Source organism: Phragmites australis, chromosome 3, assembly GCF_958298935.1.
Source record: "Phragmites australis chromosome 3, lpPhrAust1.1, whole genome shotgun sequence".
In the NCBI taxonomy this organism is placed as follows: Eukaryota; Viridiplantae; Streptophyta; class Magnoliopsida; order Poales; family Poaceae; genus Phragmites; species Phragmites australis.
In genome coordinates, this window is record NC_084923.1 from 4036572 (window position 1) to 4106895 (window position 70324).

Consider the following 70324-nt stretch of genomic DNA (forward strand, 5'->3'; position numbering starts at 1 on the left):
CTCTCCCCTTAGAACCAGATACATCCTTGAAGAATTCCCTTCAAGGATAAATATAGCGCTCACACAGGAGTAGGGTGTTACGCCTCCGTGCGGCCCGAACCTGTCTAAACCCCGGTGCACCCATCTTTTCCTCGCATTAGGGCAATCATCTCCCGCCAGCCATCGCATTTGTTTCCGTTCCCGCTTATTTCCCAAACAAGCTTTTCCAGGATCATCCCCCCGGCCGAATCTCTAAAAAGGGGTCTCTCGGGATCCCTGCGACAGGAGTTCACCCTCCGACAACAATGAATCTCTCCGACAAGACTTCCAACATCTACACCAAGCCCAACTACAAGATTAAGACTAAGAGCAATCACTACAAGCTCAAGAACAAGGATAATAACAAGATGGTTGCACATATAGTTAGAAGAAAGGACTGGAGGTGGAACCAACCAATTTGGGTGCCCAAGTAAATCATCATCAATATGAAAATGCCACAATTGATTTGGGTTTCAAAGAAGACTTGAAGTCCGAGGTGACTACGACGATTTGGAGATTTGGCTCACAAGATGAAGTGAAGGTTAAAGCAAGGAAGCAAAGTGTGCAAGATTAGGCGTATTGATGAATATCATGATCTTCATATACCGAAATCCTCATCCGAATGTAAAAGGAGGTAATGGTACTACATGCAAATCCTTTTCAATTGATTAGTATATTTGCGATGTCTAGCATTGCATATACATATTTCAATTTATTGCAATGCCTAGTGTATTTTTTTTCCTTATGGTAGGTTGCTTGTGTTCTCTCTTTCTTATGAACAATCTACATGGTTTATTAGTTGTAGGTTCCTTACATGGCACTAATTTTACAATTGGTATTCCTTATGTGCCATGAGTTCAATCTACATGGTACTCTTCCCATTGTTATCAATAACAAATGCATATATCTCATAAGTATTCAATACTAGTATGCACACATTTAGAGAGAGTATATTCTATAGGTTGCGATTTTGAGACTAACATATGTTTCAAGTGATATCTTTTGTAGTCTCATGGAGTAATTGACAAGTCTCTGAAAGTATACAATGCTTAAAGGTTTCAATCGGTATCTTTGTAAAATCTTTTGTTAATTTAAGCTACCTCCATGCATAATATGGCTTAAACTTCCTATCTTGATATATTGTCTAGTTGTGGATATATTTTGTTTCTTATCATATATACGCACACATATATGGGGAGTTTAGACTATATTATGTGAGTTTCATGAATTGTGATCCATGTGCTTTCATCTCAATTTATATCAACATATCTTTTAAATTGAATCCCAACAAGTGGTATCACTTTATTGTATCATAGTTTATTAATTTACCTCATATGTGCTCTGATATTTTTTCCTTGAGTTCAACATGTGTTTATAGCCTTTTTAGGAGATTATTGACAAATGGAGAGAACTTTAATGACCAAAGCAAGTGAAAGATACATGAAGGTTGACAAAGTGGGAGAAACTCTTGCACATGTCGATTAAGGGAGATTGGCGTTGGAGAAAGGGGGAGCCGCAACAAAGGGGATTAAGTGGTAAGAACATGCATCCAAATAATATGGTAAAACTATGTACTCTTTACAACTGATATCATTTATTACTTGCCACTTGTTTTGGTTGTGTTGTCATCAATTACCAAAAAGGGGGAGATTATAGTGAAAATGGCCCTATTATGCCACAATTGTGATTTGATGATTAATGATAATATAGTCAATGAGAATAACATATTTGTCAAGAATATATATTATTAGGTCTCATAGATGCAGTACATTAAGAAGCCACCACAGCCATGATAAAGTTTGATTGAATTGGAGAAGTCCGAAGAAAAATGACTATATCGGAAGGTCCGGCGCGGAGGAGTTGTGAATGCCGGAGTGTTTTCTTGTCGGGTGTTTTTACACGTCGGATGATCTGCCGATGTTAAGATATGAAAACCGGAGCATTTGTAAGTTGAAGCTCAAGGATAGTACACGCCGAAAGGTCCGGTGATCAGTAGTGTGCACGCCGGAGTATGCGTCAGATCAATTGTCGCGGAGAGGAGGATTGCAATAGTGGGAAGACCGAAGGACTACACGCCGAAAGGTCCAATGATTGAAGTGTGCATTCTGGAGTATACGCCAGAGCATTTGTTGCAGAGAAGATGTCAAGTTCGGTTTAATGTAGTTTAACACGCTGGATGTTCTGGCAATGATGCAAAGCAACGCAGGAGTATTTTTCACTGAGGAATGTGCGATATGGCTCAGTTGAACACGCCGGAAGATTCGACGATGGAGCTGGTGAATACGCTGAAACATCCGATGTTCTCATTGGTTTTGAGTGGAGTTCTAACGGCTAGTTTTTAGAAGGTGTACACGCGGATGTTCCGGTGAGTACAATATGTCTACACCGGAACATCCGGTGTATACAGAGAATTTGAGATGTTGGGGCAACAGCTAGTTAGTGGGGTTGAGGCTATAAATACCCCTCCACTTAGTCATTTTAAGTTATTGGAGTCTAGAGAAGCCCATATACACTTGAGAAGACATCCAAGCCATCAAAGTGCTAAAAATGATCATCTAAGGCGATTAAGCACAAGATTAGAGAGTGATTAGTACTTATAGGCTTAGAGAGAAGTGTTGCTACGTGCTGCAACCTAGAGAGTGGATCAAGGAGTGATCCAACCTTGTACCAAGAGGTACGCCAGCGTCTTGGAGTCTTGGTGACTCGCCAACACCTTGAGCCTTGGTGGCTCAAGCTTGTTGACCCTCCGACTTGGTGCGGAGCAATGACAATAAGCGTGTATGAGAACGTGAAGGCTCTTGACTTGGTGGCTAAAACTCCGAACTGAAGATGGCGTACAAGTGACCAGAAAAGAGGTTAGTGGTGAGACATCGCCTTGGTGGCTTGGTTGCTCATCGTGCTTGAGGCCTTGCCTTGGTGGCTTGATAGCTCAAGAGCTATGACCGAAAGAGTCTTGATGACTGGGAGTATATCTTTTATGAAGCTCCAATATGGACTAGAGGTGGCTTGTGCCCCATTGATACCACGGGATAAAAAGGACGTCACCGTTCCTCACAATAACAATCATAGATCTCCAGGGTTAGACGGTCGATGTGACTCTCCTGTTCGAAGGAACAGGCGTCACAGTCCCCCCATCTCCTCCTGAAGACTCTGACAGAGGGTGTGAAGCCTTCGCACCCGAGCTCCGGTCGATACGATGGTCCGAGAAGTTCAAAGCAGGTCCAATCTAGAAATATGATAGGAAGATCAACCCCAACGAGTGGTTACAGATTTATATCACTATTATTCGAGCAACTGATGGTGACAATAAAGTAATGATCAATTACCTACTAACTGCTCTCAATGGATCAGCAAGTCCTGGTTACTGAACCTACCCTCCAACTCGATCCGATCATGGGCCAAGTTGAAGGCTCAGTTCATTGCCAACTTTTAGGGTACATTCAAACTCCTGGGAATGGAAGATGATCTTCATCAGCTAAATCAAGGCAAGGACAAATCTCTTTGGGATTTCATTCGGAGGTTCGGTGATAGGCGTAATTCGATCCCGGGTATTTCCGACGAGTCGATCATCATCGCCTTCAAGAGAGGTGTCAAGGACAGGGATCTGGCCAGGAAGCTGGCTACCCGAAATATCCAAATAGTCAAAGAACTCTTCAAGCTAACTGATAAGTTCACAAAGTGTGCTGAAGCCCAAGAACATGCCAAAACCCTCAATCTAACAAAGACAAGCCCGAGTCTTCAAAGAACGAGGGAAAGAAGAATACATCCAGCGACAAGTGTAAGGGTACGAACACAACCATAGCCGCAGTCAAGAGGAGCAAGTCACGCAACACCAAAGACAACAAGGTCGAAGGCCGTGGTGGCAGGAAGTGGTTTCCCATTCATCAATCCAACCAGCATGACTTTGACGAGTGTTAGATTATGAACAAGAAGCTTGGAGAATCTCAAGGCTGCTATCGCTGACTATCATAGAGAACATGCCAAGCCAGGCGCTAATGAGGATGAGCCCGATCTCCACGGGGTCGATTAGAACTTGGCACATATCTTCGGAGAATCCACCACGTACGAATCCAAGAGGCAGTACAAGGCAATCAAAAGGGAGGTTAACCTGGCCTCGACTGGGCCTCCCTAATATCTCAAGTTATCTGAAGTTCTGATTACCTTCGATCAAGCTGACCACCCAGCCACGATTCCACATCCAGGTCGTTACCCGGTTGTGGTCCAGCCTACTATCCTCATCATCAAGGTTTTTTGGACCCTGGTTGATGGGGGTAGTTCGCTCAACTTTTTCTTCTCTAAGACGTTATACAAGATGGGAATCCCCAGGTCGAAGCTCAAGGCAGGGGTTAAGCCTTTCCATGGTATTACCTCAAACTCATCGATCATGCCTCTTGGTCAGATGGAGTTACCTATCACGTTCGATGTGCCTACCAACTTCTATACAGAGAAGCTAACCTTCAATGTCGCAAACTTCGAGATGGCATACAAGGTAATCCTAGGCCGCCCAATACTGGGCAAGTTCATGGCAGTGGTACATTATGCATACCAAGCTCTCAAAATCCCAGGTCCCAAATGGGTCATAACTGTCAAGAGAGATCAATGTGCAATGGTTAAATGTGACAATCAGAGCCTGGAGATGGTCGAGCACTTCTGCCAAATGATGAATACTGCAAAAGACATGGAGTTTAAGCGTTAGAAGCGTCAAGCCACTGCCAAGAGGAAGGATAGTGCCAATGACTCCAAGATATTGAGTCTTACTGATACTTCCAAGTCTGACGATACCACCGAAGGTGAGGCTGACGAGGGTATTAAGGACAAGAAGGCTTGTGGTGGTACCAAGGCAGTGCCCCTCGACCCTTCTGAGCTAGCTAAGACAGACAGGATTGCGGCCGACCTTGACCCCAAATAGGAACTCGAGCTCATCGCTTTCCTTTGAGCGAACCAAGATGTGTTTGTGTGGCAGCTGTCCGATAAGCCCAAGGTCCCTAGGGAGGCGATCGAGCATCGACTAACTGTGGAACCCGACACCAAACATGTGGTGCAGAAGCAGCGAAGATTCACGAAGGATAGAAAGCAAACCATCCAGAAGGTCGATAACTCCTTAAGGCAGGCTTCATTCGAGGGGTTTGTCATCCTACATGGCTCGTGAATCTTGTCCTGGTAAAGAAAGTCAAGAACAAGTGTAGAATGTGAGTCGACTTTATCAACCTCAACAAAGCTTGTCTAAAGGATCCCTTTCCCCTTCCTCACATTGACTAGATTGTCGATTCTACGGCAGGTTTTGCGTTGCTGTGTTTTTTAGATGCCTATTTAGGGTATCACCAAATTAGCATAGGGTAGAGGATGAGAAAAAAAAACTGCTTTTATTACTCCCTTTGGTGTATTTTGCTGTGTAAATATACCCTTTGGTTTGAAGAATGTTGGTGCTACTTATCAATGGTGTATTCAAAATTATTTACAACCCCAAATTAGGCACAATGTCGAAGCTTATGTCGATGATATCATAGTCAAATCCAAAGTTGCACTGATTGACGACCTCAAGGAAACATTCGACAACCTCATGAAGTATCGTATGATGCTCAACCCGAGAAGTGTATGTTCGGTGTTCCGTCCGGCAAGATTTTCAGTTTCCTGGTGTCAAGTCAAAGCATTGAGGTCAGTCCGCGTAAAATAGAGGCTCTCGACCAGATGCGGTCACCTCGAACACTGAAGGAATTTTAAAAATTGACAGGATGCATAGTCGGCCTTAGTCGATTCATCTCCAAGATGAGCGAGCAAGGGATGTATTTCTTCAAGCTGCTAAAGAAACATGACCGATTCGAGTAGACGAAAGAAGCTGAGAAGGCTTTCCAAGACTTGAAAATGTATTTATCACCTTGGATATCTTAAACTTTTCGAGAGTTTCGGATTGATCCTTAATGAGGAAGATATAGCCATAACGAGAGAAATCATCAGTGAAGGTAATGAAAGAACAAAACCATCCACCGATATCATTGAAAAAGAACCAAAAATGTCTGTATGAATTAACTCTAAAAGTCTTGTGCCTTGAGTGGCTCACTTCTTAATTTGCTTAACATATTTTCATTTAATACAATCTATGCAATAGTTATAGTCATAGAAGGCTAAGGGTGGAGAATCTCTTCCTTAATGAGACGCTCAATTCTCTCCCTCGAAATGTAGCCTAAATGACAATGCCACAATTTTGAAGAAGTCTCATCATTCGCACTTCTCTTTCTCTTATTTTTCACAACGCAAACATTCATTGATACAGAATATTCATTTAGAGGAAGCATGTAACATTTGTCTTATCTGACAGCAAGACCAATAATATTTGAATTAAACTTAAGAACACACTTATTGTTTTCAAAATTACATTCAAATCCATCATCATCTAACATAGAGACTAAAATGAGGTTCCTCCTCATAGTAGGAACATAAACTACATTATTAAGCCAAACAATGAAGCAGCTATCTAATATCTAACTACATGGTATATACGTATAAGGAGTGCACCATATACAGATAAGATACACCGTACGCTTGCTTAACAACTCCGGATATTGCGGACCCAAATCTATAGGACCCAATACTCCCGAGGATCACGAGGACATATACTAGGAAGGTCTCGATCGAGTTATCCAACTTGAGTATGACTATTATCTGGGCTGGATTCGGTGCTTTGCCTTGACCGACAAGATGAAGGACTTCCTATCGATTACGGCCGAGACTAAAGCAGCGCCAAGACCCCTTTGTAAGGCGGGGACCCTGACCCCCAGAGAGAGGCAAACATATCTCGATGCAAGCGATTCCAAGACCCTATCAATCGGAGATACTCGATGACTTCAACCCTAAATTAGTCTAGATTGAATCTCCTTCATTGTAATAGGTCTAGCCACATTGCTTGTACTCGAGATAATCCATATACAACAACATTTACATGTGGCGTTGGGTATTACTACAATCGGGGGCCTGAACTTATCTATATTATGTGTCTTGTTTCCTGCTCGATCCCTCATCTAGAAGATGCCCTTATTTAATTACGGATATATTGTCGGGCATAAATCTTCGACAACGGTGGTATCCATAAGCGTGGTGCGCGCATGGTGAAAAGGGGGAGCACACCGGTGAAGCATCGATGATGCATGAAAGAGACAAACGGCGACCCTAGAGACTAAAAGAACCAGGCACGCAACCAAGGAGCCCGAAGAGGAGATGGAACCGACGAAGAAGAAAAGCACGGCTCCGACGGACTCCCCGGTGGCAACAACGTGAGCATAAGGTAAGTAAACAACATACCTCATTCCAAAAGTTGGGGATTTAGGGTTAGTGTTCTTAATTTTGGGGATTTTTTAGACTAGGGTTTTAGATTAGGGCTAAACTTGAGGATTAGGGTTTTGGGGATTGAGAATTGCATTAGCTTTGCCTTGAATAGATGTATTTTCCCCTCCTCTATGCTATCCAAGCCAAATCGGTCGACTTGAGCATAAATACATCCCCAAACCGAGCCTAAAAGCGTGAACATGTACATAAAAGGACTAAAACTTAATTAATTTCATATAATCTGAGGCTAATTAACCCTAATCATGAACAATTGTGCATAAATATAACCTAACTTCACTTATCTAAGCCTAAACACTAGACATAACATTAACAAAGGCCTAAACATGATTACTTGCGCTAATTGGATCCAATTATCCGAGACAGAGGTATAAACTGAGCTCATTTAGGTGTTAATTAGGGTTCAATGCGAAATTAGTCTAGCTCTAGTGCCAAATATTAGACTTAACTAATTCTAATTCCTATTAGATCTAATTTTGCATATTGAACACACACATAAAAGCGGAAGCGTGCACTAACCCGAGCTGGATGATGCCATGTATCTTATTGGTGAGTTGGAGTAGGACGGTGGTGTAGATGTTCTTGTTGATGAAGAGGTTGCAAATGGGTCAGTGAAGGTGATCCCGCACGCGTGGTCATCTGTGTTGAAGGCGAGGTTGACATATGCTCGGTGCAATGTGTAGAAGTCGACGGCATGTCGTGTGGACGATTTTGGCGGTGGCCTTCACTCTGCTGCGGCGCCCTGATGATCAGATAGATTACTTGTGCGTGTACGGTAGAACCTAAAACTCACGGGAACCATAACCCGTGAGGTGCCAGCTCTCCTTATCTATATAAACGCAATACGAAACAGGATCATAACCATAGTTGATTGGTTACCTCACTGATCGTAGCGCTAGCGACCCACATCCTCAAATCTCTCTGGATTTCTAACAGTCCGTCCCATACAGTGAAGAACAGAACAAACCAGGACTAGGAATTCCCTCCGAAAGAAGCCATGCGTCGCTACTCATTTGTAGGCACATTAAAAATTAGATTAAAGTTGAAGCGTTGATTTTAGTGGCATTAGGTAGGCTGCTCACACACACATATAGGACAAGAAAGCATGCCAATGTGTTTCCCAGGTGTGGTTAATCGAAACCCAATCGATCAATACAAACATGATGTGACATTACCAGCAGTGCCGAGAGCACAGGCTAGTTCTAACTATTAAGGTATATTTTAAAAAAAAATTATACCCATCATATCTTCATACTTCACATAGAAGCAACATTAAGATGAAAACTACTTCCTAGTTAAAGCTTTATAAGATTTCTCCCCATATCTATAAAATAAGAGACAACTCTACCATATTTCTCCTCATATAAAATATGAACTAGCAGCACCATTAAAGCTGCCCAGGATCTGGAGGATCCAGGGCACTGGTTAGTCTGTCTATTCACACATTCTCTCGAATTGACAACACCGTCACTCTTTAAAACATATCCAGAGAGATCATCAATTTAATTGCACCGCAGATGCCGCTAAATACAAACGAGTTGCTGTTAGACGGTTAGACCTGAAACCAACAAATATCTGCAGGTAAAAAGAACTCCAACAAGCCAACTTCTTCAGAAACTCTGTACTGTAGGTTGCATTTTGCTCAACATTTCTTTCGGGGTTGACTAAAAATAACTAATTTCCCCCAGAGAAAAAAAAAACTCAAGCACATCGATTTCTGCTTCTGAGCATATTTGCATCTACTCCAAGACAGGCGATCTTCAGAGCAGCGCTCCCATGACCATGAGCGCCCATCCGGTCCAGGAACGGCGAAGACGTGTACTCACGCGGTCAGTGCCCAGCCGACCGGCCGGCCGGCGACATGGCACCATGCTGATAATCGTATACTGGATTGCCATGCCATGCATGCTTGCACCAGAATGCGTGGTCAACGTCTCAAGCCGATGCCGATCGATCGAGCTCAATTGCTCATCATCACCAGCGTACACGCGCCGCGTGTCATGTCAACGAGCGTACAGGCACTTAACATGCTTCACGTGACACATCAGTGGGCACCAGCTGCGCATCTATGGCCGTTTAACTGCGAAACCTACCGGGAGTCTGAACTCCGATGCGATATATACATGGATCTGTTGGCCCAAAATACTTACAAGCGCACACGAGTATTCCTCGTGACCACTCACACGAGCACATATATAAACATAACGAGTACACATATGAGCATAACGAGCACTCAGTGAGCACAACAAGTACTCAGCGAGCACATATCAACACCACTCAAAACTCACACAACCACTCGTAAACACACGGAAGCACTCACACGAGTGCACACGACCACACATACAAGCTGCTCGATCACTCCCAAGTAGTGCACAAGCACTGTGAAGAAACTAATATTGTGAAGAAGTTATTAAGCAGGATACATATAAATACACACACGAGAATGGTTTTGCGGCTCTACACACGAGAGCCCTTTTCTCACTTGTATTTCACTTCACCACTCCACTCTTCTCAACACGACGCCAATTACATATGTTTAAATAGACACGCACACACTAAGCAGTAAAGCCATGTTTGGTCGCACGACTCGATCAAGCACTCTCGTGGTTTGCCCACTAACCACCTACCTACATGCAAGCTACTTTCTCTTATATGCAGAGCACCGTCTGAAGCCCACGCACAGCTCTAGAACGTGTCCACGCACTGACTACGTCCACACGACGCTTGCTCGACTATTTTGCCCGCTGATCCGCCCACCATACACACACTTTTGTGCATCACTAACGGCTAATCAACTTTCTGAGCCGTGCAACACGCACACTAATTTAAACTCAGCCCACAACTCTGACTCAACGCATATGAAGAACACATAAACAATAACATTAAGTCTAACAATCACCCTCTAATCTTGTTGGTTTTATTTTGAGCACCTCGTCATAGGCTTCAAAGTAGTGCAAACTTGTCATCAGCATCCGCCAAGGCGAGATGGGCCACACCCTTCTTCACCTTCTTTGCATCTTCACACTCGTCAGCGAAGTGACCGTACTCACCATATTTGCAGCAATACATCTTCGACTTATCGAACTTTCCACGATACTTCTTCTTGATACCGCTGCCGGAGCCCTTGTCACTCTTCTCCTCAGATATGGCAATCACCATGATCTCCGGCAAAGCTTAGACAATGGCGGCAGAGCCATCTATTCCTTCTTCTCATCAACCACTCTATCGTCCTCCACAGCCACCCACATTTCTTATGCATGCATGAAGATCTTTATTTTCACAGCCCACACCCCATAATTGCTCTCTGTGAGCATGGGGTGATGGAGGGACACAGCTACCTCCCTCACCAGCACTCTTGGCGTAGCACTATTGTCGGTGGCACCGATTTCTAGCAACTTCGATGACCTGTCACCTATCATGATCTTCAGCATTCACTCAACCCAGCTCTGATACCAATTGTTAGTCCAAAATCATTGCAAGCGCACACGAGCACTCCTAGCGACCACTCACGCAAGCACAACAAGCACACACACAAGCACAGCGAGCACACACCAACACTACTCAAAACTCACGAGCAGTGCTCGACCACTACTCAAATAACTCACACAACCACTTGTAATCACACAGAAGCACTCAAGCGAGTGCATACGACCACATACACGAACTGCTCGACCACTCCTAAGCAGTGCATGAGCACTATAGAGAAGCTAACACATGGAGAGGATAACACTGTAGAGAAGCTAGCAAACAGGATACACAGGTGAATACACACACGAAAATGATTTTGTGGCTCTGCACACCAGAGTCCTTTTCTCACTTGTATTTCACTTTATCACTCTACTATTCTTAACACGGCGCTGATTATAGATGTTTAAATAAGCACATACATTAAGCAGCAAAGCCACATTTAGTCACACAACTCTGCCAAGCACTCTCGTAGCTTACCCACTAACCACCTCCCTATATACAAGCTACTTTCTCTTACATGCAAAGCACCATCCGAAACCCACTTACATCTCCAGGACACGTCCACACACTGACCATCCACACGACGCTTGCTCGCTATTTAACCCCGCTGATCCGCTCACCATGCACACACACTTTTATGCATGACTAACGACTAATCAACTCTTTAAGCCCTGCAACACGTATACTAATTTATACTCAGTCCATAACTTTAACTTAACATATACGAAGGACACATAATCTAATAGGATCGACGCCCGACCATGCATCGTGCGGCTGATTGTGGCACCGGACATATATGCATCGCCCATTGACTCATGGGAAGTATATATGGAGAGCTAGCTGACTGAGTCGCGCGCGAGGAATTCCTTCCTTCCATGATCGGCGGAGGTAGCCGCCGGTTGCATTCATGTACGTGCGTGCATCTGCCGCTCCATCCCAAGTGCAATTCAATTCCAGCATGGTAGATTTGCTCGTGGGTCGAAGACGCGAGCCGGCGGCGAGCAGCGAGAGAGCTAGGAGAATACTAGAATGCGAGTGGCAACGCATGGGCTCTGAAAAGGATGGCGTAGTAGACTGGCCGTAGTGTTTTTCTATGCATAATAATGGGTACAAGGCCGGGCATTAATTGTGAACGCTCTTAAGTAGGATGCCAGTGTGCCATACTCCCGTACAGATGAGATTAATGGTGCGTTTGTTTTGATGGATAGAACCATATAGAAGATAGCTATCCAGTTTTTGTACTGTTTGGTTTGCTGGATGAGTAGATAGAGGCGGTCAGGATCAGAGCACATTTTGTTAGATGCTGACTGGATGGGGGCGAGCCAAGTTTGCTCACGCTGGTACGTCGCTCTGGCTCTCGTTCATATTTTTTATTTAAATCTCAATTTTATTTTAGAGTACAAGATTGGTCCAACAATTATAAATGTTTTTATGTGTAAACTAGAGCTCTTTAGCCACCTATTTTAATTGGTTTGATCTAAAAATTTTGAGCCAATATTTAATTAAAATTCTAAAAAACCTATTTTTATAAATTCTAGCAATTTTTAATGTCTCAAATAAATTTCAAAAATCTGAAAAAAAATCACTAATACTCTTTTTATGTGATGTACTAATTTATAAAAATATTTTTAACCCTAGATTATTTGATACAAAAGTAAATTCTTTTATAGTGCCCTATTTATATGTATTTTTATCATTTCATATGATATTCTCTTTTTAATTCAATTTAAATTCAAACAAATTTAAATATGTATAAATTCATCTATATACTTATGAAATACATATTAAATATGAATAGATCATTCTATATACTCTTAATACTACGAACAAAATAGAAAATTAATTTATCCTATCTACTCTAATCATAACAAAAAAAAAAACTAATTTATCTTATCAATTCTAACTAAATAAAAAATTAGATCATCCTAGATCATATACCATCTAACCTCTCTCTCTAAACAATCGCACTCTAGGACGTTGCATTCGGTTAGTAATTTCTTCAGCATGGTCGTCCATGGTTGCATGAAGCGATCGAGATCTTCCGTTTGGATCAGGACGGGTCTGCTGGACAGTCCTGGACTTGACGTCTGGAATAAAGGGCGATGCAGAAAACATCAGCATATGTGCATCTATCCGAGATTGATCCATCTGCTATTAGTTCCCTCTCTCTCTCTCTGTCTGTGGCAAAGTGCGGTACTAGTACTATAGGTTCAGCAGATTAAACTTCGTGCAATACAGACGCCACTACTGATTGATCACTAATTAAACTTCACAAGACGCAGACCATGGCTCTTATTTTTCGATTAGTAAGCAGAGTACAGCCGTACAGGTCGACATTGGTGGTTCCATGATAGAGATTTTTGTCTAAACTTGATCCTCTTGCAGATTTCTTTCTGGCTAGCCAGCAGAACGATCTCTCTCTGGTTCCAGTATCCATTGCGAATCGTGCAAGAGCAGTCTCCTTACGTCTACATCGTGCAAGCGTTGTGGTATGTCAAACTCGGAAGTAAATACGGCCGGCAAATGTGTACGTCGACTAAACCGTGAGGGCGTATCGAGGAACACATGCCTATGTGCTTGAAATCACGAAATAAACTACTAGTATCTCTATATTGAACATCGTGTGCATTTAGTCGTCCTTAAAATTAATACGAAACCAGGAAATGGTGTTGGGATTTTAAATTTGCAGAAGAATATATAAGAACAAAAACCCTGCAAATTGAGAGTTTGTCAAAAGATAAACTACCCACGCATGTTAACATACAGTCCAAGTCCAGTTTGAATATCGTAAGCCGGTGGCATATCAGGGCGGCGGGAGGGAGAGGACGAAGAAATTACATATGAAAGCTGTCGTCAAGATGTCAATATATTCTTAAATGTAAGCTCTTATATCGAGTCTAAGATTTAAATCCGGTTGAACTAGGTTCCACATCAGTGACACTAATCAACAACGCTATGCTCATTTCACAACTTCTGATCTGACTAGCAAAACATTTTATAAATTTTTTTTCTAGGGAGCTAGGTTCGATAGCAAATGCAGTATATGTCCTATTCAGTTTGCATACTTCATGCTTGCAAAACGTGAAGTGTATGTACTATATACTAGCATGCAAAATGATAAATTAATGCGTGCATGTATTACTTTTGGCAATCTATCATACCAGGAAAATCACGCGTGCATCTGCTCTCTTAATATCGATCGTGCCCTATTAGTGTGTAGCTAGCTTTTGCACGCTACTGTACGCAATGTTTCGTGTCAACTGTTCACGTTATTATACCAATCCACAGTGCCGCCTATACAAAGTAGCGAGCCCGTTTTAGGACGCTCAGAAAACTTTGAACATTAGCCCATGAACAAGGTACCGGAAGTGAAGGCATGCAGAAGCTATAGCCGTCAAACTAATGCCAAAAACACAGTTACATTTGCATGCAAGTCGTACAGGCCACCAGCTACCTGCACATGCAACATATTGTACCAATACGAGCCCTTGTTGGCCTATACTACTCCTAAGTCAAGCTACAGCGGGCAAGATTTAAAGAGTGTGGCTATATTTCCTATGATAAACCGGATGACAAAAATAATGATCCAATAGTCTCTAGTCGTCATCCTAAATCGTATGATAAATATTCAATAGTTTCTAGTCGTCTTCCTCCTCGATATGTTTTCTCAATGCTGCAATTGCCTTTTCGTTCTCAATCTGTTTTCTAAAAGTAGAACTTGCCTTCCTCACCTTGCTCTCCCTGTGGTGCCCTACTCCACCCATCTCCGGCAGGCTCCCACCACATGATTCGGCAACGACGCTCACTGTTGCGCTAACTCGGCTCCACCAAGCCGTTTCCTCTTGTCCCTGCCTCGACACCGCCCATTCGATCGTCCTCTGCCACCCACAGCTAGTGGCGTTCCAGCCGTCTCGTCACCCCACTTCCGTGTTTGCCACTATTGCTGGGCCAGCTTGCCGCCCATTCCCTTCTAAGCACGAAGATAGAAAAATCCCACCGAAAAGAATGCCATGTGCACTCATAGGGTCGCCTAATATGATTCCGCGTTTTCAGACGTATGAACTTTAGGAGGCGTGAAATTCAAATTACCTGAAGTCATGCATGCGTGGGACTTGCAACAAACCTGGAACCACCGTACGTCATCCTGCTCCGCCTCATATGCATCAGCGATCAACCCCAACGGGCGCGTACAATACAATTCATTCATCGATCCGTTCATAGGACTGATGAACGCGGCTGCACGTACACGAGCTGAACGCAGAGGTATGCTGCCAGCTGCCATAGCCATACACGTCATGGGCCGCCCCGTTTTCTCGGCTTCACCTACTTTGGTGCACCCATCCACAGGAACATGACATGGGCCGCGCATTAACCGCTACCTCCTCAACCAGCTTCGCGCCATTACTCACCCCTCCCCCTCCCCCTCCCCCTCTCTCCAGTCTCCACCCCACGCGTATAAATCCGCGCGCGCCGCAGTGCAACCTCCCACACCTTGCTCAGTGCTCGATACGACCGGCCAGCTAGATTCTCAGTTGCATAGCTCGGTGGTCTCGAGAATCCGAAGGCGTAAGACATACACACGTCCATGGCAAATCGATCGTTCGCCATGGACAGGGAGATGTTCCGGACTGTGAAGCAGGCGACGCTGAACCACGCCAGGCTGCTGTACCACCGCCTCGTCAGCCGCCTGCCGCACCTCCTCGCCATCACCTTCCTCGTCGCCGTGGCCCCGCTCGTGTCCACGCCGTCGCTCGCCGGCGTCCGGAACCTGTGGCACGAGGCGCGCGCCAACAAGGCCGCGGTCGTCGCGGTGGCCGCGGCGAGCGCGGCCGCGGCGTACGCGTACGCCATGTCGCGACTGCGGCCCGTGTACCTGGTGGACCTGGCGGGGTACAAGCCCGGGCGCGCGCACGAGAGGACCCGCGCCAAGTCCATCGGCCACTTCGCGCTGGCCGGGAGGTTCACGGAGGAGAGCATCGCGTTCCAGACGCGGATGCTGGAGCGGGCGGGGGTCGGCGAGGCCACGCACTTCCCGGCGTCGCTACTCCGCGTCCCCGTCGACATGTGCCTCCGCACGGCGAGGGAGGAGTCCGAGACCGTCATCTTCGGCGTCGTTGACGACCTGCTGGCCAGGACCGGGGTCCACCCCGAGAACATCGGCGTCGTCATCGTCAACTCCAGCCTCTACAGCCCCACGCCGTCCTTCACGTCGCTGGTCGTGAACCGGTACGGCCTGCGCCACGACGTCGTCAGCCACAACCTCAGCGGCATGGGATGCAGCGCCGGCATCATCGCCATTGACCTCGCCAGGCACCTGCTTCAGGTACGCGCGCATCGAATACCCCTCTCTTCCATGCAGCTAGAGCACGTTCTTCAATTGGTGCAACACACACACACATGAAGCCATGAACACGAAGGAAAATACTTAGCACATACGTGTCATGAACAACGTGGGGAATAAATGATTAGCTCAAATGAATACATTAAAGAAGCATAGCTTCATAGTGACTAACTCAACTGAACGATCGATCGATCCATCATGACAGTTGTTATTTTAGCAGCCCAACTCTAGTCTTAGATTATATCAACTGAAAATTTAGCCCCAACACTATATCTAGGCAAGATTTTTAGGAGGGCCTAGTGTTGACCAAGCACTCAATCTACACTGTATTTTTGTTACTGGCACCTAAGATGTCAAATCATTATAGTATCTTAAAATCTCAATATATAATCAGGCCAATCTTTTCAGAAGATCATTATATACTTGACATAAAAAAGATAGTTGAAAGTATTTTACATTATTTTTACCTACTCAAAAACCTATAACAACATAAAAAAAATTATTTTCCCGCTAAAAATAACAAAATTTTATTTTAAATTCCCTTGCAAAAAAGGAAATTTATTTTAATTACTTTTGTTGTGGTGGGAGGTGGTGGGGTGTGTTAAGGTAGATATGCGCGTTCATGGCCTTTACCAGGTCCATGAGCTTTGGACCTGTCCCGAACCGTCCGATTGGATATTGGCTATATCAAATTGAACAGGATTGGCGGAGTCTGACATGGAAACGGTCCAATAAAAAACACACCAATCACCCTAAAGGAGATCTAAAACAGTCCACACCGACCCAGCAGCTAAGGATGGTCCTCCTGTAAATACAGGCCGTCCGATCTGAGCCAACCCAGATCGGCTGGGTCTGAGCGCAGCTGTAACGAGCAGCTCCCCTGAGTCCCTGTATTGCATGCATATAGGGACCAGGGTGCAGCACCTGACGCGACTTGAGCTACCAAGGGAGGCTCCGTCAGTTGGAGCAGAATTTGCTGCAACCTTTGAGCCCAGACTTGTCGAATTTGCAGCTGAACTTCTCATACCTCGAGCACTGTAAAACGGTTAGGACAGAGCTATCTTCAATGATGTTATTGCTAGTATTGGAACGACTGATCACAAGCTGCATAACATTAGTATCAGACTCAACGAAACAAACATCTTAAGCTATGTTTGATTGCTTACCACAACTTACCATGCTGCATATTAGGCGTGCCACGCATCCTTAGACTTAGTGTTTGTCTCCGGTCAGAACTCAGAACACAGACCGGACCCAAGCGCCTGGCCCTGTCCAATGAAGCTGGCAGTGATTCACTCCAGTGCCCAGAGTAATTGTGGTTGGGTGGATGTTAGTTATGAGAGCACTGTGTCTGTCTGTGCTTACTGCAGCCATACCTACTGCAAGCCTGCAATTAAAGCTATACTACCTCCTGCATTGACGCAGATCCTCTGCATTAATACATAAAGGCTGACATACGGACCCATATCAGTATCTGTGTATTACTGCAAATGATCCTGAATTCCCTGCGGCCAGACCCCCCCCCCCCCCACGGCCGTTGCAGATGGTCACAACTGAAAAACAGCGTGATACTTAAGGTATTCAGTGCACAACGTTATTGAGTACTCATTTTAGTCCAAAATAAGTGTTATTTTACGTTACATGCACTCAACTGTTTTAAATTATTTTTTATGTACTGAGTTTGGATACTTGTAAATGACACAGATAGATTTATCTCGAAAAATATTTTCATAAGAATATATTTTTGTTATGCTTTATCAATATATTACAATAACAAGTAGCAACCAAAGTTATATTTTAAGAATCGTATTGATGTTCAAAGCGACCCTTATTTTGGACACAAGGGAATGATACTGTATTTTTAGCATGTTCTGATCCTGTAGCTTAAGAAGTCACCATGGTCTAGTCACATCCGGGTTCGAAAATTCATTGATAACCGGTCGACAATCACGATAACCAGCCAATTTGCTCCCCATCAAATTCACAAATTGATCGGTTTTGAAAATTAAATTCAAAAAATTCAAAATAGATTTTTTTTATAAAAAAATCATAAAAAATAGAAACAATTATAAGACTATCTATGAAAAAAATAAAAAAATGTCATTTACATATGGAAATACGTGCTCAAACATTGGTAGCTTGAAAAAATGTCGAAAAAAGTGAAATGCTAATACGGGCCAAATGCACAGTGCAAACGGCCCGTTTCAACCCAGCTCTATGGGATGAAATAATTATATAATGTATGCATATATTCGATGAAACAATCATATAGTCATGCTCATATTGCTATTAATATGTATTTGTTTTCTTAGAAATATCCAAAATATAGCAAAGGTCATGCCAAATTTTTCCTGATTTTTTACATTTTTTCTCCTATGTATGATATATGTATAGAGTAGATGGTATGATTAAACAAAATATAGGAAATCTTATGTCATATTTGTTTATATTTTTCTGCATTTTTGTGATTTTTTGTGATTTTCCTTAAACTTCCTAGAAATTCAAATAATGCGCTCGGTAAATCGGAAAATTCAACAGGTTATTGGTGCAACTCGCTCGATTTTTCTTCAGTTCGATGAATGCGGAAATGCGGAAAAACCGATCGAAAAATCGGAGAACGTGCTCAGTATTTTGTGCAATTCGCTCGGTTACCGCTAATTCGATTTGGTCTGATTTTATCCCCAATTTATAAATTTGATCAAATGAATTTGTCTAAATTCTCACTAAATTTTAACCGATTTTTACGATAGTCACAAATTTCCAGTTACCGTTGGGTCCCGGTTTTTGGACCCCCAAATGATTTTGTAAAGCTTGGTCACGTCGCCGCTCCGTTTCAGAGCCAATTCGGCGCTGCCTGCATTTGCGCAGCCGTGCAGAGCAGCAGGCTGGGGCTGGGCTCCAGCAGCAGAGCACTAAGAAGAACGATCTCCTCTCCTGAATTCCACTGCACTGACGTACTGCACTTCTAGTGTTCGCACCTAGTCACAACTCACGAGTACATGGATGCGAACGTCGTCGTGACAAAGATCGGCACTTCTGGTTGTTTTTCAAGCTAGTGATCGGACTGAAATGACGAACTTGATTAATAATAACCTCTACAGGTGCACCCTGACACGTACGCGCTGGTGGTGAGCACGGAGAACATCACCCTGAACGCCTACTTAGGCAACCACCGCCCGATGCTGGTGACCAACACGCTGTTCCGAATGGGCGGCGCGGCCGTGCTCCTCTCCAACCGACGCGCCGACCGCCACCTTGCCAAGTACCAGCTGGTGCACACGGTGCGCACGCACCGCGGCGCGAGCGACCAGAGCTACGGCTGCGTGACGCAGGAGGAGGACGACGAGGGCCACGTCGGCGTCTCCCTCTCCAAGGAGCTCATGTCCGTGGCCGGCGAGGCGCTGAAAACCAACATCACGACGCTGGGCCCGCTGGTGCTGCCGCTGTCGGAGCAGCTCTGGTTCCTGGGCACCGTCGTGCTCAAACGCGTGTTCCGCGCCGACGTGAAGCCGTACCTGCCGGACTTCAAGCTGGCACTGGAGCACTTCTGCATCCACGCGGGCGGGCGCGGCGTGCTGGACGAGCTGGAGAAGAGCCTCAAGCTCAGCGCCTGGCACATGGAGCCGTCGCGGATGACGCTCTACAGGTTCGGGAACACGTCCAGCAGCTCGCTCTGGTACGAGCTCGCCTACTGCGAGGCCAAGGGCAGGATCAAGAAGGGGGACCGCGTGTGGCAGATCGCCTTCGGCTCCGGGTTCAAGTGCAACAGCGCCGTGTGGAAGGCGCTCAGGACGGTTGACGACGCCGGGGAGAGCAACCCGTGGGCCAGCGATCTCGACGCGCTGCCGGTGCATGTGCCCAAGGTGGCGCCCTTCGCATCCGACGAGGCGCCCAAGCACGGACAGGCTGCCTAGCTTGTACCACTTCTACAGTCTCGAAGCAGAGAACCAAGCGTGCGGGCGCACTTCCATTGTGTGGTCTGGCCGGCTTATACATGCTAAGGGCATTTCTTATAGCATACTACTAGAGTGTAAATCTTGATGGATAATGAGCTGGATAGCATTGTTGTGTGTCGTTGGATGAAGATCATGGAAGGTTTGGTCCTATGCAATACATGGTATATGCATGTCCAGAGCAATACAAGTTCGTACAAGAGAATGTAATAAAAGTCTAAAAGAGAATATCATCCATAGCAGTAGTCATGGGAAAATAATTTTATGAGACTTGATCTAATGTATTAGGATATTTGATTTAATTGTGATATGTGGTAAAAATTATTATAAAACTTATGCTAGAGACAAAAAATTATATGTGATAAAACAAAGAAGAAAATAAATTATCACGTATAACTGTATAAATTAAATCCATACTCTAAATGTATTAGACCAGGTTTCGTAAGATTATTCTCCATAGTCTATGTGCATGCATATTATTTTTTTTACAAGGGGACGCATACTATCTATGTACACCACACTTACACTATAAGAGCGCACAATATTATATCTATACACATATTAGGATGAGATTGGAACACTCGAGATCTCCAGTATATAGAAGTGTGTAGTATCACTAAACGTGCATCCATATATGTCAGTATGTCTAGTCTAGGACCTATCACGAGAGCAATTGAGGAATAAATCACTGGTGAGTAAAAAAGCAATTGGAAAATAAATTCCAATGAGCACCCGTGCCGGACTTAAGGCTCGAGTGCAAACAGGCTCGGTCGCACACTAACGACTTTGCCACCGAGCTAATGCTCGGTCTCACGTGCCTATCACCTTGTAGGCATCCGTGGCTGGGCCCCTCGGCCATTGCCGTGCCCACCCGCAGCTCCGCACTGCAACACCCTCATGGCATTGCCGTGCGCTGCTCGATTGTGGGCTACTTCACACAATTTTCAGCCCAAGACAGCAGCTTTTATCATGTCTGCACAATTGAGGGCCCACGAGCGAGCGTGCGCGCTCTTGCACTGTGTGGTCCGGCCGGCTTAAACAGGCTACAGGGCATTTCTTGTATTATACTACTAGTGTGTAAATCTTGATGGCTAATGAACTGGAGAACATTGTTGTGTGTCGTTGGATGAAGATCATGGAAGGTTTGATCCTATGCAATACATGATAGATGCATGTCCAGAGCAATACAAGTTCGTACAAGAGAATGTAAAAGTCTAAAAGAGAATATCATCTATAGCAGTAGTGGAAAATTAATCATATGAGATCCGATCTAATGTATTGAAGTTTGGCGTCAATTTATAGTGTGATACGTGATAAAAATTATTATAAAACTTATGATAAAAACAAAAAATTATATGTGATGAAAAAGAAAGAAAATATATTACCACATGTCATAATATAAATTAAATTCAGACGCTAAATATACTATACCATGTCTTAAGGATTATTTTCCGTAGTCTATGTGCGTGTGTATCACTTTTTTTAAGGATACAAGAGGACACACATCACATTTGCACCACACGTGTGCATACGTGTGCGTATTTATAGACACGCTAGGATAAGATTAGAAGACTCGATGCCTCTAATACGCGGAAATACATAATACCACTGAACGTACATATATGTGTATCTTATGTACATAGCTTGAAACTTATCACAAGAATAATTAATAAATAAATCCCCGGTAACCACCCATGTCGGTCTTAAAGGCCGGAACACATGCAGGCTGGTCACACAGTAGCGACTTTGACACCCGAGCCAACTCTCGATCTCACATGCTATCACCTTGTAGGCCTCCGTGGCTAGACCCCTCAATCCTCGCCACGCCCTCCCACGGCTCCGCATTGTACAACCTCGCGGCCTTACCGTGCGTTGCTTCATTGTGGGTTACTTCACATAATTTCTAGCCCAAGGCAGCTGCTTTAGCATGTCTACACAATTGAGAGCCTGCGAGGGGAGACGCCCCGGTGAGTTGCACGTGAGAGTTCCAGAGGAGACCAGAAAGATGACTCCAAGGTGAGTCTTCAGATCCAGCATCGATCTCACCGTCTCCCCTCCTCCGATTGCCTCTCTGGCAATGGTAGGCATGGGATACTGGCGGATCGACACTGAGTGTGGTTTGTAAGTTTGGTAGTAGTTGTTTTTAGGTAGTAGTTAGGTGATAGTTTAGCTATTTTGTGTTCTAGGAGGTGTCGTTCGGTGCTTCGTAAATTTGATCAGTAGTTCTTGAGTAGTTTGGAGTCGTCGTCGGTGATGTCCTACTGGTTGTTCATGTTTGTGTTGGTTTATATATAGTATGTTGCAAAAGTTTAAGATGGTTTCCACACGCCAATTTCATTAGTGGTGGGTGTGTTGTGTTCTTCTACGAGCAAGTTTTGCAAAGGTTTCACTGGCTCTGCTAGGGAGAAGCTAGTTTTGCTCCACATGATTACGATTGAGTGTGAGAGGTTTGCTTCGTTGATCGTCGGTTTGGAGTTGCCTGTGATGTTTGTGGCGTCTATTCCTGCATCCGGTGAGAATGAACTGCCTGAACGCTCAATGTTTCAACAGGATGTCGTGCGGTGTGCTATTGATGGTAAGGGGAAATTCGTGAGCTTCTTTGAAAGCTCCTCTATCGAAAAAGGGGTCAACTTCAAGCTGCAGCTGCTGCGACCACCGGTGACAAAGAAGACCAGGACGTCCCTGCCAAGCTCTCGATGTTTTGATTATAATCCTCAGGGATGTAGATGTAGGGTCACTGCTTTAATCCTCTCCATATCTATACGAAAATCATCCCGGTTTCTAAAAAAAAAAGAGAGAGCCCACGAGCGAGCGACTTGTTTATCTTCTTTCCTCACCCAGCGCCGCCTTCCCCTCCAAGCTTGTGCACCAACAATGACGGCCTCGCCCCGGCCGCTGTGCGGGTCATACTAGGGGGAAGAGCCCTTTGTTGCCTCTAGCTCGACCCGGTGTTGGCTCCGCCCCTGCTAGTCCTCCCCTGCCGGTCCCGGTCATCCACCCGCGCACTCTACTCCTTTCCCCACCCCGCCGGGCTGCACTTCCCCTTCTCCGCCGTAGCGCGTCGCCTTGTCTTCCCTCGCCGAAGCCGCTGCCGCTGCCGCTACCGCTACCCGCGCGGTGGGCTAGCCAAGGAGGTGGGGAACCACCGGCTGCGGGGTCCCGAGCTGCTCACCGCCGCCCGCCGTTCGTCTCGGCTGTGAACCTGCGCCGACCACCGGTGAGTTGAAACTTTAGAGTTTTGTTTCGATGTTGACACTTTCGAGTAGGGAGTCTTCAATTTGGGTTGAGAGGTGAAATTTGTTTCCGTTGATAACTCGCCTGAGGTCGTCGCCGGTGGCTGCCACGCCTTCCGGCTGCATACAACTAACCCGACTGCGACTAGCTTCCTGACGGGGAGCCCGTAGATTAGTTTTGGGTCAACCCAAATGCTTAACGACTCTCACGTTGTATTGTTTTTCAGGGTGGATAACGGCAGGGCAATATGCTGATCCCGTGCGATTGCTTCCTCCATCTACCCGCGCTGCCGCTGACTCCGTTGTCGAATCTTGCGGTTTCGGCGCCCTGGAGAGATAAAGGTCTCACTTTCCAGTTTAATGCAGTATCTGCGCCAGCAAGAACCGCTGAAATTGACCTCCATTTGGCAGTTCCATGCACGATTGCCAAACAGACTGCACCAAGGAAGAAGAAAGGCAGCTGGGTCAATTACGGTGGGTCTCTGCCGGCAATGCTGGAGGCACTGGAGTGTGTCCAGGACATCGGGGAGGCGCTCTGGCCGTGGAAGGACACACTAAGCAATCGGGAGAGGACGATCATCCTCAAGGAGCAGAAGGATTGGAGACGGGTGGTCAAGATCTTTGACTGGTTTCGCAGGGAGAGGGGCAATGAGGTTAATGTGATTCACTACAATGTCGTGCTCTGCGTGGTTGGTCGGGCGAGGAGATGGGACCTTGTTCTTAGGCTGTGGCATGAGATGCATTCCTGTGGTGTGGTTCCAGATAACTCAACGTATGGTACTCTGATTGATGTGTGTTGCAAAGGGGGGAGAGAAAGGGCGGCATTGCTTTGGCTTGGTGACATGTGCAAGCGCGGTTTGATGCCTGATGAGGTCACTATGAGCATTGTGCTGCAGGCACATAAGAAGGCTGGAGAGTATGAAAAGGCTGAGCTTTTCTTTAGAAGATGGTCCTTGGATTCAGGTAGAATGATGGAGGGACGTACTCGCTACAGCTTGTATACTTACAACACCTTGATTGATACTTATGGAAAAGCCGGTCAACTTGAGAAAGTATCTAATACGTTCAACCAAATGTTGAGAGGTGGTATCACACCAAATGTTGTTACCTTCAACACAATGATCCATGTTTGGGGTAAGCACCATAGAATGGAGCAGGTAGCTTCTTTGGTGACGATGATGGAAGAGTTCCAGTGCGTTCCTGACACTAGAACTTATAATATACTGATCTCACTGTACAGAGAAAGTGATGATATTGATGTTGCAGAGTACTACTTTTGGAAGATGAAAGCAGAAAACTTGGTACCAGATGTTGTGAGCTACCGCACACTATTGTATGGATACTCTATCAGGGGTATGATCAGTAAATCGGAAGCTCTTCTAAAAGAAATGGACGAGAGGGGCTTTGTGATAGATGAATACACACAATCAGCTTTGACAAGGATGTATGTAAATGCTGCGATGCTTGAGCAAGCATGGCATTGGTTTGACAGGTTCCATCACCAGATGAACTCTGAGTGCTTTGCTGCAAATATTGATGCATTTGGGGGGAAAGGATACATAGTCTTTGCAGAGAAGGCTTTTATGTGCTGCTTAAAGAGGAAGATGCTCAGTGTTTCTGTGTGCAATGTTATGATAAAAGCATACGGGTTAGTAGCGAAGCTTGATGACGCCTGCGAGATAGCTGATGGCATGGAGAGGTATGGCATTTTGCCTGATGACTTGACTTACAGTTCTCTCATTCAACTTCTGTCAACTGCTAAACTGCCAAAGAAAGCTCTCTACTACTTGAAAAAGATGCGAGCAGTAAAATTGCTGTCTGACTGTGTTCCATACACTGTGGTAATTAGTAGCTTTGCTAAAAGTGGTGATTTGCACATGGTTGAATGCCTATTTAGAGAAATGATCACTTCAGAGATCCGTGCTGATGTTTTTATCTACTCTATCTTAATTGACGCATATGCTGAAGTTGGAAATGTCCAACAAGCTGCAGCATATTTTGGTTTAATGAAAAAGGATGGTTTATGTGAGAGTGCTACGATCTACAATTCTTTGATAAAGCTGTACACGAAGGTAGGGTATCTTGCAGAGGCACGAAAAACATACAAGCTTCTCAGATCATTGGATACTAATGCCAGCCTTTATGCATCAAATTGCATGATTGATCTCTACAGTGACCATTGTATGGTGAAGGAAGCACATGACATCTTTGAGAATTTGAAGGCCAGGGGAACGGTTAATGAGTTCTCATATGCAATGATGGTGTGTTTGTACAAGAAAGTTGGTCGCTTTGATGAAGCTCACAGGATTTGCAAGGAAATGCAAACTTTAGGGCTTCTAACTCAAGCATTAAGCTACAATTCTGTGATTCAAATGTATGTATCTGGTGGAAGAATGGATGAGGCTCTTAAAGTATTTAAGAAGATGTTGGCATCGAACATGCCACCAAATGATGCAACATTCAAGGCACTAAAGGTTATTCTAGTGAAAAGCAGAGTTGCAAAGAATGAGACTAGAAAGTTAGAATTGCTTAGAAGAAATAACGCTCATGATTGCTTGCGTCAATGGTACAGGGCACTATCTTCAGCTGTAAGATCAAGTGCCAGTTCTTTTCAGCGTAGTATTATTGACCATTCTGCTGTAAGGATACATCCTTATGACAAGAAAGCAAGTAACTTGAGAACTGATTTCAAATGGTTGAAATCATAGATGTAAATACACCACTGCACTGATCCATCTATTAAACTGTACACAGAGAGCATGTATATTGTCTTTGAAAAGGAAAAGGTTTGGCTTTGCCCAGTGAATTCTCATAGGTCGATCGCATGTGCATGGATCCTGTCAGATTTCTGCAGGTCAGTGTTCTTACTTATAAATACTTATTAGGTTCTTATAAATCGGAATATACATTACATTCGTTCATGATTCTCCAGCTTTGCTACGTTGTTTTAAAGTTCTGCTGTTGTAACTTTATTTCATTTCTAGTTACAGCTTACCTGGGAATATAAATTTCAATGATGGCATCTTGTTCTTATGATGTCTTATACATAATTCCCACCTGATAAATATGCTGTATAGCCTGGATTCAGTAAGTGGTAAATTCAGAAGTGAAAGAACATCGAAATTGGCTTATTCATTGATAAAGAGCATCTAGCATTCTATCTTTTAGACATGCTTGTGTTTCATCGGTAATATTCAAGAAGACAACAGGTTTATACATTTGATCAGTGACAGCTTGAGAGTTGTTCTCAAGTCTCCAATTAAGGATGATTTTAGCATGCAGTGCTACGCTGAAGCTTTCTTCCAAAGTGACAATGCATCATATGCTTGTAATTTTTTGGTTGGGCAAGGTGATAAAGTTGCTACATGATGTCTGGCTATAGAGTAGGAATGCAGTCTGGGTACTTGGTAGACTTTGATGCATGAACTTTTAGTAGCTTGCATCAATTCACAATTATGCATAAAATATTTCCTACTTTGTCTGCATTATTTTTCTTCCACGTGGGAATGTCTTATTTGGTTCCGAATTTGGCACCTAAATATCCACTGTTTAGTTGCTTAACATTACAGCATCCATCCTGCTTGTAACTCTACTCTAAATTCAGGTATACTGAACTCCACTAAAAATTTCAGTTCTGTCACTGTTTCATACTTTCCAATTGTGATCGGGCTGTGTAAGCTACTAATATGGTAATGCCTGATTATTTTCCGGTGTGAGGTTAAGGCATATAATTCCTCTGGATACTTACCCTCGATCGAAGATGCACTTTTGTAGCTGTGTTGAACCCGGTGCAAAGCTTTTACACTTTCATATGTGTCGAAGAGTCGGTTCCCCAGTTGAGTTACTCGGATCATCCTTTCGGATTTAGTCCTGAGACTCCCCGAAATATTTTGTCAGGGAGAATCACTCTTCGACAATATGCTTTCTTGAATTCAATTACTACCACCATTTTTTTAATCTGGATTAGACATCTCATTCTTGAAACCAGACGATTTATTCTTGAATTTTGTTCTGCATTTAGGCATTCTACTTTCTTCAGCTCCTTTCATGTGTGGCGATGCTTCTATTTATTTGTGGTGGACTTTAAACTGTTGATTTGCACCGTCACAGTTCCTAACCACCAGCAGCATGCATATCTCAAATGCTGCACCATATGTGGTTTCTAGTGTTTTGGACTAGTCAAGATTACTTTCTGCAACTCATGTTTGTGGGGCGTTGTTATTTTGTAAGTTTGATAGGCTACATTGTACGATAATAGGATCAATAGATTTCTTACATGTGTAATCTATCTTGTTCTCTGCAGTTTTGGAGTACATTGCCCAACATTAAGTTCCAGCAATGACATAAACATGATGGATGTGCAATGAAAGTGGGCAACAATGGCCTTGGGACATGTAATACTCGGATAGCTCGGCAGTCACATCATGCCAGGCTTTCTTGCAGGGAAGTACCACACTTTCAGATTATACGGCTATTTGGACTGTTTTGGCACTGACAAAATGCAATTTGTTTGCATGACTGGCAATCAAGAGTAGTCCTTAACAGCATACAGTGTGGCCAAGAAGAACTGACCTGTGGCTGGCAATTTTGCATACAGGCAGCGGAAACTTCTGATCACCTGCTGATGAATTAGCCAGACAGATTTCCTTCTGGTCTAAAATTCTGCCTGTGCCTTGCGATTGGATGATAGTAAAATCCTGCCCTTTAGGAAACCTCATCATAGTCAGTGCTGGTGGATGGATAGTAGGAACAGAATTCCAAAGAAAAGAAAATTTTTATGCACTGGCTTTCTGATTTTGGCAACAATAGAGCGCGCGTAATTTCAGAATTTCTATTACGCGTGAATCCATATTAATTTTAAAAAATGCGCTATATTTAGGTCATTATAGAGATTATTTATTATATTATCTACGAGTGAAATGAGCAAGCTTATAGCTAGAAACATAACTATATTGTTGGCTGTCTCGGTCATGATCCCATCAGTGGTGCGTGGTTTTTATGGTAGTGTTTGATCGGATGATAAGGTGGGATGTGACGATTTTTTCATGTATTAAAGGATGTGATGATTTAAAATGTTTGTTTGGTGAGAGAGATGGAACGAGCCTATTTTGGAATCTTGTGTCCACCATAATTCTCATTTTCTGAGTAGGATGACTATGTCTGAGAATTTTTTTGAAATCCTCTCATCTAATATCTAAAGGAATATTCTCTTAAGAGAGTCATTATATCTCCTCATCCTCCAACCAAATATTTAAAACAATAGGATAAGATTATCCCAACCAAACATTAATTAAAGCATTGTTTATTTATACTTCTGGCTTTTGTGATAGTAAAATTGCTTTTACTTCTCAAAAATTACAATAAGAAGTTAGCAAAAATAAACTATTTATTTAAACTTATAATTTTTAAAAAAATAGGAATCAGCAGAAATCTAAACAAACATGACGTAAAAGCTCACACCATCTGTTGCTTCTGGCTTCTGCTGCCTACTCCAGTGCTCTGCTACGTCAACCTGAGCTCCTTTGCTTCTCCCTCCTCGCAAGCCATCACACCTCTATGCTCCATCTCAAATGGTGACATTGTGACTTATTGCTTTTACAATGGATAAGTTTTGGAGATGTTCAATCTACACCAGGAGGCTGGGGAGAACTAGTGTGGGAAAAATCAAAAGCATTGAACTTACATTTCACCGTTTGGTGGGCCTACTGTTGAGCTAGCCTCATTAATTGGCATTAGCGCAGAGTGATAGTATTGTGGCATTGAAATGACTGGAAACTTAAACAGCTCTAATCCTTAGACTTCTCTGTGTCACATAATTTTGTGATGCCTGCTTTGATAATTTGATACTGTCACGCAAGTTAAATGAGACAATAGCTTAGGATTATATTGAATGGGATTATCTTTTAATAGTCCTGGAGTTAAACATTCACCATTCGCATTGCTGGTTTGCTATTACGCTGATTTTCATTCGTCTCCAGACTTAATTTACAAGTTTTTTATGATTGAAGGCATGCCGTTCCCAACTTATGCATTCAATGGACTTGACCCGTTTGGGGTTTGTAGTGATGGTTTTGTTACCACTTTTGGTGTGGTTGATTGGTTGTGTTTTCTTACAGATTTAAGATCGTGATTTGCACCTTTTGCAGGTTCTTACAATGAGAATCATGCAGTTTTCTAATGCTGCACCCTGAATTTCGAGCGCATCTCTTGGATTGCTGAAGGCATAAAAAATATACTATTTGCTGCTAATATTTGTTTAGCCTTCAGTAACTCTTTCAAGCTTCATTCTCTGTGAATTCATAATCTGGCATTTGATGTGTTTATGATTGTGGTTGTCTTGATTGTTTTGGATCTCTACACCCTTTAAAAATTAGTGTTTGAACAAATTGTAGTGGTCTTGATTGTTTTGGATCACTGCACCCTCTAAAAGGTAGTGTTTGAGGAAATAACCAGGCTAATTACGATATTATTTATCTTTTCTGTCTTAATCTTCGAATTGAATTCTCCTTCATTTTGCTTATGACTATCTGCAAACTGTTATTTGGTTGTAAGAGTAAAATCAATTATCAATACAGCAATATTGCACCCAAGCAAATCATGTGACGAGTATCCATCCATGAAGAACTGCAATAATGGCAGACCTCTAAAAAAAGCCCTGCAATGATGGTCATCACATAATCACATTATAAGCCTTACTTTGTTGATTTGTTCAAGTATGGCATTGGCTGCTTAAGTTCCTTTATGAAATGACCAAGGAGAATTGAATCAGTAAGCCAGACAGCCAGTGAATGCTTTTTGGTCTTGCTTTTCTCCTGATCCTTTTTACGATTTCACAACGCAACAACGGTAGATGAATTTATTTACAACAGTATGCTACCTGGTGCATGTGTATGCAGTTAACTCCTTTGGCCTTTTTGATTACTCGAGTTTTTTTATTGCTCAAGAGATCTTTTTAGGGCCTTGACTGCCTGCTGTCCTTCCACCGTGCAGTTCAACCTAATTTGATGGTTTTTTACTGTCAGCAGAAGATGTCTGTCTGGAGTCCAGACCTAAGCTTCCTTGTGACTACTGATGCTTACTTGTTTGTTCACATCGATCCTATGGCTGCTCATTTGCTCACTGCATATGCTGTAATAGTTGCAGATGCATTCTCTGGTTATGTTTCTTTGCTAAGAATTTCGGCACTCTTTCATCAAATCACTTGGTTAGTACTTAGTAAGACATTGGCTCTTACCTTTGCAGGGCAAGGCCATGGAGAGTGGAACCAAGGTTGGTGATGTTAGGGAAAGGGAAAGGCAACTCAAGTTCATGGAAGAACTTGGCGCTGCAACGATCCCAATCCTAGTGCATACTGCTCTCTTGGGCTTGCCAAACATAACCTGATGTCCGTCAGGGCAAGCCCCAGAGCAGCGACTCGCAAGAGGGCGTCTTCGTCTGCACGTGGAACTATTCTCCACTAACACTGATGAACTCATCTGGATGGTACTCCATCCAGGTGGAGCTTTGGTGATTACTAACTATATAGTGCGCGATTAATGCCCTTAATTTCCTTCTCATTTCTGCAAGCTTTGACAGCGCATTTCTTTTGTTCTCGTCTGCGGTGAGGTAATGCTCCTAGTTTTGTGCTGTGCTCAGGTAACTTTGAGTGGGTTGTGCTGTATGTGTTTTTGGTGTGTAGTGCCCTCCCCCTGGTAGACCAATTTCTGGGATGTAAATTGTGGACGTGGACCAAATGCTTATCACGTCCACCCTGTAATCCTGTATCATTCTGTGCGATTAATTATGCTACACAAGTCTCTTCTATTCTCTTATGGTGAAAAAGGGTTTCTTTCTGCTAGGTCATGCTGGAGAGGCTTTTTCCGCAGTGCTTCAATGCCTTGTGTGTCTAATGGGTTGCTTGCTACAACAACTTCGGTACAGCGTTATTATGGGCCGGGCCCGGGCCCAATCATCGTACTAATTTTTCTATTTTTTGGGAAAAAGGCAAACACGAACAGGAATGCAACATCAGAAGTCAGATTCGTACCGTACGGTCCCTACAGGATCAGATCATCGGAGAGACCCCCCCTCCTCTCAAAATATCTATCGAAAATAAAAAATGCCGCCCTGTCTGTCCTCGTCCCGCAACCCACTTCTGTTCGGTCAGACGGTCCATCCTCCGCCTTGTATCCCTCGTCCGATACGCCCGAGACAGAGGCGCACGCTCGAGCGAGCCGGAGGGAAGGCGATGAGGTCGCAGCTCGACGCGGCCGTGTCGCCGTCTCCGCTGGCCTCGGTCCGGCGAGCTCTCCACTCCGCGCCGCCTCGCGCTCTCAGGTACGCCGTGCCGCCTGCTTCCATCCGCATCTTGATTGATGTCTGTTATGCGGAGCGAACGCAGAGTCAAAAAACGTGCGCTCTCTGGCTCCAGGTTTCACGCGTTCCCGTCGCGGTTCGGCGTGCGCCACGGCCGCGGGGTTGGAGTTCGCTGCGCCAACCAGCTCCCCGGTAAGCGGTTGCTGTGTCATGGTCTGGTTTATCAATTTCAACAGCGTACTCTATTGCTTAAGATTTACCTAATTACCTTCATCAGGCGTTGGTGTGTTCACCACGGAGACGAGGCAGGATGACAAGGAGGCTCTTGGGAATGATGTACCAATCCCGATCATTGCAGTGGCGAGAAATCTCTTGCGCTTTCCTGCAGAGGTGACTTTCTTAATGAATTATTTGCTGTTGTGATAACTTAACTGCACGACAATTCATATGCATAGTCTGATCCCCTAAGTTGTTATATTAAGGTGCTAGTGGCTAGCATGTGGCCTTTAGGAATTGTTTAAATAAATTTGAACAAGCAATGCAGGTAGCGCCCGAAAAGAATGATACGAGCGTGCGTGTGACTTAGGAAGTCACGGTCTGCTCGTCCGTGTCTGAGTTGGCCGCGGCCGGCCGCCGGCGAGGGAGTCCGATTAGGGTTTGGGGTCCCGTTGGGCCTAGAGGGAGGTCTGGGGCGGCGGCCGGCAAGGCGGGGGGGGGGGGGGGGAGGGGGGACTGAGGATGGATGGCGAGGCAGCCGCCGGCCGGGAGGTGGAGGACCGCCAATGGCCGGTGTCGATGGCGGGGGCGGCAAAGCAACTGCCCGACAATACCGGGTTAACGTGGTGGTGGCAAAGCCGTTAGAGATGATGGAGGAGGGCGGGGCGAGGGCAAGCACGCCGGAGAAGGAGGAGGAGGAGGAGGAGCACGAGGAGGGCGGGGGGGGGGGGGGGAGGGAGCCGTCGGAGGCGAGGAAGAAGGAGGCATGCTAATGCGCGCGATTGTCGTTTTGCTTTATGGAAGGTTCTTAATTTTAGATGGTAGGATTACTGTAGCTGTGTCCCTAACAAAAGACCACTGTAGCTGTGATAGAGTTAATGGTCCACTAAAGAAATGGAAGAACATGCAATGACTCATAGGCTGTATTAATGCACCTTCTGTTTAGCCAGAGCACTTTGCAATGAATAGTCTGTTTAATTCACTTTCTGTTTGCTTAGTTCAAGTTCTTTCCATTTTGCAGGGAAACTGCAATATGGCTACCATTCTAATCATAACATTCTGCGCTCTAAGCAGAATTGTTTCTGGCCAGATGCAGTTGATGATGAATTTGCTCCTGTGGACGTCGAACAATATTACACGTTTGCCATTTGCTTGCATATCTGATCCTATTAGAAAACCTGTGCCTCTTAAGCTAGATGTGACTTTTCCACCAGTGCGTGACATCGGATGGAGTATTTCACGATTGTACTATCTATTCAATTCACAACTTGAAAGGAACATTGCCTTGTAAGTGTTGTGATGTATCTAACTTGAAAGGAACATATATCTTCGGTATAATGCCATTAGTCCTCCTATGCCATCGAATTTTTTTTGCAATCCCAAAATAGGTCACTGACAGGTGGGCCATGGACCCACATGTCATGGACACATTTTGGGATTGCAAAGTTTTTCAGTGGCGTAGGAGGAATTCACCAGTATTTTGTTGTTGGATTGTCAATATTCTGCATCCAAAAGTTAATCAACTACTTAGTTACACATAGTAGCCAAAATTGTTGCTGACAGTAAATTAACTTCTTACTTTGTCTCGATTATCTTTGTAGGTCTGTTATTACTCTGCTCATCACATGCTTTTCCTTTGTTGTTTTTGGTGGATTCCTATTTCATAAGTTCAGGTTCGTTGGTTTTTCTTTGAAATTAAATGTATTTTCTTATTTGTTTTTCTCTGTTTATCTAGGAGGATATCCTATATCCTCAGTAGTCACACTCACATACAAATATTATGAAGTATCTTGGTTTATAATTTAGGAAGAAACAACAGTCTTTAGAGGACTGCTTTTGGGAAGCTTGGGCATGTCTCTGCTCATCATCTACTCATCTAAGAGTAAGTGGGAACTGGGAAGGTATTGCCAGTTTCTATGACTATAACTGTTTTTTTTTTTGTACTGAGCAGGTTTGATTAAACATTTTTGAAGATTTTTTCCTTTAACAATCCTTTTTAATTGTCCTCTTGCTTTCTTTTGCACAGCAAAAGACACGTGTTGAGCGTGTTATCGGGTTCTTTCTTGCTATCTGGGGTATATTATTCTATTCTCGTTTGTTAAGCGCAATGACGGAACAATTTAGAGTGAGTTATTGTTTCAAAACACTGTGAATCTGAAATGAGAACTTGTACATGATTCCGGTCCTTCAACAAATAGTTACCTGGTTATGCACAGATCCAGATGCATCGGGTAAGGGAAGGAGCACAGGTGCAAGTTATTGAGGATGATCATATCATCATTTGTGGAGTCAGTAGTCATCTGGTGTCCATATTAAACCAACTGAATAAGTTCCATGAGTCAGCGATTCGCTTAGGTTCCGCTACAGCAAGGTAAGTGAAGGGCATAGTTACTATTCTGGTAAGATGTATTTTTTCTTCGATAACAGATAAAATCTGTCTATGTGATGTAACATAGCTAATTGCTTTTTGTTTTTTAAAAATGTAAGGAAGCAGAGAATTCTTCTTCTATCGGATCTTCCAAGGAAGCAAGTGGAGAAGCTTGGGGATAGCATAACCAAAGATTTAAACCATATTGATGTCTTCACCAAGAGGTAAAGGGATTACTCACTGCCTTGTTGCTTTTCTGAAGACATGCCAACTTGCTTCAATCTTTCTACCTTTGCAACTATTATTTTCTTTGATATATGAAAACTCGTCGGGACTCCACTTTTTTACTTGCAGTTGTAGCCTTAGCTTGACAAAGTCATTTGAGAGAGCAGCAGCAAACAAAGCAAAGTCTATAATCATTTTGCCATCAAAGAATGAACGGTATGTATATATCATAAAGGCATAAACTTTCCAATTTACCGAAGGTAGCATAGAGTAAAGGAACAAGTCTACCATGCACCCGCATCCCCAATCCATATTGTGACCCAGCCACTATCGCCCTCCTGTGGCACCTTTGATGACGTTATTGCCGCGTGTTGTCTGCCTCACATTAAAGTGAGGCCTCCCCGCCACTACAGCTGGAGAATATAGAGAGATGGAGGTGGACGGCTGGCACGGCTTTACGTTGGCATGCTGCAAATGTCCACTTATACTTCAACAGCCTGCACCTCCAGGTCTCCAGGTTCCTGCCCTCCCTTCTTTTTCCTTAGTCTCCTCTCCTCCCTTTTCTCTCCTCTCCCCTCCTCCCCCTCCCCCCTCTCCTGTGTGCCAGTTGTCCACCTAGGCACCTTGCTTCCTGTCTAGTGCCTTATAGAACACTGATAACGACCCTCCATGTTTGCCAATGTACAGGAGGTCATTCAACTCATGCCAAATAAGATAGCAGTGCTGAAAATCCATTGGGCTAATATTGGATGGGAAACTAGTAATTTTCCCCTTGGGAGTTTTTGAACTGAATTGCTTGAAATAAGCAGCTCATTAATCACAGCGAGAAAAATCAAATATATAATGAGAAACTCTTTGAAGTGACAACCGGTGCATTTTATGAACGATATCTGATTTGCCACTTGAATATATGTGGTATAAGCTTGGTTTTACGTCAGCCTGTCATGGTTTCATTACATCATCATTATTTATTTATTTGCAACATCAGTTGGTGCAAACCAAATCCAACTGGTACCTGTAGCTGACCACTTTATTTATCTGGAATCCATCTTGATGAAACCTGATCAGATATGAAGTAGATACAGATGCATTTCTCTCTCTATTGGCTCTTCAACCTCTTAGACAAATTGCATCTGTTCCTATCATCGTTGAGGTATATACAAGTTCCACCATCTATACTGTTACTTTTATCTATATTTAGACCTTTATGTATATATGTTGTATCAATGTAGGCTTCTAACTCGACCACCTGCGAACTTCTGAAATCAATCACAGGCTTAAATGTGCAGCCAGTGGAGATGGTTTCTTCTAAGTTGTTTGTGCAGTGCTCTAGGCAAAAGGGCCTTCTTAAAATCTACAAGCACTTGCTTAATTATCGCAGTACTGCTCTTATCTTACTGATATATATTTGCGCATACATTTCTGTTTGAGCTATCATACAGATTGTTTACCCAGGTGGCCTGCTGAACTATTTTCGCCATTCAGTTTTCATATTACAGTTTTGCTCAGAATTTGTACTGTAACAGCATGAAAGCAAGTCGTACTGTAGTGGACAAAAGTAGTGCATTAACTACTAATTTCACGCTTTCTGACCAGGTTACTTTCTTTTTCAAAACCATTTTTTTGGCAAGTTCTGGTCAGAGCCGTGCGGCAAACTTCTGAAATCAGCACATAACTTATGGAGTATTGTACAATAGTATGAATTATAATGTGAATGTTAGTGCAATACCTTGTCTGCTATCTGCAAACTGTTCAGATATTGTCACGTTTTTATGATTTTACCATGCTTCATCTTTTTTGAAAATTAGTTTAGCAGTATCCTAGTTATTTTTGGAGTCTAGATGAAGGGCCCAACTTGATATGTCAACTTATGCTGTTTTATCCTGTAGAAAACGTCTTCAACCTTTTCAGCTTTCCTGAGTTAGGAGGCATGAAGTATATGGATGTGAGACGTCAATTCCATGATGTAATAATCTTTCCAATAAGTGAATGACTAAACTCTACAGTTTGTGCCACTTCTTTGTTATGATTTTCCCCTTCATGCTCATGGTCAGGCAGTTGTTTGTGGTATCTTTCGATCTGGAAAGATTCACTTTCACCCAAGTGAGGATGAGTTGCTGAAAGAAACAGACAAGGTATGCAACTTTCTGGATGATGTTTGTCATATTAGGGGCAGCTAATAGTAAAAAAATTTCTGTAGAAATAGGATTCCAGTAGAACAGTGTGATTGTAGCCCTCTACATTTTCTGCTAAATAGTACACATCTGTTAGCTATTCTCTTTGCCCCTTGGCACTGTTGTGTTTGATTCTAAAAGTTTGCTTTAATACAAGTGTCTTAGGAACCATTTCTGGATAAACAAAGAAAAAGAACTCGTATTACTGTTACATATGTTGGATATAATCTTGACTAGTATAGTTTAGTTACGAGTTTGCATGTACATGCTTGCATGTGCACGGTTAGGTGTGAGTTTGGTCGATGCTGTGATGGTTAGCGGAGTCAAGCATGCGCGTATGCATGTAGTATTTATCTAGTGAGCTGAACTAGTCGAGCCTTTCCTGTGGTGGCGTGAAGGCATGATGTGAGTTGCGGATCAACCCAAAATGCAAAGTTGAAGCATGGGTGGTTAGTTAGTGCCAACAACCACGTGAGAAAGAACTTTTGTTACCCAGAAGAACTCACATTTGAAGATAAATGTTTAGCCAGATATAGTAGTCCGGACGTAATGGCGAACAGACTGGTGAAGCTCTGGGAGTTAGAGTGAGATCCCGCGCTAGCTCATCTGGTGAAAGATTGGGACTTCAATGTGGGGAATCTGGAAGCAAAGAAATAATATGATCTTTAAAAAGAAGCAACCTTCCCTTAACTCTTGGAAGAAGACCTTTGCCGATGAAGTTCTACTTTAGGCTAATAGAATCAAGGAAGACTTACGAACTGAGTTACTAGAATGGACAATCCCGGTTTGCCCTAGTTAAATCTCTACTGTTAATGACCTGCTGGCCTCTCCCTTCCTCTCTCTTTTTTTTTTCTGCTCCTGCCCTGGAACTTTCGCTCATTTTTGGGTTTTGTTTAGTCTTGCTTTCTTTGTAATTAATTTTCTCTTTTAATAAAATTTCTCAGTAGGGGACTCCCTTGCTGAGTTTACCCCCTTTCAAAAAAAGTTAGTGCCAACATGTGTGAGAGATGGAGTTAGACCGTGTGCATGTGCATGGTGCACACGTTGATCTTAGTGGGTTGGTGCATGTAGTGTGCATGCATGGTAGTTGAGTAGTGTGTGAATTTCATTGAGCTGTATAAATAGAAGTTACAATGTATGACAAAGTTGAGAGGTTTAGAGTGATGAAAACAATAGAAGAAAAGATGTAGTTCTCAGTGTTGGAAACTAGTTTATCAAACATAGGGGTGGGCTTTTGGCCCTTTAAAGGGAGTCGAAGGCTTGTTACGGTGACGCGCGCTTATGGGAAACTGCGCAATATCATTAACGTCAACTGTCATTTCAGGTACAGTGATAGCCTATTTATAGCTTATACTCAATCACTCCTTGTTACAATTTACATCATTACTTCTCTAACTGCTATATTCCCGGTATATTCGGGGGTAATTCGGTACATTCCTAAGCACATTAGCATTTTTACAATTTCACCCTTCACCATCATCGGATTCCGACGAACGTCACCCCTTCAGCCTGGCCCTCGAAAGTCTATCGCAGACGCGACCTTCGACGCACCCTTGACCTGCTTTGGCATGACATCGCGAATCGGCCTTCGGCTGACCTCTGAAGGCCCCTCATAGGCTCCGCTTGCGATGATGGCTTCAGCGCTCCCTTCGGGGTATTTCCTGAGGGCGATGTGGGTAGGCCCTCGATTGGTCCGAAGGCCTGGTGCTGCCTTCGTCACTTATCCGAAGGGCCCCTTTGACCGTAAGCATTATTCTGAAATAACACAACTGTAACCTTTATTAGTAATCTATATCCATTAGAGGTTTTCGACTCACCATCCGAAGGGGACCCGTGAGCCTATTCCCCAACACTCAGCAACTCCAAATCTCCCTGAGTGTGTGTTCTTGTATTCATCTTCCTCCCTAGTGAATGTTTGTGTTTGTTTGAGATAACACAAGTGAGAGGTAGAGAGATTGGAGTTGATAGATTCAATTCCAACAACCTAGAGAGTGAAGGGATGGATGTTGTAGTTTGCAATTGTTGCACTGGTCATGAGAGGATCCTTGACATCTAATCCCTCTGTTCTTTTTATTTGACATTTTTGACTTTTCACGTTCAACTCTCAGCAATATTTTTATATCTTTGTATTAATGTATAGTAGTAAACTTATAATATTATGAAAGTATCTTTAATGACAAATTAGTAATATATTTTTCATGTATCTAAAGTTTTAAGTTTGATGGTACGGATTCTAGTACGTCAAATAGGAAAAGAATGGAGAGAGTAATTTCCTAGTTGCTGACATGATACGCTCTTGATTTTTTTTTTATACACAGTTGCTTCTTATCGCTCCTGTTCACGGGAGGGGAAAACCGCACTATAGAGTTTTAAGTCTATCAGAAGGAACACAAACTTCAAATCATTACTCGGAGTCAAGAGAGGACCAAATATTGTCTAGTATGAATATTGAGCTTAAGGAAACACGATGGAAGAACATTATGAAGCGGCCCTCAAAATCATTCTCCAAGGTAAGGTTTTATCTAACGATGTATGTATCTATGGGATTTTTTTCCCTTTCAAATTACTGGGTTCATCAGTGGTTAATGTTTTGCAGAGCAGTGATTATATGCTGGGACCTAGGGAATGTGTACTTATTGTTGGTTGGCGGCCAAAAGTTACTGATATGATACGAGAATATGACAATTACCTTGGACCTGGTAGTGTAGTGGTACGCATAATCACAATGAGAACAAGGAAAAAAGCTGTTGTACTTGACATTTTAATTGTAGCAAAAGAAAATGATGATACTATTCCTATTCCGAACATTAGGGTGGAATTTGACTAACAAAGTCACTTCAATTTGCAGGAAATATTATCAGAAACCCCTGTTAAAGAGCGGAGCAGTATTGTCAACCCCCTCTTGCAGAGCCAACTTAAAAATATTAAAGTTTGTCATCAGGTATCTCTTGGTCTCTCCCATTATGTATGTGCTTGTACAGACACCAAACGATCTTGGTCTCAATTATCTGTATTTGTTTTTGTGAAACTTACTATTACAGATGGGGTGTCCTTTGAACTATGATACTTTGAAGGAAGCAATAATCAATATTAGGAAATCTGCCAAGTCTGATAAAAATATCCCACTTTCAATTGTCGTTATATTTGACAGAGATTGGCTCACTGGAGGTATGGGTGTCAGTAAAAGACCTATTCTATCTCCCTATTATTTACATTTGAGGAAAATGTGCCCTTTTGGTTCTTCAACTCTTGCCGGAGTCTTATTTTCACCCCTAAACATCAATGCCTTTAATTTAGGTCTCAAAATTTCAAAACCATGCACTCACCCTAAACCACCCCAGTTTTGGTTCTACATGGTGATGATTGAGATCCTTGTTTGAACCACCTAATTTACTGAGCAGTGAGCATCTTTCTCTCTCTATGTGTGTGCGAGCGCATTGGAGGGAGAGGAGGAATGGGAAAGTGGGAGAAGGTGAGAGAATAAAAGGAGGCAGTAGTCGCCGGTAGCCAGAAGGGAGATCAGGGAGTGGAGAGAGACTGAGGATGAAGAAGTGGGGATATTTTTACTTTTTTTCAGCCATTGAAATTTGCCTCCTGCTGCCTGGAAGAGGATGAACTGGAAAAAATTGATAATGTGGCAACCACATCACCCAAAACACCCACCAAACCATTATTGGGACATAATTTCCACTGGCTTTGACATATATGGTGTGATTGGTTGCCCGCATGTGTTGTTGTCTGTATGAACCATATACGCAGGCTGAGTGGAAGTAGGCTGAGCGGAATCATGTTTGTTGAAAAGAAGAGTATTTGGTTGGTTGTATCTGTTTGGGCAGACTGAGCTGAGTTTCTATCTGGTTGTCTGAATCTGAGGTCACATGAGCGGATGCAAGAGCTGAGATTCTGATTGGTTGCTCGTTTGAAGGCGGTTTTGTGATACTGACAAGTGGGTCTGCCTGCATGAGCGGATGCAGCAGCCTGCATTTGCCGGGCCAGGTTGCGTAGGGAAGTTCGAATACCCTCCCAGGCTAGGTTACGGGCGTACATTTGCATCCGCTGGGCCAGGCTGGAACAGTGCATGCGGGCAACTAAACACGCTTCTCTCTGAGATATACGCATTCGCCGAGCCGGGATCCATTCATGCGGGCAACCAATCGCCCCCAGACGGGACGGAAAGGAAATTGTGTTGAGGTTTAGGGTGAAAGTTAAACTCCAGAAAGAGTTGGGAGGCTTAAGAGCTACCAAAAGGGATGTTTCATATGTGACTCCGTGTATTGTTTCTTCAGATACTGCACAGGCTGATAAACAACTGGCATATACCCTTCTTCTTGCTGAAAACATTTGTGAGAAACATGGCATTAAGGTCAGTTCTTATTGCTCCTAAAAAATATAATGTTTAAAATGCGCTAAGTGGATCACCATGTTCTCCTCAAAGTTTCTGTACTTCTGTAGTGCTTTGCTTTTGGGGCGTATTCATTTACTTGTGCTGTCTAGAAAGATTAAAATTTGAGTCTGGAATCAACAAAATCATTACTTAATAAAATAGAGTGCCCATTGCAAAAACCTACAACTATTTTGGCACTTAGTTGTAAAAACTACAACTTTTTCATCGTGGGTCTACATGTCATCCTCTGGCAACAGGTGGACCCACGGTTAATCCTCCTATTACATGCTAAAAGAAACACTAGTTTCTTTAAACTAGCATATTTTCACTTGTATGTGTTCTTCAGGTTGAGAATCTTGTATCAGAAATTTCTGACACAACACTGGGAAAGCAAGTAAGTATTTTCGTCAGTTACTCAGATCAAAACTATTGAATTTGGAAGAAAGTTCTTGTTTGTATATCCTTATTCTATTTTTTATTGAATTCCTACTTTGTAGCTGTCGCACAACTTCTTATTTATGTGCACTTTATGCAGATATCTAGAATAAGACCCACCCTTTCGTTTATTGGGGCAGAGGAAGTAATGAGCCTTGTGACGGCACATGGTTAGTTATCTTGGCTGATTTTTTTTTTCTTTGAAGTGCCCTATCTGATGATAAAATTGAAATGTAGTTGCGGAAAGCAGTGAGCTGAATGAAGTATGGAAGGATATTCTGGATGCTGAAGGTGATGAGATCTATATTAAGGTAATATGACCATTGGTGTTTCTAACACATTGATGCTTGCTTGTGATCAGCCGATCATTAAAGCACCTACCCTACTGCATGTGCTTCCTTTTAGGAAATTGGACTGTACAAGAAGGAAGGAGAGAAAATATCATTCTTGGAGCTTTCTGAAAGGGCAGTTTTGCGTCGTGAAGTTGCAATTGGTTATGTCAAGGACCACAAGCAGGTCAAAATTCTCTTTATTACTTGTTTATTTATGTGGAATCGATGTTCTCGAAGCACAGAAGGCCTTGTTAAGACCAGGCTCTAGATTATAGATTCCTGATTTGTGTAGGCATCAGCCTCTTTTGGTTTTTGTGAAATCAGCAGCCCTAATTTTTATGGTATTAATAATGAATTAATTCATATATTTTTATTACCATCGCAGCATATAAATCCCGTCGATAAGTTGGAGCCACTCTCTCTTGAAATGACAGATTCGCTCATTGTGATATCTGAGTTTGAAGGTGAACAACCAATCGTGATGGACAGAGAAACTTCCACATAGAATTTTCAGCTTGCGTTTCCACTGTATTTGACAGCTATTGCTACTATGAGGAGATGTCGCATTGCCTGTTTATCATAGTGCTCTTTCCATTCAAAGGGGAAACAAAATATAGTCCAAAGGGTTCGTTTCAAAAAAGAAAAAAATATTCCAAAGGTCATTTCCTCCAATATTGTTTGCCCCTGTAGAGAACTTCTATGTGGCAAATTTTTTTAATCTTTTGCTCAACTGAAGAATCTTCTTTTTTTTTTTTATATATCTGTAAACATAGTTTAATTCACACAGTCAACTTGTATGATGTAGCAATCGAATAAACACAGGCGAAAGGAAAGTTGATTGAGTATATGAGTTGCTGTTCCCTTCTGACTAATGAATAACAATGTATGCTTATATTTCTTCTTGTAGTTAGATATAATCAATTGGTTGCGGTCTCGTTGTTTCCTGTGGGAGATAAATTGTTCTCTGGCAGCAACGTAGGCAATTTTTCTTCAGCTTTAGCTTCATCCACCATCAACCATAGGACATCTTTCTGCAGCTATGGCGTTATGAGATCTGTCTTCTCCAGAGCAATCAAGAGGTAAGTAAAACATTTATTTTCTCTAGCCTGTCCATATTTCTTATCTGCGGTCTATGGCCGTCTTGCACCTTGACATTTATACATGCAGGGAATAGTACAAAGATGAGAAAAATGATGGTCCATCCAAATGGGGAAAGCGATGAAACTTCAGGTTTGACGACACCTCGGTATAACGAGGTACCACTGGTTGCTGCATACGAGAATGAGATCATCCGTTTCCCTGAGGAATTTCGGTTGTGTGACCCAGAAGCTTATGAACCCAAAGCTGTCTGCATTGGGCTCTACTTCCATTCACTGAGGTACTCCCCAAACATCAGGTGAATGGAACAACACAAGTGCTGGTGCGACAACAGATTGTTGAAGGGAAGCAATCAAAGCCTGGAACTTTTGGTTCAATAGTTCCTGGTTAGACTGACACAAGCAATCAATAAAAAGCCGTTCGGGCAGCTCTATGCAGAACCAGTTACTATGTCAGATGAGGAAATCGGCTTGATGCTTCTGTTTGATGGATGTTTTATTGTCCACTTTTTGTTAAGGCATGATCTGAGGAGGGGCATGGAGTATGAGTACTGGGCAATTGGATGCTGAATATCTGTACGAGGAATATGAAACTCTCCAGTGGGAAAGGCCCTGGGAGTGGGGCTTGGTTGCCATCGACATGCTCCTAATGGAAAACCAGATACCTTTCATTGCTGTCAGAATCTTGTTTGAGATTCTGAAGACAGAGCATGACAAAGCTGTTGACCTGACGGCATGTGCACAAAATATGTTCAAGAACTATCTTCCACCTGGAATGCGCACCTCGACAAGCCCAATACACTGCAGGGATGTGCGCTGCCTCCTATACTTGCTCTACTGGTCCATCCATCCAAATCCGAAGCTAGACAACAGACTGATGCAGCCATTGCCAGATCCACCTACATCTGGCATGGATCCTGCAAAGAAGCTTGAGACTGATGGTATCAGTATCAGGAGAAGGCAGCAGTGGTGGCCTTTCAGTCGTTTTCTGGAGCCGTTCAGCTTCATGGACATCATTTTCAGTCACGGTACAGTAGAGATCCCTCAACTGGAGATTAGTGACACAAGCATTCAGTTGCTGCAGAACCCCATCGCTTTTGATAAGTGCTACCACAGCGTGACGTCCCATGTGACAAATTCATGGATGCCCTTAATGCCGATTCCCAGGACATGGAGATGCTGCGCAAGAAGAATGTTTCTGATGTCCAGTTGACCACTGCACAACCAGAACTCTCCTTTAGGATTACCTCAGCAAGCTGATGGTGGACGTGGCCTTGGTACAAGGAGACCAGAGCCATCTGGAAGGAGATGCCGATGCCAGACGCCCTGCTATTTGCAATATTGATGTTGGTTGCAGCAGCATATGTCTTGCTAGTGTTGTACAGGTACATGTCTTCTTGATCATACGGAACCGTGCTAAGGTTTCGTTGTTCACTCGTGCAGTACCCCCTGTTGCTGCTGTAAGCTGTATGTCTTAGCCAACCAAAGTTATGTCTTGTTTTGGTGTACGCTTATCATGCGGTTCTTCAGGCTTATTTTCGTGATAGCTGGTTAAATTTTATCTGATGCATGTGCTGTAAAGGTCCGATTTGAGGAACCGACCGACAGAGAACACACTGTAGGCGAGACTGTTCTCGAAACATTGTAAATAAGTGTAACCAAATTTTTGTTGGGAGAGTTGGATCCGAACCCTTAGGCACTGTTTGGAACTTTTAAAATGTCAAAGTTTCCCAAGAAAATCCTCCTACTCAAAGTTCCAAACTCCTGTGAAAAGCCTTTTTATTTAACTCCTGTGAAAGGCTTAATTAACCTGTGAATGCCATAACCTTTGGATCCAAGCAAATCACCATAGACCAAGTCAGATACAAACTCTGGGGCTTGGTCGGTCCAATCGGAGCCAGAGGCAGCTGAAACTCTTCCATGAGCAGCTAAACAATCCTCTGCTTTGTTGCACACCACGTGACAGATTTTTTTTCTACAATTACAAGGTGATGTATGCACATCACATTTACATATCTACGAATACGTCTTTATCATACATGTACGATAAAAATCACTCATGTGTACATAAATTATATGCACTAATTAGAACTGAATTGAGTCATGCTCACATCTCCATCATCCACGAGGTGGTCGTGGATGCAGCCTCTAATCTCCCTATAGCGAGCACCAAATTAATTTTCAACCTGTCAAGACCTAAAGGGTGAGGTTAGATGGACATACCGATAAAGAGTAAAGCCTTAAGGTCCGTTTACGTAAGGCACTCTGATTGTTCAACAAATACGCCTTCAAAGTTGAGTTGCAGGATCGAAATGATTCCCGAAGCGTACGCCTTCGAACGAGAAGGAAAGACGGATGGAAGAGTATGGAACGTTTCGTCCTCTCCACATATCACACGACTCATCCATCATCTCGCCTCCGTCTCTCCGCTTCTTCCCCTCCCCACACTCTAGGAAGCGGCCTCGAAGCGGAGAGGTCGACGAGAGTGCCATGGCGGCGCGCGCGACCCTTCCCTTCTCCTGCTCCTCCACGCTCCAAACCCTAACCTGGACCCTCTCGCCTCGCGGTCCTCTCCCCCTCCGCCGCGGCTTCCTCCGCATCCCCTCCCTCCCTAGGCTCTCCCGCGCTCCCCGCCTCTCCCGCCGCCACCTCTCGGCGTCCGCGACGGCCCCCAATGGTGCCTCCTCTGAAGGGGAGTACGACTACGACCTCTTCACCATCGGCGCTGGGAGCGGCGGCGTCCGGGCCTCGCGCTTCGCCTCCACGCTGTACGGCGCCCGCGTCGCCGTCTGCGAGATGCCCTTCGCCACCGTAGCCTCGGACGAGCACGGCGGCCTCGGCGGCACGTAAGAGAACGCTTCTTCTGTTCATGTATTCCGTGAATCTTTGCTCGGTCTGATTATGTCACTGCGGCATAGTTGGCTTCGGTTTTGCATTTTCCATTCGCACAGTGGGCTGAACTTCTCGTGGAATTCTTCCAATTGGAGAGTGGCTGCCTAGGAAACTGCTGCACAATCATTCCATTGCATTTGATTGCTAGTGTTGTTTGGTTGAGCGATTTTATAGCAGGAATGGCTTATTTAGGGCCTGTTTTTTTTTTTTAATCATATGATTCTAACAATCCAGATTTTGATTCTCATAATCTAGAATCTAGATTGTTAGAATCTGAATTGTGCAATCTAAAACAAACATATATTGATTATTATAATATCCCTTCTCTCCCCCTCCCCCCCCCCCCCCCCACGCTACAGACTCGCTTTCTTCAACAGGTCGTGATTTTCAGCAGCAATGTGTCGCCCGTCCATCACCTTCGCCTCCAGCTCCTTCTCCAAATCCAGCAGCGCATCCCCCCTCTCGTCCATCTTAGCACTCCGGTTCTTCTCCACTGCCTCAATCTTGTGAATGTCCGTAGTGAAGGTCTCCTTCTCCGCCTCCAGTGCCTCCCGCCGCGAGGGGCCTGAGGTGAGCTTAATCGCCTTCGCCTCCAGTTCCTGGGCCTCCTTCTCCGGCTTCCTGGGGCCTTGAGAGCGGAGTGGGTGAGCTTGTAGGGGCAGCCGAGCATGCGGAGGACGTGGGCTAGGTCGTCCTCGAACCCGACCTCTATCTCCGAGACGGGGAAGTGGAGGCGCTCGAGGAGGTGGCGGAGAGCGGCCAGGATGTCGCGGGCGGCGGAAAGAGGCGGTCGTGCCCACGCCGATGGAGGAGGGGGGGGGGGCTGTTGCAGAGGGCTGGTGACGTCAGAGGTCACGGTGGGAGAAGGCGAGGTCAAGGTTGCGCGGGCAGATGACGCTGGGTTCTAGTGACGAGGTGCCCTCGACCGCGGTGGAGGGTGGCGATACAGGTGATGGGGAAAACCACACGATGGAGAAAGAAGCAAAGGGAGAAAAAAAGCGAAACATTATGTTTGTAATGGCAATGGTGGGTAAATATGTGCTATAATCCACAATCCACAATCTATAATCATCATTTTTCTGGATTATGGATTATGGCATAATCTGCCTCTAGATTGTGGAATATGGATTGTAGAATCGACCTGTTTGTTTTTGATTCTGTTCTTAAAATCAGAATCTTGGAATCTAATAAAAAACAAACAGACCCTTAAGCATGTGCGTTGGAGAACTACACCACAGACTGCTGCGTTTTTGTGAGGAGCAAGTTTGTTATTGTAGTAATATCTGCATTAGTTAGTTTGGTTGGGTACATATACCGAGAAGATTCTATGTTATCTCTCTAAACAATAGCATGATATTTGTCGTCATTTTGTCATCTAGGGATAGAGCCTGGGGATGTTTCTTCCTATGATGGTGACGTTACATGAGCGTTTAAGTTACATGATTCCCACATGCACAATTTGTTGTTATTATTACTTTTGTCCAGCACAAAAATATTGCCATTTGCAACTCTGATAAAATGCTTGAAGTTTTGTGGTTTCTACTTCAGTGTAAGTGGAGGAATTTGATTGGATGTACCATCACAATGTCTCACCTTAAGAAGTTGCACACCCTTTTGTGCTGCCTGTACCGCTGTAATGTAGCCAACTTTCCGCATTGCTCGGGCATTTGTTAGTTAAATTTTTTGAATATCAGAACTGAGCCCATGCATTTGATGACCCTCTACAAACTACAATACAATAGGGTCAAAAGGACATCCGGAAGTGTAGTTGCAGAATTTACCAAATGATTGCAACGTGCTTTTTCTGCATTAACCATTAGCATAACACGTTTTTCTATGAATATCTTATAGTTTGTCAATTCTGTGTTTGCTAATGATTTCTTAGCACTTAGCAGTCAGCTCTATGTTCAGCCTTACAATATGCTACTTGTTGAACTTTGATGTATAGTGAACTCCTACCACTTTGCTTTACTGTCCGAAGGGCATGCATAAGAACCTTTTTTTTTTTTTTGCATCACAGATGTGTGCTTCGTGGTTGTGTTCCAAAGAAATTGTTGGTGTATGGATCCAAGTACTCTCATGAGTTTGAAGAGTCTCATGGCTTTGGATGGACGTATGAGACTGAACCAAAGCATGACTGGAGCACTCTCATAGCCAATAAAAATACAGAGCTGCAGCGCCTAGTTGGTATCTACAAGAATATTTTAAACAATGCAGGAGTCACTCTAATTGAAGGCCGTGGAAAGGTTGGGTGATGTTTGTATATCAGGTTAAATTTTGTATAAGACTGTTTTCTGAAACGAATACTGTAAAGGGAGGTGCAGCTGCTGATGCATTTTTTTTTTTTTGCTTAGTACAGATAGTTGATCCTCATACCGTTAGCGTGGATGGTAAGCTCTACACTGCTAAGAACATACTAGTTGCTGTTGGTGGTCGACCATCGATGCCAACTATCCCTGGTATAGAGCATGTTATAGATTCTGATGCTGCATTGGATTTGCCATCAAAACCTGAGAAGATTGCAATAGTGGGAGGCGGGTATATCGCGCTGGAGTTTGCTGGCATTTTCAATGGCTTTAAAAGTGAGGTTCATGTGTTTATTCGGCAGAAGAAAGTTTTAAGAGGGTTTGATGAAGAGGTGAGCATACATTTAACATTCATAACAAATCAAGTGCTTTGCGCTTCCAAGTTATTTTTATCTTTTGTTTTGGATTCACAGGTTAGAGATTTCATTGCTGAACAGATATCTTTAAGGGGCATCACATTTCATACTGAACAGACCCCTCAAGCTGTAACTAAATCGAATGATGGTTTGCTATCTCTGAAGACCAATAAAGAAACTATTGGTGGGTTCTCACATGTAATGTTTGCAACAGGTCGCAGACCAAATACAATGGTAGTACCATAGAGCACTTGCATTTCAGTTAGTTAGATTTTATACATATTTAGTGATGGATTCATTCTAATTCCTAACATAGTTGCTATCCTTGTAGAACCTTGGACTGGAAGAGGTTGGGGTCAAAATGGATAAGAATGGTGCAATAGTGGTAGGTGAAACAATTCATGGAGTCAAATTTCTCTAGTTTTGTTTGTTGCTATGTAATGTTTGGAGCTGTTGCAACAATTTTGTGCTAGGTTGATGAGTATTCTCGAACATCAGTTGATTCAATTTGGGCTGTGGGAGATGTTACCAATAGGGTCAACCTGACCCCAGTTGCACTGATGGAGGGTGGGGCATTTGTGAAGAGTGTATTTGGCAATGAACCTACCAAACCAGACTACAGGTATACATATTTATCATATCAACCTTGGGAACTTTGAACAGCACATGTTTGAGGGAATTGGTTGTTTTGTTGTTACACAAAGGCTACTTAATCATTTGACCCTGAATGAGTCCCTCTGGTGCATTTTACTGCAGAATCATCATGAGCACAATCTCCTTTCCCCCCTTATCCCCTTCCACCATGCTGACAATCCTGTTGTGTTCTTCTAGTATCCTTTATTTGAGCATGTGAGAGTGTAGTTTTTCATCCTCAGCACCTGATTCAATACAAATAGATTTTTGTATTTGGTCTCTCTTAATGTTTTTTTTGTGCTGATGGCGTGATTTGGCTTACGCGTCCAGCCCAAGAAACTCTGAGATTGGCTTTCTACTGAAAATCATAATTAATTTCACTATTTTGTGGTTATCATTGTTCAATTGAGTACTCTTTAAATTCGCATTACCATTTTTGACAGTGCTGTACCTTCTGCTGTGTTCTCCCAACCACCAATTGGACAAGTTGGTCTTACCGAGGAGCAGGTGACGATCCATGGCATGCATCTAAATGCTAAAAGTTATAACATACAAAGAAAGTCAATAGATGCATACTATGCAGGCTATCGAAGAGTATGGAGATGTAGATGTCTTTGTAGCCAACTTCAGGCCTCTCAAGGCCACTCTCTCTGGACTGCCTGATCGTGTGTTAATGAAGATTATTGTGTGTGCTACGACAAACAAAGTTCTAGGAGTGCACATGTGTGGTGATGATGCACCTGAGATAATTCAGGTCTGCGTGATTTTGTACTTCGTTACTCACCATTTCTATTTCATCCTTGACTTGTTTCTTGAATGTACACATTTTATGTCAGGGAATTGCAATTGCTGTTAAGGCTGGGTTGATAAAGCAAAATTTTGATGCCACCATTGGTATTCACCCAACATCTGCTGAGGAATTTGTCACAATGAGGAATGCAACTAGAAAAATTCGGAAAAATACTGCAGCTCAGGTCCACAATGCCATCCTGAAGTGAAATCTTGCCTTGGCATAATAGCATATTTACTGGGAAATATATGTTCTGAAAATAATTTGCGTTCAACTAGAACTGTTATTGTTTCTTGTCTTTTATATGTTTGGTTACATCTTTTCCCCTTGGAATTTCAGGTAGAATCTAAAGATGAGGTTGTAACTAAGCAGTAGATGTCATTTTACGTAGGAGGTAAGCTCAGTTCTTTTAGGTTTGCATAGAAAACTAACTTTCTTCTTTGCTTGCACATTTATCTTGGAGCAATGGTAATATTGTCTTAAACTTATTTAAATTAAAAACAGCTTAACACCTCTTTTGATGAATTTTGTTGAGGTGATTGGGATTTAAAGTCTTTATGGTTGATTGGTATCAGCTCTTTGGTCTTTCATGCCACTAGTCTGGACATGTAGCAAAACACACTTAAATACCATCTTGGATGAACTGAATTATAGGTGGTTATTATTTCTTCCATTCTATTTCTTTGAATGGTGGATAAGTGAACTAGTAATTGAAATAAATTCATAATTTGCACCTCGTGGTGTTTTTCTTTTTCAAGAAAACACCTCTATTGATATCAATTGGAGTATAGGAGGCGTACTTGCCCTCCACTTGGAGGCTCTGAGCAGCTATTTAGGTGGAACTATGCTTTATTGATGCTTGATTAAACCGAGTGCTACATCCTTTAAATAGATCTAAAGCTTACAAATAAACTCCTAATCTCCCATCTTAAACCGACTAAAGAATCCTATCTCCAGCTAAAGAAGCTAACCAAACTAACTAAGCCTAACAAACTCTATCTCAATCGGATTTCCTAACTGCTTGCCGAAGTCCCAACCTCCTGCCTGGTACGCCCTTGCCGTTGTCTCCTATACGTCCGTCCGACAAATGCATCTACAACACTTCCGCTTGCCTAGCGAAACAGTTCGTCCTCGAGCTGGAAGTCAGGGTATTGCTGTGTGAAGTGATCCAATGCTTCCCAAGTTGCATCAACTAAACTGCGGTCAGCCCATTGCACCAAAAGCTCCCAATTGCCGCGATTGAGTTGTGAACGAACAATGCGCGCTGGCTCCGGTAGCACCCGTCCATGCTTGATATGCGGCAACCTTACCAATTCTGTTGGAGGATCACCGTGATGCTTCGTCAAGAAAACCACATGAAACACATCATGAATGCGAGCACGAGGTGGCAGTAGCAGGCGATACGCCACCGGACCGATGCATTCAGTGATCTGGAATGGACCATAATAGTGAGGAGCAAGCTTCCCCGCTGATTTATTTGTAATTGCTGCAGCAGTCCGATGTTGTAAGCGTAGCCAAACCAATTCGCCTATTGCAAACTCAAACTCCCGATGATGATCATCATACTAAAGCTTCATCGCATCCTAAGCAAGAAGCACATCCCTATTGTGCAATTGCTTGTCCCTATCATGCAACTGCTTGTCCACGACCGCCACTCGTGCCACGCCTTGCTGGTACGCGATCAACTTTGGCGGCACGCGACCATAGACCACTTGGAACGGCGTTGTCTTCAGAGACGTTTGGAACGAAGTGTTGAAACAATTATCCGCCCACGGTAGCCAACACAGCTAGCTTCGGGGACGATCTCTTGCCAGACACCGCAGATAGACTCCCAAGGTGTAGTTCTTCACTTCTGATTGGCCATCCGATTGTGGATGGAACGTTGAGCTTAGCTACAATTTAATCCCCGTAAGCTTGAACAACTCCGTCTAGAAGGAGCTTACAATTGAACACGGTAGCCAACTCCGTCCCCGCAATTTAATCCAATTGTCGATGACTTACAATTGAACACGGGAGTCCATGGAGGCGCACAACGGTATCAAAGAAAGCCTGAGCCACCGACACATGTATCGGTGTCCCAAAGCAATGAAGTGAGCGTACTTTGAAAATCGATCCACCACTGTTAGGACCACCGATTTGCCACCCACCTTTATAAATCCCTCCACGAAGTCCATCGCGATGTCTGCCCACACCGCCCTTGGCACCGCCAACGGCTGAAGGAGATCGACCGGGTGTAGATGCTGCTCCGTCTTATTGCCCTGAAAGATCATGCATCTTTGGACAAATTCGCGAACCAGCTTCGTAACATGCATGCTGTAGAAGGACGCACACACATGATGCAAGGTTTTCTGCACGTCTTCGCGTTCAGCTCCGTGAGTCGTCGTCAGGATCTTTGGCCAAAGCGTGCATACCGCCGGCACGAAAATCCGGTTCTTGTGCACGATTAGGCCATCGACGACGGACCACTCAGCTTCGGTCATGCCGGCTTCTATCTCCGTCTGCTTGGTCATAACCTCCGGTAGTTCAGTTGCCTCCCGACGAACTTCCTGAAAGAGCTCGAACTCCGGTATTGACATTGCAAAACTGATCGCCTTGTCCTCGTCTTGGCACAATAGGGCATCAGTCGCCACGTTCTACTTCCCTCGTCGGAACTCGACGTCGAAATTGTAGCCAAACAGCTTGCTCACCCACGTGTGCTGAGGAATTGTTGACAATCGTTGGTCCAACAAGAATTTTAGATTGTAGTAGTCTGTACGCACGAGGAGCGGCCACACCCATAGATGGGGCCTCCAATGGCGCACCGCCTTGACGAGACCAATCAACTCGCGTTCGTAGGAGGTGAGCTTGGCATGGTGAGGGGCTACTGCCTGACTAAAGAAGGCGATCGAGTTGTCATCCTGGTGCAGGATTGCCCCAAAGTCGGACCCAGACACGTTACAATCCACTATGAAGCGTTGGTCGAAGTCCGATAGTTGCAACATCGGCCCCTCTGTCAGTAATTGTTTTAGAGCTTCAAATGCATAATCCGACTCCGTCGTCCATGCGAACTCCTCCCTCTTAAGCAACTGTGTCAATGGCCAGGCCATAGCTTTATAATCTTTAATGAATTTATGATAGTACCCCGTGAGATCGAGGAACCCACGCAGAGCGCGAACCGTGCACGGTGTTAGCCATGCTTGCACTGTGTCTACCTTGGTCGGGTCCATGGCCACCCATTAATGTGAGACTATATGTCCTAAGTAGGCCACCTGTTCCCCAAATAGACACTTCGATTGCTTGACGGCCAGCCAATGTTTGCGCATTAACAAGAACACGCGCATGTGCCGCCGATACTCGGATCATGACAATATATATGAGAATGTCATCGAAAAACACGAGCACGAGCCATCGTATGAACTCCTTGAGAACATAGTTTATTAGTGCTTGAAATGTAGAAGGCGCGTTCGTGAGGCCGAAAGACATCACCAGGAATTTGTAGTGGCCATGGTGAGTGCGGAACGTCATCTTCTCGATGTCCGGGGTGCATCAACACTTGATGGTAGCTGCTGCATAGGTCCAACTTGGTGAAAAATCGAGCCCCCTTAAGCTCATAAAGCAACTTGTCGATCACCGGGATTGGAAATTTATCCTTAATTGTTTTAGCGTTGAGCGCTCGGTAATCAATACAAAAACGTCACATCATCGTGCTTGCGAACCAAGAGGACCAACGATGAGAAGGTCGGAGTGCTCTCTCTGGTGATTCCTTGTTGCAACATGTCGGCACATTGGCGTTCGATCTCGTCCTTCAGCATCAGTGGATAACTGTAGGGACGGACGACCATTGGCGCAGTACTCAGGAGCAGATGTATGTGATGATCAAACTGCCGATGAGGAGGGAGGCCCTGGGGTGCCTCAAAAATATCTGTGAATTCTGCCAGGAGCATTCCGAGGAGATTGTCGAAGTGCAGTGCCTAGATACAAAGAACCGATGTTGCCTCCATGCTTGTCCACTGTACTCGATGATCATCCTGCCAAAAGGATATGGATAAGCGTTCAAAATCCCATAGCATTGGACCCAGAGTTCGCAACCATTGATTCCCAAAATGGGTTCATACCCCTCCAATGCCAGCACATAGAGATTGATTGAAAACAGTTCTCCATTTATCCGCATTTGCGTGGCCTTGTATATACACGGAACATGGCAGCCGATCACCATTCGCCACCCCATCGACAACCCTGGCTGTGGAACCGATGACAGGCCAAGTCGTCGTGCTGTATGTTCCGCCACAAAAGAATGCGTCGAGCCACTACTAATGAGTGCCGCGTACGTTCTGCCTAGCTATCTCCACCGCCAAGTGCATGGTTTGGCTAGACACGATACCAGTTATGGCGTGCATCAAGATCTCTAGGCCATCATCATGCACATACGCTACGGACTCATCTCCGAGCTCTAGAAGGTAGATCCCCTTAATGGAGCAATGCCGAAGATGCTCCCTTGAGAGCTTCTCGGGGCAATTGAAACAAAGTCCTTGGAGTCGGCGCTTCGCCATCTTGGCTGACGTCAACCGTGAAAATCGTGTGCCAGCAGCTGGGACTAAACGCACCATGGCAGACGGCGCTCTAGGCTCGGTTGGTGTCGTGGCGACGGTCACCCTCGATGCGCCTGTTATGGCCGTTGCGCCCCGGGTGAACTCACTGGTGCGTGGGGGATGGCCTGGCCAAATCGTCGTGCTGGAGTGTTCCTCTTTGGCGTCCATACGACGAGAGAACGCGTGTGCAAGATTCATTGCATCTTCAAGCATCGATGGTCGTTGGAGCTCGACATCGGTGCGTAATGGATTACACAATCTCGTCGTGAATACGTGGACTTGCTGCAATTCTGTTACCTCATCGCATCGCGCAAAGAGCGTGAGGAAGTTCTCCAGGTATTCCTCAATAGTTCCGATGCAACGTAGATGGATGAGTTCCCTGAACGGATTACTACGAACTGGGGGTCCAAAATGGCTATTGACCGATTGAACAAATTGTGGCCATGTTGGCATGCTGCGATTGCATTCCAGCCGGTAATACCATTGGCGCGCCGTGGCCATCATGTAGAACTATGCGAGCCACACCTTCTCATCGTCTGGCGTACGTTGGCCAAGAAGAACTACTCACATCGATGTAGCCAGATGACGGAATCTTCCTTGCCATCAAAATTTGGAAAGCACAGTTTGTGGATGTTGAGACGCTGATCGCTCAACGTGGACGACTGTGGTCACCACCAGCTTGCACTCATTTTGCATCTGGCCTGAGGCACGGGTGTCACTGAGGCCAGAGCTGCCGGCTTCACGGGCCATCTGCTTACTCTACAGATGGTTTACCGCGACATTGATCGATGAAAACTGCGTTTGCATATGCAAGATTTCATCGGTGTGACGATCTACCGTGAGAAGAATCTTGTCGAGCTTGGATGTGATGTTGGCCATGGTCGCATGATCACCCATGACTGATATCGAAGATGATATGAATTAGGGTATAGGAGGCGTACTCACCCTCCGTTTGAAGGCTCTGAGCAGCTATTTAGGTGGAACTATGCTTTATTGATGCTTGATTAAACTGAGTGCTACATCCTTTAAATGATCTAAAGCTTACAGATAAACTCCTAATCTCCCGTCTTAAACTGACTAAAGAATCCTATCTCCGACTAAAGAATCCTATCTCCAGCTAAAGAAACTCTATTGCAATTGGAGTTCCTAACTGCCTGCCGAAGTCCCAACCTCCTGTGTTGTACTCCCTTGCTGCTGTCTCCTGTACGTCCGTTCAACAAATGCATCTACATCATCTGTTGTGTTGTTGAGCATAAATGTAAAACAACTGCTTTTTTATATATTTTCACCGTCACCTAGGAATTTTTTATCAGTATGGTCATTATTTTTCTTATTCATATATAGTTTATGCTGCAGGCCTTCTTGGAGGAAGTGTTTCTGCTGCCGGACAAAAGCCGGTTGAATTTAGAAATACACGGGTGAGTAGCCGTATCGCTAGCAGTTTCTGAGAGATCCATGATAGGAAGCAGAGAAGATGTATCATAGAAATTACTGTTTATCCCTGTCAGTTGAGCTATTTTCTTCTGCCTTCTATTCTTTGAAATAAAATGCAGCAAATGTTTGTTTTACAGTCTGGAAATTTTGTAATAGAGACGGAATGTTGGTAAGTATTCGCTGATATATTTGAGAAACTACTGCTTATTTTTAGGAATTCAGATGACGATCATACCACTTCTAAATATGTTTCATGTACAGTAAACACATGAATTTAGTGTGCACTAAAGCCCATTGCTACTGTGCTTCATCTTGCTACCTTGATGGACTAACATTTTAGGTCCTGTAAGTGTGTGCAAACATTGTAGCTTCCTGATCCAGCCAGCTGCCTCGCCGCTCTTTTGTTAGGCCCCATTTGGAATATTTGAATTTTACATGAATTTCAGAGAGGAAAATGACACTCCACCTTTTCTATAGAATTGAGAGGAATTTCACGTGTTAAAAAATAGGATTAATGTGTATTATGAGAAGCAAGCGTGTATGCCTCGTATGGGTTCCATGCATGTCAATACGTGCGCGTAAACGTACATGCGTGGGTTTGAACGTTGAAGCCCGTGTCTTCGTTTGCTGTCAAGTGCATGCTAATTTAGAATCAGTCGTGGTCAAATAGCTGGGCAGGGTCTTGTGTCTCGGCAGGAACAAGAAATCAGTATGTGGACATTTATACGGTGGACTTTCCTTTGGAATGTCGTAGTGTTCCATATCAGTATGTCACACGGTGTTTGGCTTGGGGTTTGGTCGATCTGGTATTGTGTTATTGAGGTGTGCATGCATACCTGTACTTGGGTACTTGTATTGGTGTGTGTGTGTGTATTCAAATGTATTAAATTAGCTAGGTATTTTAAAGTACACCATAGTTATTTTTAAATTAATCCTTGTATTGAAATAATTCATATGCATTTGGTTTGTTGTTGTTATGGGTTTTTGTGTGGAGATTAGAATTTGAATGTCTCTCAAATTTGAATCTACTTTTAGTTCTCTTCAACTCATGTTGAATGAAATTCAAATTCTTTGAATTCAAGCCTCTCCCGAATATAAGAATCCAAATCACAATTCAAATATCAAATTCAAATTCAAAAACTCCATTTGAATTTAGGCTAAGTCCAATGTCAAATCCAAATTAAAAAATTCCATTTGAATTTGTCTCAAAACCTTTTTTTTTCTCTTTTATCTTTTCCCTCCTGGGCGAAATATCTCTACCTCTCTCTTTTCACACGGCCTAGCTAACCGACCAGTCGGCTCGGCTCCATTCTCCCCATATGCCCCACGCTTGGGCCGCAGACGCGCCGCTAGCGTAGCTCCTGCTCACTGTGCCCGCGTGTTGCGTCGCCCATGTGTCGCCCATCCTGCACCCCCCTGCCAACGCTGTTGCCTTCCTCTTCTAGCGTGATGCTGAGTCACGTTGTCTGCCCGCGCCACCGCGACGATCGATGCATTCATTGCGTCGACGACTTTCTCGTCACCCCCACGCTCTCGCTCTCTCCTTCTCTATGCTCCCTCACAGCACGCTGCCCGAGTGCTTGACACGATGACTTGTTGCCATCCCGCGTGCGTGGCCAACGTAGAGCCGCTGTGACGTAGGGAAATATCGCCGTTGTCGCCGCCTTCCTGTTCATTTGGACAGCGCGACGCGCCACACCGCCTTACTTCTGTGCCTCTCCCTCTATAAATAGCGTGTCCGACCTCCGTTTATCGTTATCCCCAAATCGACGCCATACCACCGCCGCGCCATTGCTAGTCAATGTAGCTCCGCTGTCGTCGTTCTATCCCCGCGAGCTGCCAACGAGCACCAGGAGGTCGCCGCCATCCCTGTGCCGTTGTCCATCCACTAAGAGCACGAAGGAAGGCCGCCTGCGCCAGAAGCCGAGTCTCTCCACCGCCACCGCTTTGATGCATCGTCGGTCGTCGTCCTGCCTATCATTGTTCTTGCGCTCGGCGAGCATCCCTGTCCCCCCACTGAACCTCCTAGCTAGCATGTCGCCGTCCCTGTGCCTTCCCTTCATGTAGCCACGTGTCTTCTTTCGCCGTTGCATTGAGTTCTCATCGCCGGTGTGCTTATGCCCTCTGTGTGTGGTCCGGCCAGCCTAGGAGTGCTAGGCCCTTTTTCCTTGCAGGTTGACCGTGCGTAAAGTAGGGGAGGTGCTGCCCGTGTTTTGCTTCGCCGCTATCTCCTCCGGACGCCATCTGTTGCTACTCCGAGCGTGGCCTACCGCCGATGAACCCTAGGTGAGCTCCTTGCGTCGCGCAACACCCATAGGCGCCTTTAGCCGGGCAGAAACCCACTCCCTTCGCTTGTTTCCACCGGAGACCGAGCCTTCGCCGCCCCCACTTCGGTCCGGCTATCATCTGACGCCGCTCCGACCACGGGCCACCGTCGATAAGCTCCCAAACTGGTTCGTCGTCGCGTGTAGATGCCTAACATGTATTCGTGGTCATTAGACTCCGACGAAAACCCCACTCTGTTGATCTCTCCGGCGTCGCGCCGTTGCAATTGCTTACCGTCGTTTCCCATTCACCGCCCCACTCTGCCGCACGCTCGCGCGCCCGTGGCCAGGCCTGGTTGCGTCGCGCGTGTAGCAAAAATGGTCTTATTAGGCCATGTTTGTGATTCTGGTGATTAATGATGATATAGTCACTGAGACTAACATGTTTGTCAAGAATATATGTTAATAGGTCTCATGTATGCAATACATCAAGAAGCCATCGCAGCCGAGATAAAGTTTGATTAAATTAGAAAAGTCATAGGAAGATTTGCCCCATCAGAAGGTCCGGTGTAGAGGAGTTTGCACTCACCGGAGCATTGTGTCTAGAGGCTGATAGCCTCACCGGATAGTCTGGTGAATAGGACATGAACTCACTAGAGTATTTCTAACAAAGGGAGAGAAGGTTGAGGACCTCACCAGATAGTCCTATGATTTGCACTGGGTAACACTGGAGTATTTCCTGTAGAGAAGAATGCAAGTGCAGAAGACTGAAGAGCAACCCACTGGATGGTCCGGTGCTTGGTTTGTGCACACCAGATTATAGAACTAGAGAATTTCTTGCAGAGCTAACTGCAAGTGTTGAAGAATGAAGAACAGCCCACTGCAAGGTTCAATATTATGAAGATGTATGCACCAGAGCATTTTACACAGAGATGCAGCAAAGGCTTAGATGACTCAAGATAACTCACTAGAAGATCCGGTGATAGATTTAAAGGCACACCGGAGTGTCCGGTATTCATAGAGGCATTGAGTAGAGTTCTAATGGCTAGTTTCTGAGGTTGTACTTACCGGATGATCCGGTGTTAGTACTATTGTTCTCACCGGATCATTCGGTGTTAATAACTTTTTTAGCCGTTGAAACAACGGCTAGTTGGCGAGTTTGGGGCTATAAATACCCCTCCACTCAGTTATTTGAATGTGCGGTATGTTGCTGGAGTCTAGAGGAAGCTCATACACACTTTAGAAGGCATCCAAGCTACCAAAGTGCTTAAAGTGATCATCCAAAGCGATTAAGTACAAGATAAGAGAGTTTTTAGTGCTTATAGGCCTAGAGTGAGTTGTAGCTAGGTGCTGCAGCTTGAAGAAGGGATCAAGGAGTGATCCTAGCTTATACCAAGAGGTATACCGATACCTTGGAGTCTTGGTGACTCGCTGGCATCTTGGGCCTTGATGGCTCAAGCTTGTTGACCGTCCAATTTGGTATGGAGCGGCGGTAATACACCTGTATGGGGGACGTGGAGACCCTTGCCTTTGTGGCTCAAGCTCTAAAGTGATCACGACGGCAAGTGACTGGAAGAGAGACTAGTGCTGAGACCTTGCCTTGGTTGCTTGGTAGCTCATCCGGTTTGAGGCCTTGCCTTGGTGGCTTAGTGGCTCAAGAGTCATAACCGGTTACCGATCGGGAGTATATTCTTTGTGGAGCTATAACATAGACTAGAGGTGATATTTATGCCATCGATACCACAGGATAAAAATCCCTTCAGCTGAGTTTATCTCTCTACCTTATTTACATTTCTGTATTTACATACTTGCAATTTACCTTGTTAGAGTAGGTTGCAATCCTCTTGAGCGGTAGAGTAGACACACTAGATAAACCTAGAGCACATTTAGATAGAATTTGAGATAGGTTTATCTTGTGAAGTTTTTTAGAGCCAATTTGGTTTAGGTTTCTAAGTCATCCTAATTCACCCTCCTCTTAGGATGTTACCGTTCCTCACAACGCGGCCTGACTGAGTAGCTCACGGCTCAGCCACGGGTGGGCCGACCAGCCAGCCCAACCCAGCCACCAGGTGGTTGTTACCTAGTGGTCCGACCCAGATCCACAGCCTGCAAACAAATCAGCTTGACCCAAGTGGGCCGACCACTATGCAGCCCAGTATTGTTTGACCGGCCCAATCCCAAGCCCAATCCAAGCCCATTCAACCCAACTTGAGTATTGCATGTGTGGGTCCCCTTATAAACAATACCATTTCATATTTTCTCGATTTAATTTTATATTAAATCTTTTGGGAGTCATAACTTCTCCGTTTTAGCTCTGATTTTGGCGATTTTTTCACCGAAATTCATCTAAATTCAAGATCTACCTATCTATCCTATTGTAGTATCCTTTAAGACTCCTTTGGATTTCTATTTGGTGTTATTTATTCTTCTCTAGTATAGTTCATTATTGATCGTAGTCGTGTTTGCAAAAGCAACAGAGTTTTGTGAGTGCTGTATGGGAAGTATCAGGAGCGAAGAAGATCCATATCTCGATCAAGGTTTAGAAGAGAACATTGGAGAAGACAAGTCCTATCTCCTTGATCAGATTGAACCTATGTTTTCAAATAATCTACATAATCAACTAAAATTGGACTTATTATTGCATGCTATGTATTGCGTTTTCTTTCAATCTGCTTGTAATAGTTGATCCTATCAAACAATTGTCATGCCTTAAATATTATCATCCAAAATACATATCACCATAGCTATCGTTATCTATATTAACATCGGAAGACGCCATAATATCTAGCATGCTTAGGATTGAATACGTTTCCTCGAAGATGTCGCATTGAAATGCATCTCTGTTTATCAAATTAACTCATATACCATGAATTCTTGATAGTTGTAAATTTCGTGACAGTTGTGAAATCATTGGTGTCGTGTGGGATATTGAGGGTGATATGTAAAAATGGATGAAAACTGTTTTGGTGGGGGTAGGTAGAGTAGTCCTCCGGTTGAGGATGCTCTTGGTGGCTTGAATTACCTTTGTGGTATTCATTGCTAGAAGATACCTACCCTAGTCGTTTAAGCACCGAATCTTGCGCCGTCATGCTGAGCCACCCCCATGCAACCATGAGTCTCGTATGGGTAGAACTTGACCTTTTTTTTCACCAGACTAGGTTGGGCATCATACTAAGAGGCTGAGAGCAACGAGCAGTCAATTGACTACCTGGCCCTCTATTTGAATGTGCAGAGACCAGCAAGTGCTTAAAAATGGAGCTTGGCATTCAGTACAAGACCTTTAGTACTTGGGGGTAAATCTCATAGAAAAACCATGCATGAAAAGTGATTGAAGTGTCACAGTATGATTCGCTCCTTCTCTTGCAATGGTTAGAGGCTAAGCATGTCACGTGGGTACAGTGTATAACCTCTCTAAAGTGTAAACCTATTCAAATAGTTATGTCCACTATCATGGACATGCGAAGGCATGGTCACGCTTGATTAGACTCTGGGTGCGTGTCTTGATGAGCGAGTGTGTGGACTAGATGTGCGTGTGATGAGTTTGCTGGCTCATTCCACCAGGATCTATATAATGCTAGAGGTACACCAGATGTGATGATAGGGACTGCAGAGTGAGGTGTAGCCCCTCCAGGACCAAAAACTCCCTAAATACGACTTATTACCTGATCTTGAACTACTTCAAATTGTTTTAAATCTAACGGTAGAGAATACAACTGAATGACTGGATAAAACTACTTTGCGCTTAAAACTAAATCGTAAAGCCTTATCCTTGAAATACTCTTTATGCATCTATCAACCATTTAAAGTAGTATAAGGCTTGCTGAGTACCTTCCGTACTCAATCTTGCTATCATTTAGATGAGGAAGCCACTGTAGACTATATCAAGGATGGAGACGCAGATAAAGAGTAGAGTTAGAAGTTACGTTCACAAGCTATCACTATACCAGTGGCGAAACCAGGATTTGATCACGCCCCAGGCTGAACTTTAACAGCGTAGAACTAATGTCAATTTATACCCACAGTACGGCATAATAAAAGTATATTATAAATGCACCATTAGCATGAAACTTAGTCTCACTGGTTGAATACAATATAATATGGAAATTGTACAAAAACATAATCAACATATAATAGTAAAGGTACAGTTTGAGTACCAAAATAACAAAGATATGCTCTCATCCTAGCCTGCCATTTCCTCATCAATAGTAGGACAAGAACCGGAACCTATAAGAACAACATAATGATGTAAATACAAACTAAAATATTTGTACAAAAGTGCATGAAGTTTATATTTGTAACAAACTACAACTTACCACTAGCACGGGATAGTTGTTTCTTATGTGACCTCATCCCTTGAAAATGTTCTAAAGTCTTCTCATCTTTAATGCTTGCAAATATGTCTCGCTCAATATAACATACCATACGATGTTTCAACTATTTATCATTCATCCCATTGCGTAATTCAGTCTTAATAATGCTCATAGCTGAGAAGGCTCTTTCCATAGTTGCCGTTGCCACCGGCAAAATCAGGGCCAATTCAATAAGATGATATACCAACGGAAAAACCGTGTATCTATCAGATTGAACCATCTTAACAGCAAGATTTCCAAGATCAACACAGTTTGTGAAATCTACATCATCTCTAACATCAGCAATAAATGTGCAAGTTGGTCCCTAAGGACTACACAATCATATTGGAGAAGTCAGCAGCATATATCCTAGCAAGTTCAATTAACTTGTCTTCATCAAAGTTGGCAAAAGAATTCCTCGGATCAAGACAAGCAATGTACCTCAATAACTAAGTAGATCTTTCAGCAAAACGATTGTTCAACTCAACAATAATTTGGTCATGCACGACAATAAATATTTCATGATGGAAATGATCATAGTGAGTTATCATCCTGCAGCCACGACCCCTTGAACGACCCCTAACTAGTATTTTGTCTGACATATTTGGCATACTAATATTATGACGGAGACAGAAGGTTTTTACCTCTTCAAAAAGCTCATCTCAACCTTGATTTCTTATGTTTTGAATTGTATTCAATGTGGTCCCAATCAATCCTATAGCACGTACAATGTTTTGATCTTTCTTTTGCATGCACTGTGATAGATCATTAGTCTTGCCCAATATTCTAATCATAAGATGAAATATAAATATGAATTCAAAACTCTCCATTTTTTCTAACAAACCTGAAGCTGTGGTTTATTGTGTTTCATTAGTGGCATCATGGCTCAAATTCTCTAATACCTCTAGGACCGAATCCCACATGAGAAGAAGACGACACAATGTCTTATGATGTGAGCCCCAACGCGTATCACCTGGTCTTGCAAGGTTTGTTTGTTGGTTTTTCCCCCGTTCCAGTGAAAATTTCACTAGCCTCCAATTTGTTCAGAATATTATCATGGTGATCTTGGGCCAATTTATCTCTTCTTTGACAAGAAGCATTAAAAGTGCTAACAATCAAAGTGATGTAGTTAAAGAAATCCAAAACAAAGAATAACACTTGGCAACCGAGACAACCACCAATTGCAACTGATGGGCACAGCAATGGATATAAAAGGCATATGGATTTTCATCTAGTATACGTCGTTGCAACCCAAGAAATCTCTCTATCACCTGCCCTTTATTATTGACATACCTACATGAGGAAAGAAAACATAATTAATACAAGCATGATTATTAGCGACAAACCTTTATTTAAAAATTACAAACTGCAGCCACTAACCTTAAAACCACAGCCATTTGCTCCTTGATAGATGCATCTCGTGCCTCATCAACAAGCATGGCGAATTGTCTACCTCCAATATCATCAATAATGGCTTTGGTGGTCATTTGTGCACAAGCTTTGCACAACTGCTTTTGTATTTTTGGTGAAGTCATTAAATTATTTCCAGGAGCATTGTCAAGCAACTTTGCAGCCTTTTCATCCTTCTCTTTATACCATTTCAGCATTTCTAGGAAGTTCCCCTTATTCTTTGAGCTAGAAGACTCATCGTGTCCACGAAAAGCAAGAGCTTGTAATAGAAGAAATTTTGCAATACCTAACATAATAGTAATTCGAGCTCTATAGTCTTCCTCTTCCTTCTTGGAGGCGGTAGCCATGACATAATCCACACATTGTCTTTGAATTTTGAAATCCTCACAATGCCTTCTTGCTCTATTGTGAGAACTATTGACTTTACCAACATGGTAGTCAAAACTTTTAGTTGCGGTCTTCCAATTTCTAAACCCCACACATGTGAAGGATTCGATACCATATTTTTCAGCTCCTGGTTGCTTAAAGAGGTAACAATTAAAGCAAAAGGCGACAACCCGACATATGCAATGTATACATAAGCGTAGATAGCATATTAGATTTTCAAGTAGACACGGTGCAATATGAATGATGCTTTCCTTGCTGCCCTAGCTGTTGCTCATAGCTACCCGAACCACAATCACCACCGTTAGAACCTCCGGGAATAGCCTCGCTCGCCTCTGTCGTCGAATCGACGTTCTCTATAAGAATAATCACGTGCAATGATGAGTATGAAAGCCATGCAACAGCGAAGGTGACATGCATTATGCCCTACGCTTAAAACATCAAATATTTCCTAATTGCAATTAGCGTTAACCATTTAAACATTTCCCGAAATACTTTAAAGCATAAACCAAAGCTTAAACCAAACTGGAAAGTTAATTATGCTTAACATGAGGGTGTATATTTTTACTGAACAGGGCACAATTTAGCAAGATTCACAAAATTGGATTCATCAATTTTGGAGCTACCAAGATTTAATTATGAATTATCAAAGCTTAAACATGTTTCATTTATTCAATAAATTACAGCACACATTTCATGCCCACTGGTATTTTTAATGGGTAGAACATGCCATAACAAAGCCAACAAAATTGGTTTCACAATTTTTGGAGCTATCTACAATTTTCTATGCAATTTACAATATTTCAGCTGAATTTATACATTGGAAAACAATTTAAAACCCCATTTACCGGATATTAAAATCCCTAAAACTTTTTCTACCCCGGGCCGGCTAACCCAGGGACTGACCAGTGGGGCCGGCTGTTTGACCCCGGGTCAAAACAGCCAGGCACCAAAGGCGCGCTGCGCCAAAACGGCCGGCGGCCCGGGTTGCGCCCGCCGGTGGCGAGCGGCGCCACGCCAGCAGTCGGGGAGGGCAGCAACACCACCAGGAGAGGCACGCGGACCTGGTGGGGGCATACGTTGACACTGGCGATGGCCGGAGCACGGCGAGCGGTGGCGCACAGTGGAACGGGCACGGCGGTGGCTCGGTTTAGATCGCCGGCGGCTAGACGGCGGCGTAATAAGCCCGGCCGAGCACACCTACACGTTCTACGCGAGCGCGTGGACCTAACGGCGTGCTTCCCGGCCGACGAGCTCGACGGCGGCACGGCCGGCGGCATGCGCGGGGAGGCGGCGGCGGTTCGACCCTCGCGGACCACCGCGCCGGTGACGGGACGGAGGGAAAACGGCGCGCGCATAAGGTGTACAGGAGCACGGGGAAGCTCACCGTGCAGCGAGTTGGGCCGGTGAGGCTGTAGAATAGCAGGGCGACGGAGAGGGGCGGAGAGGAGGCTACCGGCGTTGAGGGAGGGAGAAGGCTCGGCCGAGCTCAAACTGCGCGGGAAACGCCGGGAAAGGAGGGGAAACGGCGGGGAAGAGCTTCGGCAACCCTCCTCTGCGCTTCTCCTGGCCCGAGCTCAGTGGAGGCCGTCGGTGGCACGGTGATTTGGCCGGCGGCCGGTGCTTGTGTGTGTGTGCTCTGCGCTCTGCCTGCACCGGTTGTGCGAGAGGAGGAGCAGAGAGAGAGAGGAAAGCAGAGGGCAGGGAGGGGAAGATAAATGCATGGTGCCGTGTCCCGGTTTTCCTGCGACGTGGCCTGGCCACCGTAGTCAACAAGGGCGGCCGCCGCTTGCTCTGTGAGAGGGGACGGCAGAGAGAGCAGAGAAGCCGGGGGGGGGGGGGGATGACAAGCGGGCCCGAGAAACAGTAACCGGCCGGCAAAATATCCTCACTACTTTAGCCATCCATTTGAATGCCTTCCCAAGGTCCAAAATTGGTAAAAACAAATTTTGTTTGAAACTAAAATTCATAAGGAACCCATTTGAACTTGTTTGACCCAGGCTTGAGCCAATTTTGAATAAAAATTGTTGAAAGATGCTATCTTTTCCAACTTGTGATAATTTTTATGCTTTCTAAATATTTTCCAAAAATTTGGGAAAATTCATTTATATTCTTCTCCTGGCATCTACTAATTTCTAAAATTGTCATCAGCCCTATGTTCCATGGAAGTTTTGGGAGATGCTTTACAACGCATCAGTTAAACCTGGTTTAACCAAATTCGGTTTAATCCACATTGCAAGTCTATACTGCTCAAAACAAAAACAAATGATGCTAATGATGCTCATTAGCGCTTAATTACGTGTTTAGAAACTCTGGGCCGTGACATAAATGCCGGGGGCTCCCCACCTCATGATTTATCGCTGCTACGCACCCACCCGTGCGGATTCGTTCCGACAGACGGGCTACCATGTTCCAAGACATACATTATAACCGACTCGACGCCTTGCGGCCGCCCTTGCCATGCATCATCGCCATACAACAATTAACCTCGCGGCGAGGAGCACGTCACAACATTGCATCACACCACGCCACCAGCACCGCCTTCGTCACCGTCACCATTCGTTTTTTGAAAGAAGTAAAGCCTAAATAGGCAGGAACACCATCACTTACAATGCCACTCCAAGAACACATAAGGTGGCACTACTACAGAATAAGCCATAAGTAACATCTTATCAGTGTCGGTTGTGTAAAAACTGCTACTAAAAATATATCACTATTGGTTCTTAACCAAGCCGCGCTCGAACAGTGATGAGCGTTAAGAACCGACACTGATACACTGAAACAGAGTATCAGTGTCGGTTCGTATTATCAACCGGCATTGATATCAACGAACCCAAAATTCTAATATGCTCTGATTTTAGCTCGTGGCTTAGGTCCGTATGCACCGGCTCTGTCCCTTATCTCTTCATGCCCGTATGCACCGGCTCAATCTCTCTCCCTTATCTCTCTTTAGCTGGGTCTTTCTCTACCATGTGCTCCCTCTCTCTTTCATCTCTTATCACCTCCACTCTCCAAGTGTAGCATGAGGGGAAGGGCGAGGGCGAGGCTTAGGGCGCGCAACGCGATGAACGGAGGCTGAGCAGGCAAGATCGGTGAGGGCGTAGGCGGCTCCTCCACACGGTGACAACCTCCTCGGCCCCATGGCAGCTGCGAGTTCACCTGGGCGACGAGATCCATAGCGAGGTCGCCGGATTTGCATCGGGGTGGGATTTTGTTTTGATTTTTGGGCTGCAATGTCTCTTGCTTGTGTATGTGGAGCTCGGTGTGGTGGGTTTGAGCTCGGTCGAAAGGGAAGAAGGGGGCACAGGGAGGTGCGGAGGAGGGCGGCGAGGCAGAAGAGGAGCTTAGCGGTGGCGGTAGTGGTGGCGATGGCAGGGGAGCGGCGGCGGGAGCATCATCCAAGTTAGCTCATTCCGAGCTAGCTCGGATGCCGCTCCCGTCACCACCAATTTTATTTTTTATTCCCTAGAAATAGCAACCATAACGGGTGGTCAACTGGCACTGATGCTAGCCGAGTATTAGTGTTGAGTTAAGAGTGCCAGTTGAAAAACCGGTAGTGAAGGTATTTTTCAACCGGCACTGATATGCCTTTTTTAGTAGTGTAGTTAAATGCCGAAACAACTAGACTACCTAAATGGCAATGACAACCTCAACATGCTACAACCACTAGACAGTATAAGCAACTACCACGTTCAACGCCTAACAAACTGGTAAGAAAACCCCAACAACAAGGTTCCAAAAGGCACGACCATCCAAACGCACAAGAGACTAGAGGAGGTCCTATGGCAACAACTCCTTAGGGTGATCTGCGTAGCCCTGTATTACATCTTCATCAAGATCTCCATCCTTCCTTTCATCAAGATCTCCATCCGTCCCTATGATGCAACAAAGGTTCCTGTGGACACAACATCCATCTCAATAGTCACAGATTCACTCATCATAGAGCCCCTCAGGGGCGTGTAGACATCCATGAGTGGAGCCATGATTACTGGGCAAAAGCAAATGAGAAGTGCATGGAGAAAGGAGGGAAGGGGTTGTTGTGCTGTGAGGGAGGGAATGGTGTAGCTGAGTTTAGGGTTTAACCCATGAAGCATATTTAGAACCTGATCTACGTCGTTGATGGGCTTCCAACATCACACATATCGTTGGTAAGAGTCTTCAGGCGAGAGCAGTATTGGGTGATTGTTATGTCACCTTGGCATAGATTCATGAATTCGACTTCAAAATTTTCGACGTGTGTGAGACTATGGTCATGGAAAATTCTTCGATGGCACACCAGACCTTGTCGGCAGTTTCTTCCAGTTGCATGACAATGCTCATAATCTCACGCGACACTGACACAAAGGGGTGGCTAATAAATTGGCCAGGCCGTACCCATATAGGCCTCGTGGTTGTGCAGTTTAGCCGGATTACATACTTCAAGAAGCAGTCCTTAGGATCCCACACAGGAACAGATACATTCCCACTGTGTGCCACAACACATGTGCCTTCTTGTACCATCCTCAAACCAACCATCCTATTAGAATCCCTATACCATGTTACTACAAAAGATTATCATACCCAATTCATGTTGCATAATCGTTAGTCAAGTTTAACTTCTAACCCAACCAGGACAACGACTAGCATATCTACCCTTTTTTTCCCATGACTCATCAACGGTGACAAGGATAATCATACAAGAGCTAGTAAACCCTATTCATATGTTTCCAATTTAGAAAAGCATGCAATAAAGGATAAACATCTAACATAAATTCCTAAAAATAGGTGCAAGATGTTCAAGGACACTTGCCTGGATGTTGCTCGGTGATCTTCGTAAACTCGGTTCTGGCATAGCTCAAAGTCTAAACCATGTAGCTTATCGAATCTCCAAAAACATAATATTCTGCTCACTAGATCTACCGACAAAAGAGAAAGCACAGAACAACTAAGAAAAATACACCAAACAGAGACAACACATCATAAAAATACTATAGATGGATATGATATGATTTTAGAAGAATTTGGGCACAAGAACCGCTCAAATCGGAGTTCAGACAGAGGAGAGCAAGCTCTCAGAAGATTAAATTAGGGTTTAAAAGAAAAAGGAACTAGGATATTCCCTGAAAATATTCTTGACCAATTATTTGCCGAAGGAAAACCCTAACTATGGCGATGGCATGACATTGGCAGGGAAGAGAATGAAGGGCTCGGTGCATGTAACAATGATATGGTGGTGGCATGTCAGAATTTTAGGGTATTGTCGGATAGGACAAAAAAAGGATGTCAGATCAAGATGGTATTTGAGATCTTATTAAACCCTAACTGACAATTGGAATGGAGTGGAACAAGGCGATGGTCGACGGTCACTGACGTCGACGTCAGACAACAGTGAGTTACAATAAATTGAGGAGAGCATGGTGTAGAGCGCGAGAAGGAAAGCTCGATTTTATGGTTGGTCTTAGCAGAAAAGATTTGAGGTAGCGGAAAAATAGCAACGAACGCTCCTAGGTACGGTGGTGGCCGCGCACAGACATAGCGAAGTTTAAATAGAAGGTTTTGGTATTTCTTAGAACACGTCTTGACAAGGCAAAATAGTCGGGCACTAACCAGAGTAGGAGATCAAGCAGCGGAGGCTTCGGATGGCAGTGCCAAATTGGGGCTCGCGTTTCTGATATGATGCTGTAGATCCAGGTGCGCCCTCCTGGGGCCAAGTAGAAAATGTGATTCAACATGCTATGACATGCTTGGCGCATCAAGACGGCAGCTGGATTGATGGGAACGCAGATGCATTCTGGGTGCACGCACAGAATACACTAGACAAGGGGGCAGCGGCGTAGCGACCGCAAAATTGTCGGTGTTGATGCTCTCCTGGCCGAACTGCTTTTAGGGATTGTTGAGGATATTCAGGGGCACGTCTCAGTGAAAGGGATCGGTGAATGGACTACTATGTTGTTTATATCATCCTTTGAACATCCACACATGGCTACTATGTTGTTTATATCGTCCTAAGTGGTAATCGAAATGGAGAATGGGCTATTCATGATTATAATGTATGAAAATGTTTTTCGGTACGCAAACTTTA

At 44.2% G+C, this 70324-nt stretch overlaps 6 protein-coding genes across 11 annotated transcripts; 5 read left to right on the top strand and 1 right to left on the bottom strand.

The window, feature by feature from the left end:
• The first annotated feature begins 15325 nt into the window (after positions 1 to 15325).
• Positions 15326 to 20348, top strand: LOC133910904 (probable 3-ketoacyl-CoA synthase 20). The gene is made up of 2 exons (XM_062353142.1): positions 15326 to 16147; positions 19267 to 20348. Exons 1-2 carry the CDS (start codon positions 15410 to 15412, stop codon positions 20077 to 20079), a joined length of 1551 nt encoding a protein of 516 aa, XP_062209126.1. The 5' UTR covers positions 15326 to 15409; the 3' UTR covers positions 20080 to 20348.
• Positions 20349 to 22544: 2196 nt separating this feature from the next.
• On the top strand, positions 22545 to 31188 carry LOC133911650 (pentatricopeptide repeat-containing protein At3g23020-like). The gene is made up of 3 exons (XM_062353987.1): positions 22545 to 23335; positions 23579 to 26205; positions 27655 to 31188. The coding sequence occupies exon 2, from the start codon at positions 23600 to 23602 to the stop codon at positions 26057 to 26059; it is 2460 nt and encodes an 819-aa protein (XP_062209971.1). The 5' UTR covers positions 22545 to 23335; positions 23579 to 23599; the 3' UTR covers positions 26060 to 26205; positions 27655 to 31188.
• A 261-nt stretch (positions 31189 to 31449) lies between these two features.
• On the top strand, positions 31450 to 44478 carry LOC133911649 (putative ion channel POLLUX-like 2). 4 transcript variants are annotated; one of them, XM_062353983.1, is made up of 26 exons: positions 31450 to 31667; positions 31762 to 31859; positions 31924 to 32036; positions 32884 to 33149; positions 33464 to 33535; positions 33669 to 33744; positions 33889 to 33987; positions 34079 to 34233; positions 34350 to 34454; positions 34585 to 34671; positions 35524 to 35608; positions 35688 to 35835; positions 36345 to 36421; positions 36510 to 36590; positions 38948 to 39139; positions 39226 to 39339; positions 39478 to 39570; positions 39671 to 39797; positions 40916 to 40992; positions 41360 to 41407; positions 41549 to 41618; positions 41686 to 41759; positions 41854 to 41964; positions 42166 to 42244; positions 42688 to 42859; positions 42948 to 44478. In XM_062353983.1, the coding sequence occupies exons 1-26, from the start codon at positions 31450 to 31452 to the stop codon at positions 42952 to 42954; spliced, it is 2844 nt and encodes a 947-aa protein (XP_062209967.1). In that variant the 3' UTR covers positions 42955 to 44478. The 4 variants fall into 4 exon arrangements, 3 of the variants coding, with proteins under 3 accessions (XP_062209967.1, XP_062209969.1, XP_062209968.1); XR_009908678.1 differs by having other exon boundaries at positions 31452 to 31667; positions 42752 to 42859; XM_062353984.1 differs by having other exon boundaries at positions 31452 to 31667; positions 31762 to 31838.
• LOC133911651 (uncharacterized) lies at positions 43422 to 44552 on the top strand. Its single transcript, XM_062353988.1, has one exon. The coding sequence runs from the start codon at positions 43422 to 43424 to the stop codon at positions 44088 to 44090; it is 669 nt and encodes a 222-aa protein (XP_062209972.1). The 3' UTR covers positions 44091 to 44552.
• A 700-nt stretch (positions 44553 to 45252) lies between these two features.
• LOC133911652 (glutathione reductase, chloroplastic-like) lies at positions 45253 to 56077 on the top strand. 2 transcript variants are annotated; one of them, XM_062353989.1, is made up of 11 exons: positions 45256 to 45723; positions 47790 to 48015; positions 48129 to 48407; positions 48489 to 48665; positions 48763 to 48816; positions 48905 to 49053; positions 49508 to 49571; positions 49648 to 49818; positions 49901 to 50038; positions 50194 to 50248; positions 55779 to 56077. In XM_062353989.1, the coding sequence occupies exons 1-10, from the start codon at positions 45368 to 45370 to the stop codon at positions 50227 to 50229; spliced, it is 1650 nt and encodes a 549-aa protein (XP_062209973.1). In that variant the 5' UTR covers positions 45256 to 45367; the 3' UTR covers positions 50230 to 50248; positions 55779 to 56077. The 2 variants fall into 2 exon arrangements, with proteins under 2 accessions (XP_062209974.1, XP_062209973.1); XM_062353990.1 differs by lacking the exons at positions 49508 to 49571; positions 49648 to 49818; positions 49901 to 50038; positions 50194 to 50248; positions 55779 to 56077 and adding an exon at positions 49188 to 49341 and having other exon boundaries at positions 45253 to 45723.
• A 6105-nt stretch (positions 56078 to 62182) lies between these two features.
• Positions 62183 to 64428, bottom strand: LOC133911654 (uncharacterized). Of its 2 annotated transcripts, XR_009908679.1 has the most exons (3): positions 63850 to 64428; positions 62434 to 63762; positions 62183 to 62344 (listed from the first exon to the last, which is right to left on the bottom strand). XR_009908679.1 is itself a non-coding variant. In XM_062353991.1 (2 exons), the coding sequence occupies exons 1-2, from the start codon at positions 64224 to 64226 to the stop codon at positions 63585 to 63587; spliced, it is 555 nt and encodes a 184-aa protein (XP_062209975.1). In that variant the 5' UTR covers positions 64227 to 64428; the 3' UTR covers positions 62183 to 63584. The 2 variants fall into 2 exon arrangements, 1 of the variants encoding a protein (XP_062209975.1); XM_062353991.1 differs by having other exon boundaries at positions 62183 to 63762.
• Positions 64429 to 70324: the final 5896 nt, after the last annotated feature.

Coding starts and splice junctions, on each gene's coding strand:
- LOC133910904 (XM_062353142.1), top strand. CDS start 15,410: ATGGCAAATCGATCGTTCGCCATGGACAGGGAGATGTTCCGGACTGTG. Junction 16,148..19,266: donor TCGCCAGGCACCTGCTTCAG/GTACGCGCGCAT, acceptor TAACCTCTACAG/GTGCACCCTGACACGTACGC.
- LOC133911650 (XM_062353987.1), top strand. CDS start 23,600: ATGCTGATCCCGTGCGATTGCTTCCTCCATCTACCCGCGCTGCCGCTG.
- LOC133911649 (XM_062353983.1), top strand. CDS start 31,450: ATGCCGCCCTGTCTGTCCTCGTCCCGCAACCCACTTCTGTTCGGTCAG. Junction 39,140..39,225: donor CCTCAAAATCATTCTCCAAG/GTAAGGTTTTAT, acceptor AATGTTTTGCAG/AGCAGTGATTATATGCTGGG. Junction 41,408..41,548: donor ACACAACACTGGGAAAGCAA/GTAAGTATTTTC, acceptor CACTTTATGCAG/ATATCTAGAATAAGACCCAC.
- LOC133911651 (XM_062353988.1), top strand. CDS start 43,422: ATGAGTACTGGGCAATTGGATGCTGAATATCTGTACGAGGAATATGAA.
- LOC133911652 (XM_062353989.1), top strand. CDS start 45,368: ATGGCGGCGCGCGCGACCCTTCCCTTCTCCTGCTCCTCCACGCTCCAA. Junction 48,817..48,904: donor ATAAGAATGGTGCAATAGTG/GTAGGTGAAACA, acceptor ATTTTGTGCTAG/GTTGATGAGTATTCTCGAAC. Junction 49,572..49,647: donor TTGGTCTTACCGAGGAGCAG/GTGACGATCCAT, acceptor CATACTATGCAG/GCTATCGAAGAGTATGGAGA.
- LOC133911654 (XM_062353991.1), bottom strand. CDS start 64,226: ATGGCTACCGCCTCCAAGAAGGAAGAGGAAGACTATAGAGCTCGAATT. Junction 63,763..63,849: donor CAAATGGCTGTGGTTTTAAG/GTTAGTGGCTGC, acceptor TTCCTCATGTAG/GTATGTCAATAATAAAGGGC.